Source organism: Thunnus maccoyii, chromosome 8 (assembly GCF_910596095.1).
Source record: "Thunnus maccoyii chromosome 8, fThuMac1.1, whole genome shotgun sequence".
Lineage (NCBI taxonomy): Eukaryota > Metazoa > Chordata > Actinopteri > Scombriformes > Scombridae > Thunnus > Thunnus maccoyii.
In genome coordinates, this window is record NC_056540.1 from 18,268,232 (window position 1) to 18,340,320 (window position 72,089).

The 72,089-nt window shown below is 39.6% G+C and overlaps 1 protein-coding gene across 1 annotated transcript; it reads right to left on the reverse strand.

Annotated features, from left to right (window-relative positions):
* Positions 1-30,334: 30,334 nt before the first annotated feature.
* Positions 30,335-53,138, reverse strand: pcdh11 (protocadherin 11). Its single transcript, XM_042418057.1, has 4 exons — positions 52,936-53,138; positions 46,555-47,134; positions 37,765-40,272; positions 30,335-32,371 (listed from the first exon to the last, which is right to left on the reverse strand). The coding sequence occupies exons 2-4, from the start codon at positions 47,092-47,094 to the stop codon at positions 32,288-32,290; spliced, it is 3,132 nt and encodes a 1,043-aa protein (XP_042273991.1). The 5' UTR covers positions 47,095-47,134; positions 52,936-53,138; the 3' UTR covers positions 30,335-32,287.
* Between the last annotated feature and the right edge of the window lie 18,951 nt (positions 53,139-72,089).

Below are 72,089 nucleotides of genomic sequence, written 5' to 3' on the forward strand. Positions count from 1 at the left end.
TTGAAGGGGAAAGTTACTTCAGAGTGTTGAGATGACTTGAAACCATCAGAGTGAAGTGATGACTTTGACTGTGCATGCATAGGACTAATTAGCATTGAATAAATCTGCCCTTCTCGCCACATGTCAAGTGAATGTATGAATCACGCTAGAATGCATACAAATGAAAATAGCAGGGACAGAAAAGAGATGCTTTCAAGAAACTGTTGTTTTTGACTTGATTTCTTTTTTTAGAATCACTGATAAACCAATTAATTTTCAGGTTTCAGCAAAAAAAAGCATATGCTGAATGAAACAATTTTATATGTGAAAAGCTAAGTAGGGTCTTGACATCTTATAGAGCTAATTTACAAATCTGAGATGGAAACAGATGCACAAACAACAACTAATGAGAATATTAAATGCTTTCATGATATCTGCAATTATTGAACAAAATGTTGTTTGTCCCTTGCCTGAAAGCAAGTTGAATCTTACCTTATGAGGACAAATGGGGGGTGGTGAGTTAAAAGACTTCTCCGGTGTCTGGCTCAGGTTCTACAAGAAAAACACATTATCAGGGACATGTTTTCTGTGGAGGGCATTTCCCAGCAAATCTTCAGTGACAGAAGTTGCAGCTTATTTCCTGGTCCTTGCCATTAGCATTTTTGCAATATATTTTAGTGGGGTTAAGCGACTCTCAATCAACAAGCAAGTCTTTCCCGCCCACTAATCCAAGACCCCAGCTTTTGTTGACAGTCATATTTTAAATCTTTATCTTGACAATATCATCTTATCATAACGTCATGAGAGTGGGAATGGTGATGTATTTTGTGTTGTTTTCCAGTTTTTCTTTATTTCTATCCCTCCACAAAGATTATAAATCCTTCTTTGTCAGAAGATTTCACTGAACATATGTTCAGACTTTTGCATACACGCCTGGATGCATTTTTTGAGGTTAAATGATTATCACATTGTTAATACACCAATACATCACTCAGATACAAGAAAACACCATTAAAAGCAGACGCAAGGTAAGTCAACAAGCCAACAACAGATGGTCCCGCTGCTTGTGATTATGCAAAGATCCAAAGTATTTGCATACTCACAATGCCATCATGAAAAAAGAAAACAAGAAGCCATCTTGAGCTGACCTCAGTGAGAAATGAAAAGAGCAATGGGTGAGGCAAACCCAGCAGGGAAGTGGATTGGCTCTGCAAACTTCTTTTGGAATCTACCAAGGGGCTGCCTCCTGGGAAGGCCCTGTTGATTTCCAAGCAGGTGCTTTCAGTTATGTCCTCATATCCAATTATGTGCCTGTGGTATGTCTGATGCTCCCTGACACTATTAATGGCTGCCTTATGGTATCACCAGGACAGATGAGACACTCAACTCTCCAGACTCTTAACATCTATATTTTATTGCAACGTAGAAGGAGAACACCTCACTGGCCAAGCCAACTGAGAGAGAGAGAGGAAAAAAAAACAGCCAGGCTTTCACTGCAGCATAAACACCAAGTTCATGAAATATAAATGAATAAATGGGCCTTGCTGGGACGATGGAATTAGTAGACAAAATTTTCCCTACAGATTGAGTCAGCTATATAACCATGATATCTTAATTGATGTGACAAATAAACATGAGTTATTTTCTTTGGGGATAGGACCAAGAAATGGAATTTACTTCAGTCTGTGCTTTATGCATGCATGTAGATGGCATGATTTCCAGTGGGGTAAACTACATGCTGATTCCAAGCAATGTCTCCAGATTGGACCTTATATATGGTATATTACTAATGAAAGTGGAGGGAATGAAAAACTGAGGATAATCCAAATAACCATGGCATGAAACACGGCAACTACAATTTGCAGATGATTCCACCCTGTGCCACCATTGACAGTATCACTCACAGTAATACTCAATACTGAAAAGGGAGAGCCGTATTATAACACCAGACATTTTCAGTGCAAACTAAAGTTAAGTTTGTCACTGTCAACTGTCACTCAAAACAGTTTGAGCTGCTTCTAGAAAAAAAAGCAAAAGCAAAAGGTCACAATCTTCTGTGTAATCAGTGTGCAAAATCAGTGACAAATATGCTAAAATTTACCAAGCAGAAAAATGTGATGTTTTAGATTGATTTAAAATCAGTTTAAGATTGCAAGTAAACAATAAAAGTGTGTATTCCATCTTCAACAACCATTTTTCATTTGAAAGCACAAACAATGTGGAAGAGGTAATATTTACAAATGCAAGTGTGTTCCTAAAAACTCTCCTTGGATTACTACTACTTTAGTTCTTATAAATATAGGGGCCTGTTCAAGCTTGATACCAACCATAGATAATCTAAATCCCTTTCCCTTTCTTGGACACACCCACTCATAAACACACGAGCACGCACACAGCAAGCTCTCCTCAGGCTATAATCACTGTTTGTTTGTTAGATTTTTTTCTCTATTTTTTCCCCATTACAATCACATTTTATTCTTTGAGCAGAACAAAACATCACCTCTCATTGACGCTGTGCTCCTTTGTCACACTGCTAGAGTGTAACTTACACATGTAAAAGGCAATTATTAATCACTAATTTTTCATCAGTGCAGAAACCATGCAGCTTTGTGACTCATACTCTATGTTTTTACAGCATGATCATGTATTCAGGTGAGAAATCATAAATAGAAAAACGTGGAAGCAAAATAACAACTGTCATTTTTCAACTCACCTTTGCTCTGGGACATTTTGAATCTGATAGGGAAACACTATTGACAAGACTTGCAACAGAGGGCCTTGGATTACACCACATATTGATGTTTTTGTCTTTTCAGAGTGCTCGGGCAGGTTATTGTAATTTGATTAGGCCCAGGGAGCAGAATGGAATGATATATACCAAAAATTATTTTCTGAGGAAACAGTAAGATAACTGAAACATGATGTTTTTTTGTCCGATTTCTTGGAGACATGCTGATTTAGCATCGATCATTTCTGCTGTGCCTTAGGTTTGTTTTCTTTCATTGTAACTCTTTCTACAACATTATAACCTACTAATTGTCCATGTATTGTAAAATACACATTTAGGTGGCCATTTAAATGAAACTCAAGCCATCTTGCTTGAAAGAAATATTACACTTAACCCTGTGCATCACCCTGTTTCTATGTGCCAGATGTAGTACAGTTTATAGTAGTCTGGTCACATTCAACAAGCAAACCTCCCCAACAACCCCCATGAAAAAAACAAGAACACTATTCAGTGCTGAGTGGACAGGGACTTGTGGCACATTTGTGCTTCTAGCCCCATCAGCTCAGCCTCCATTCTCCACACACAAGGAGGCTTTATACTGTCGTCTTCCCAGGCTCCTTCAAAAGTGAACATTTAGTTACATTTAGTAAACTGCATTTCCAGCAGCTAGTTACTGTTTCTCCAGCTCTGTTTGCCACTCCAGCATTGTCCCCCCCTCCTCTCACCGCCCAATAAAATATAGTTCTCTCACTAGGATTAAAGGAGCAATGTAGTTCAAGGATTATCAAATGCCTTTGATCATGTGACTACCATGTTTTTGATCTGCAGCACATAGCACCAAATATATTCTCTTTTTCTTGCCTTCTGTCTCTATTCCTCTCCATGGATTTCCCATTGCCTGATGGTTCTCTGCAGTGTGAGAAGAGCTCTTGACAGGCAGTGAAAAAAGAGAGTGTAAAACACATATATTTGTAATATAGCAATGAAGGAGATCATGCTCACACTGCTCATCAGAGGTAATCCACACAAACAAGTGTATGTGAGTTTTCCTCAGTGCATGCTGAAATACACATACACCTGATCCCCCAACCCCCCTCCCCCTTTCAGGCAATGACACTGTTTTGACTGTAAGGTACAACGTTCTGAGCCACAGAAAGCTACTATGGATTATTTGCCTTTGAAAGAGGAAGTAAGTTTGCAGATGCCTCAACCCCCCACTACACCCCAACTGCACCCTGCTGCTGTTCATTAGCAATTTCTGAGCCTTGGGCTATTTTGCAGTGTTTCAATCCCTGCATTATTATTATTTAGCTTCTGACTTGGACATGCAATCAAAGGGACACGCAATATGTGCAACACTTGTATCGCAAAGCAATGCCTTTTCCATGATGCCCAGACTAAAACCCTATAATTGTGAGCCAGGGGATCCATGGCTCAAATTTAGTCAACATACCTCAAAAACTGTTCTTTATCCTCATTGTACGATCACCCCCTATAAATGTCATTGCCAAGACAAAAACGGGACATATCAAAACAATTATTTTGATGTGGCTTCAAGCAACATAACATTTCAATGTGAATGGCACTCGAACCTGAATCATTATGAGGCGTGGTTTCAGGGCAAAAAAAAAAGCCCATCACAAAATGATTGAATATCATTTTAATGGGTAAAAACCTACAAGGCTTTCATACTGTCTACCTGCCATGTTATTAGATAGACCATGTCAGTCAAGCTGAAGAACACAGAAACAGCATACAGACAGGCTGACAAGACGTAAGCATGCTGCCTTCCATCTTCCTCCCAGCTTGGCATGTTTATCTAGTCTTCCATGTGAGCTTAGTGCAACACTGTGCATATGCATACAGAATGATGAAGGTTGAGAAACTAGTGCCTGAAGGAAGCTGCACATATAGCACAAGCTCTTTGAAATTGTGCCAGGGTGGGCCTCATTTGCAAAGCAATTTGACAACAAAAGTAAAATACTCTACAACTTCAAACCAAATTCTAGTGATGCCAACTGGTACGGCTCTGCAGTTTGCTGAGAGAGGGAATTCAAGAGGGGAACATCCGGTGTCTTGTGTGTGTGCTTCTGACATGGCTTATTTGCAGACCTAGCATTGCACCAGTGCAATGTCATGATTGCTTTGGCAAGGGAAGAGGGCCTAATTTACATGAGAGGGAGTCCTAGAGGCACACAGGAGCTTGCCTTTGACCAAGGTGCCAACAAGCCTGCAGAAAAACAATGTAATTACAACCTACAAAGCTGCTGTGTTCAGAACAAACTTGTATTTAATACAGCAGGACCACATACTAGTGAATCAGTCTGTCTTCCAAATGGGCATGACTGAAACATGCTAAAATATTTAGTATAATTGTTGGATTGGATTGTTGTTACACAACCAAATCAAATTTAAACAGCGGAGTCCATTTTGGATGTGTTCATATTCATCATTTTATGTTTGAATATATTTTATGCAAAATGTCCATTAAATTAAAACATTTTATTCTCCTCAGGTAGACTGAAATCTAATGCATCTCCAACACTAGCCGTAAGATCACTAGACTTCATTCGGAGGAGATTTAGCGTTTCCTTTTTTCCTTTCACTGTAAATCTCAACAGTCTCTGCTACCACGGATTGTTTTGACAAGTGCAATATTGCTGTGGATTAACATGAACGGAATTTCCTACATGTGGGTTTTACGATAATCTAAAATATGTCGAGGAAGCTTAATATTGTTTTTACTGTCTATACAACTGCTATGCCTTTGCATTAGGAGATTTTGTTTTCAGAAACCTGATAAATAAAGAAAACAGACACAAGGTTGATGCTGTTTCAAATTGAGCAATAGAGCTGTTGTGTATAATAATACATGCATGGCATATTTAGTGGCTCAACAAAGATTTAACTTTGAATACCCACAGTGTTTTTTTTAGTTTCAAGCTTTTCTGTTTCGACCAGATGCTTCCAGCTAGAGTGTATGGCCTTCAGGTGAGAAAGGGTGTGACTTGATTTATTTTTCATGTTTGACCTCTGGCAAAAGCCACATGTCTACACCCTGTATGCACTCTTCTTCAACCTCCATCTCAATACCAAACAAAAAGGACAACATTAATTAGACATACTATTCCCGTGTATGTTTCATTTGAAATTGTAAACAGATTTTATTTTAGATATTATTTGCAGGCTATAATCACAGATGGTGTGTGGAGGGAGGGATGGGGAATGGAAATTATTGGTTTGTTGAAATAGTGAATTAAGTATTATATTTTGAATCAATAATTCATCATTGAGAATCATATTAACATGATATAATAAAAAACATTGCTCTGCTGATTATTCTTGTAATTGTCTTAAATATGAGATGCAAATTTCCTGATTTATAAGGACAGAGGTCTCCTTGGATTAGGTTGGACATAAATAGATTGTTTTTTTAGAAATTTGCGAATATCACTACGCTTTCAGTGTTTAACACAAGCTAATAGGCAAACATTACGGAATTATTGTCACTGAGACAGTTTGAAGAGGGGAGGCAGTTTGATACAAATTGAGGCCACGAGACGAGAGACTGTGTGCGGAAAAGCTCTCTAATCCAGTAATATTTTGGGTGACTTTCTAAGATAAATACTTTGGCATTGTCTTGATGAGAGAGCCTTGCCTCATTTAAGTGTCTTTGGGATCTGGATCAATCCGCATGGCGGGAGTCAGACTTGTACACTTGACCATATAATGTGGCATGCTTGTCACAACTCAGAATGCATTTCTCTCTTCAAAGTATATTTCTTGGCCTGCTCTCGTCACTCACTCCCTCTAACCAATTTGTCATTCTAAGCCTAGCCTCACTGCTGCCAGCGCCTGGATGATAGCAGTGGGCCTCTCTGATCCAGGCAGTGGCTAGGGAGCAGGCCAAGTGTTACGCGAGCCACCCTGGGACACCAAGCAGGCGCTTCTGCCGGCTGATGCACGCCTCCACGGCCGAGAGGAACTGGCTTTGCAGATGCTTTCAATTCGACACAGAATGGAGCTCATCTACTTTGAGAGGACATTTGCTTTGTGTTTGTGCACTGCATTTGTGTTTGTTTTGTTTATTTTGTGCTCATGTGTCATGAGCATGCACGTGTGTGTGTCGGAAAGATTAAGAGAGGTCTGTCTGTGTGTTTGCATTCATATGCGAGGGTTTGGGTCTAATATGTGTGTGCATGCATGAAAGTGTGTGAAGCCGTTTTTTATATAAAGACACAATTATCCGGAAATGATGATTTTTTTTCTTTTCTTTTTTTTGGGTTTGTATTCACAAAGTTCTGATGACCTACTATTTCTCTGCTGATGTCCTTTAGAAGTCAGTCTAGTCACAATTTTCCTCCATTGGCAGACGTTCCTCTTAAGAGCAAGAGGCAAAACAACAGTGTCGTCGTCACTTCATTATTCCTGTTTTAAACAACCATTAATGCCCTCATTCAAATTCTTGGATGCTGCTTTGCTGTTAAGCTTATCAGCAACAGTCAACCAATTTACTACTGCAGTTCTCTCTCTAGTTGGGTGAGCAGAGCATTAAGTATATTCAAAATTACATTAGCTGCACATTGTTATTGACTACTTCTCACGGTCAGGCAAAACTTTATTTTGCTAAATGAAAATAAATACCATCTTTTCAAGTCAAATTACATTGTGCATGTGCTATGCATTAGCAAATCCTTTTCATTTTACTGCCTTTGAGTTCAGAAATAATAAATATCTCAGTGGCTTTGATTTAGGTGATACAAAACAGTACATTTGAGAAACAAAAGAGCATAACAGTATTCAGAAATAAAATTGACAAATGTATGCTAATCATCTTCTGTTTGCCAAATTACATAGAAGCTCCTGCGTTATGATGAGCAGTCTACTCTCCTCTCAGCAGAGGCGCTCCAAATCGACCTTTCAGACCCCAATGTTTTTTATGTCGCAGCCTTTTGCAACCGTGTTTAGGATTAAACTGTGCATGGCTAATGCATTTTCACAGGAGCACATGTATTTATCTTTAGAACATAGACTGTCAACCACCATTCTGCACCCAACAATCAGCTTGCTGAAAATAGACTCCTTCATTTGTCTGAGAATTCAGACTTGAAGTAGCTCGTAGAATGCCTATCCCTAGCTTTCTCATTTGACATTGATACCCATCTCACAAAGCAACACCAGCCTTTTATCTGTCTGAGCGTGATTCAGTGTTTGATTGGGAATGAAACTGGAAGGCTCCAATCAGTTTCCCTTGTATGAGCACAGCTAACATGTGTGTGACTGCTCCTTGAGCTCTGATGGCAGAGACATGGGCGATTAAGGCCAGAGCCCAATCAAACCAGCTGTGTGCCATTCCCCCCATGGTACTGGTTGTGCCAGGCATGTGTTCCACACCACTAGCAGGCAGAGAGGCCTCGACCAAACCCCCAGTCTGGGGAGTTATGGCCACACATGAACCAGGACATGTAGGCAGATTGGGGGTTTAGCTATACAAACATTTTTCAGGGACAGAGCTGCTATGCAAGCAGAAATAATCTCATTGGTTGCGTTAAACCTCAGTGGAGAATTTTTCTGGCCAAGCAGCAGTAGGCTGCTGAAGCCCAATGCAAAACGCAGGGGGTAAGACAGGAAGTAACTAATATTATAAATCCCAGTGCTCGTCCTGAGTAAAAGAATGCAATTAAGCTGTGCTGAAGACATATTATCTGGGTTATACTCATATCTTGCTGTTCTTCAAAGACCACATTTGCCATGATCATGAGTTGCTGAAGGTTATTGCCATTTGTATTTTTATACACTGTATATATTGCCTTCAGAGTGTTCCACTTAGCTATAGCTTTTATACTGAGAGAAAAAAAAAAAAGATTAGCAATACAAACCCCAAGACCAGCAGTGGTAATAAGACAATGTAGTTTCATTTACTAATTGAACATCTTTTAAATTATTGTCATATTTAAGTAAAACTAAAACTAATTATAGAAAAATAAATATCAACAATAAAAATTACAAGTAATGTTAGCCTGTTGGTCTTTTGTATTTTACCAGAGTATTAACCAGTGGATTCATTCATTTGGTGATTTCAAAATTTTTCAGCTGAATACTTACTCTATATGTTTACATCATGTTTGTTATTTGAGTTTGTAAAACTCATCAGTTTCAAAATAGAAGAAAAAAAAACAAAAACAAAAAAAAGAAACCCAAAACATCACCAAACATGCCACCAAATAGGCAACAGTGGCACACTTGCCAATAATTCTATTTAAACTTGTCGTCTTTTCAATAACAGGCATTGCTGCAGCTTTCTGTCACAATGTCTTTTTTGATAAAACCAAGGGGGCGCCAAAGTCACAAAGTCTCTAATTGTAAAAAATTGTTTTTTGTTTTTTTTTATCTAAGAGAGTATCCAGTATGTTAAATTAAAAAAAAAAAAAATCAATAAAAGATTCAATAAAGCTAAGTGATTTTAATTTATTTTTATTTTATTTTATTTACGTTAGCATCTTTACATCTTTACTAACATGTATTTGTATAACACTATTAGGGTCAGGTCAAATTTTTGTTAGAGAAGCAAACTCAAAATGTAGAAATGGCTTTAGGCTTGTAAAAAAGCGATTGCTGCAGTCATTTAGAATGAAATACTGTCTTAAAGACATGATCAATAACTTGTGTTGAACAAGGATCAATCTGTACCCAGTAGCTCTCCAAGCTGTCCTGTCAATCCCCACATGTGCCTCTAACATAATGACTGGGTTGTTATGACCACAGATGGAATTACAAATCTATTTTTTTTCCTGTTTCAGGTGGACATACATACATTATGCAAATCTATGCTGTTGCAAATTTAAAAGAGATTGGTTTTGAATAGATGTTCTTGTTCTGTGGGAGTACCCTAAGCCCCGATCTACTCAGCAGACCTCACTAAAATTGTGGTCTGGCTTCTGCCCCGTCCCTTCAACATAAACCGTTTTCTCTGAATGACATGCCAAACCATCAGCAGGCTATCAAACGGACGCACATACAAGGCCCTCTAAACACCTATTAGAGCTATTGATGGCAGAGGCAGAGGTTATGACCATGGAATAGGGAAGATATTTGTGTCTCTCACTCCGTATTACCAGCATCTTTGGAAAAAGCTTTATAGATTTGGACAGAGGCGAAGGAAGGCTTTATCAGCACCAACACAGAGAAACACATTAAGGGATCAGAACCCCAAAGGTCAATTGTGGCTGTGGGCAGTGCTTTGTTATGGTGTCCTCTCTGTTTATGTTGCATTGAAGCCAAGTGACACATCTGAAAACAGGAAATGATACCAATTTTGTGTACGTTTTACTAGAATCATAGGTGTATAAAGTCTTCAGAAACTGATTATTGTTCTTCATCCTTAATCTACAGTGTGTTAATATTTATACATCAGTCCTCTTTCTTTTCTTCAACAGACAAGGGCAGTGCTTGGTATTATGTGCCCTTTATCACATCTATCAATGGGATACCAGTTACTGATGCAATAAAAAATGATGAAAGAGGAAACTAAATGCCAGAAAGCTTTTTGGTAACCAGTTTCAAACTTCCTAAATGTATTAATTTGTCATCATCTGTTACCCCTGACAGATGAATACATGTGTATGTGACACACATTGTACAAGAAAGGTTCAAGTGTATAAAAATGAAGCCCAACTGCAGCTTTACAATTTCAATTGCATCTTCTTCAGGAAAATGTAGCTGAACTCTGCTGCCAAATATCATTCTGACACCCGGTTTTTCAAATCTCAACTCTATGACATGCTGTCATTAAAACAGCCCATTGCCCTTGTTCAGAGGATGTAAAACTCTCCTTTTCAGGATTTAATGTCTGTTTTTTGTATATTTTCAGGATCTGAACAATAGACTCGGTGGCACTGTGTCGTGATTTACTTTTCGCAGGGCAACACTCACTGGTTGAGACAAATCCTTAATCCCTCACTAGATAATAATAACAATAATAATGTAATCCTTATTCCCAGATGGAACCATTTTCTAAAAAGACCGTTTTTGGCCCCGCAGAGGTTCTATTCAAGAAGAAGAGCAATGGGAAGTTATTTAAAATACACGGCAATTAAAATAAGACACACTGCCCAATCCTTCCCACCATGTTAATCCTCTCTGATACAGATGTAGCTGTTGTAGCGCAAAAAAGTTTCTCATTTTACTGTCTATTGTGTATCAGCACAATAAGGTCACACTTGTACTACCTCCCCAAAAGTATTTCTTTAGAAAATAAAAAAAATGTATTATTTTCAGATGCCAGTAGGTGTAACTAGTGATCTGACTACCTGCCAGTGAAGAAGCACAATATTTTAGATTCAAAATATCAAGTTTACAACACTTTGGGGGAGAAAAAGGCAAAAAAAAAAAAAATATATAAAAATATATATATATATATATATATATATATATATATGGCTGCAACAGCTGCTGCACTGCTACTGTAGAATAAATGCAGCACACATGAAAGATGATGAGTGCCTTTTTACTCTTGGACTTCACAAGAGTCTGAGAACACACACATGCGCAGGCGTTCACACAGAGAAAGACATCCACAAATGCAAAACGCGAGCAAACATATGACTGAAGACATGCTGCTTAATGTTTTTCCTTTCTAATGCTAAAGACAGTCACCAAGTCGAGAAACAGATGGAATCACTCCTAACCTTGAAAATTGTTCATGACTACAATTAATGATGGTGAATAATCCTAATGAATGCTACACCATGTTCATGATTGCCATCTTGCTATCTACATACAGGCTTTTGAAAAATGTTCATTGTTATGCTAATCTTTCAAACTGCAACAAAATATTGATGGAGAAAAGCATCATGTATTGCATTTTGTCTTTCTTTTTGATTTTTCCCTTTTTTCTGTTTTCTTTTTGTCTTTCATTCTATCTTTTTTTTTTTCTTTTTGAAAGGCAGTCTCTCTAAATCCAATACAGTTTCTCTCAGCGTGAGGCAGCTTCAAAGCCCTGCTCTGTGGTCAGGCCCGTCGATCCTCTCACCCACCTCCTGGTTGTTTAAGAGAGCAAAAGCACAGCAGTGCAGTTTCTTAAACACACAGATCCACCCCAGCACCAACAGAGAGACGGCTGTTTGGCAAAAGAGCCGTTCTCGCTCTCTCTCTCTATCTCTCTCTCTCTCTCACACACTCTCTTTCACTATCTTTCTTCACCTTGGACTCTCACCCCTCTCATTACCCACCCTTCTCCATAGACCTCATTAGACCCCGATCCTCCACCCTCTCTCTCTTTCTCCACCCATCTCTCTCTCCCATCTAACTGTGCAACTCCCTCATTGTACAATTTATCTTTCGTTCCTTCTCTCGCACTCACTCCATCTGTCAGTTATCTCACCCTCTCCATCCTTCTACCATCATTTAGCTTTTTCCATCCCCAGCTACTTCAGCTGTCCTCGCTCTTCACCCGCCACTCTATCCTGGTGTCCCGTGCCTCCCCTCTATCTTTGCTGCGACTCAATCCCTAACGCCGCCTCTGCCTTTTCACCTCACTCTTGATGCTAAGTGATTGATGCCAAGCTTGGGCTCTGGGCCATCCCTCCCACCACACACACAGGGACATGATGCTGAACCCAGAGGGGATACCTTTACCTCAGAAAGGGAGTTGAAGTGGAGGGTGGCTATGGAAGGTTTTGTGAACAAGCCGTGCCCACCTATGTCTGAGGGGAGGCAGGCTTGGGGGGCCCCTTGGTGGGGAGCACGAATTGGTACACTGGAGTGCTCATTATGGCTCTGTAGGGATTGTCCTGCGGGGCATCCACTGTGTGGCTGTGGAGCTCATTACGCCAGGCAGCCACGGAGCTCGAGGCACCCAGAAGCAGCAGGGCTCGTTGCAGAGATAAGAAAGGGGAGGGCTGCCCAGATTACCCTTAATCAGAGGCACCTGTAGACAGTCAGCGCCTCCCTCCTCATTGCCTTCCGTTAAGCCCCCACCCTCCTCAACATGCACGCACACTCTTTCTTGCTGCTGTAATTATTGCAATTGCTTCACTTGACTTTCATTCCTGAGCACGGAGTTGCACAGCTTGCCTTCTAATGAGAAACCCAAGCTATGATCCGGAGGTGTTATTTATTTATTTAATTATTTATTCAACACAGCATGTATAATGTCAATTATTTAAATTAGTGTGATTTTAGCTCACCGTGCTTTGCAAAGCTCTCCCTACTGTGCGTTATCGTCATTCGGCTCACATCACACTCCTCATAATGGCGGATGGAGAGTTAATTAAGTTTTAATGTGACATGTGCACCAAACTGAGGGGATATGAATCAAATCAACTAGTATTGAAATAAGAGGTGACACATATAGTTAAATTACTTATAAAAACACCTCTGCAGTGTCTTGTAAAAAGAAAAGGTAAATTTTACAGATAGTACCCAAAACAATAGTGTATCTAAACAAATATGAATGGATTAAAATGGCCTGGTTCAGTATCATTCAGGTGCAATCACAGTTTAGCTGTTTTAAATCAGAGGCATTGGAGTGTCTCAGCAGTTAAAACTGACACAACTACTTTCAGTTACATCATTTCAGTTTTTAGGCCAGCAAGAACTGGAAACTGGAGTTTAAATTTTGGAATTGATAATTCATTCACCCGCTACATCACTTTTTCTCCACCTGTAACCTGATGTGAAATCAGCACTACTACTACACTGAGAACAATGCAACTCTTACCAGCCTATTTGCATAATAAGAAATGTTACTGTCAGTTGTTTGGGCAAATGTCTATTTCTAAAGACGACACAACAAACAAGTGCTGACTTTGATGTGAGTTAGAAGGTGCTAGCTAAAGTCTGTTTTAAGTGCCGCAGAGATGTACAGTAGGGATTAATAAAAACAAGTACAATGTGATGTGCATGACTGAAACACTTTTGTGATTCTCTCCTTCCTTGCACACCTCCCTTCAGGTGCTGAGGCATTCTTTGAAACCAACTGTCAAGCTGTTGTCTGTGCAGGCAGCATACAAAGAGTTCATCCAAAACCTGCACTTTATTTTTTATTTTGAAGCGCTTCAGTGGATATGTGGCTTGAATTTTTCCTATCACACTGTTTATGATATATTTGAGACTACACTAACCAACATTCATCAGTGCTGTGCTAATGCTAAACTGCTTAATATGAAGCATGATTATGCTTCATGGCACGGTGTAATGACATATTGTACATATAATATGTACACCATAATCACACTATGGGGGGAGAGTAAGACATGTTATTGGAATACTTAAATTGTTGTCAAATTACATTATTTCATGTTACTTAATTGGTATTAGGAATTATAAAACCAAAAAGCATAAACGTTTAAACTCATAAGCAGCTAAACCTCCCCACCCACATCCCTCTATCATGTCACACACCAGATTCTGCCTCAATTAAATTAATACGCCCACTTATAAACTGGTTTGTTGAATTTATGGTTTCAAACTGTACAGTACATAGACGTTTTTAGAGATTTTGTTTTAATTATTTCTAATTCACCATTTTGAGCCCCCTTTAGCCTGAAAAGATGCAATTTTGGAAAATTACAGTTTTGTGGTGAAAAATGCCGTTGAATACTGTGTGCATTCTAAATGTCAACAATACAAAGAAATGATAATAGGAACTTTGGTGAAATAATCACAAGAACCAACCATTTGACAAAACAAACAGTTTATCATCGCATAAATGTATAAAGAGTTTTGCCACTAATCATGAAACATGGCCTCATTATTTCAGCTTGATGAGCTGCCACACCTGACAGAAATATGACATGAACAACAAAAACAAAAGATTTGTGTTGATAAGCTGATCAGCTCATTCCCTCGGTGCCCAGTGAGAAGACTTACTTCATGGGCTACACAGTAGCTGCACCATGGGGGGAAAAATCAAGTTCAAAGAAGTTGTCTTCTCACAAACCGGAATAAAGTGGTGAAACATTCACAAAATATCCAGTTTTATACGTGTTTTATCTCTGAGTTTAGTTGATGAAATGGAAGCGCCACACATTTTGTTTTGCCTGCAGTGGAGAGGCAAAAGGTGAAACAAAGAAACAAAAAGCAGGAAATAGAAAAAAGGCGCTTTCAACGTAGAAAGACAATGTATTTTCAATCTCTGTCATGGTCACATATCAAAATCCCTCAAGTTTTATGAAACATGCTGCCCCACGAGCCTACATTTGTACTTTTTGTAGATATGCAATTCTGAAAACTAAAAGCTAAGGGCTTATGACAGTGTTACTGAAACTAAATTGTCATAAATTTCCTCTGCTTACAAGATGATGGATTACATTCATCAGTGCAAGACCTCTAATCTAATCTGGAGCTGTGCTCATCAAACACCTCTCAGAGGAGGTGTGCTGATCCGGGATCACTAAATATGTCCTTGCTTTTCTTGCATTTCCAGGGTGATCTAAAGCTAAAACTGATGTTAGATCAGCATGAGCACTTTGGAAATAATAGTCCTGATCTCCTTTGTACTCTGATGGGAGAGCTATAAAAGACACATCGCAACATGATATCCATAATTTTGATGCTGTAACAAAATAAGAAATCTGCAGTTTAGATAGATAGATAGATAGATAGATAGATAGATAGATAGATAGATAGATAGATAGATAGATAGATAGATAGATTAATTCTAATTGCATTGACAATATTTGCTTGTCCTTGCAATTAATTGTAATAAATCCATGCTGTAGTGCAGTTACATGTCTGTGAAATGACTGCAGTCTGGTTTTTGACTTTCAGCAGAAGTCTGCTTCTAGGACACTTTTGGTTTTCCCTCTCCCTGCCCACACATAAGGACACACTTGAGTTGTTAAGCCTGCCGTTCTGCATAGACTGGGGCCACAGTCCTCATACCAAATGACACTGGAATGTGAACTGTGGTGTAGTGTATTTCTTTTCTTCAGGCTGCCAGTACATTTGTTTTCATTAGATAGGATTGGTCAGCAGTCTAGGCCCTTGTGTCCAGTAATGGAGTGTACGATTGCAGGCCCATTATAGACTCCCACTGAAATAAATGATATATTGATCTTAAATATTCCATGCTCTGGTGTCTCTCTGAACAGCTGTTACTGCCGCCACACAAAAATCTCGTTACACATCTTCTTTAGGGAATATTCAATGTACCTCATGTATTTCACTCATTGGGTGTAACTCTAGCAAATATGATTCTACAGGTAATGTGGTATACTTTACACAACACGTCTTAAGATATTAAGACCTCGAACAATAAGACTTGGTAAAGCAATCACGGCTAATGTAAAGCTGTAATGAAAACAAACTATACGCAAAGGTGCGACACTGAGCATTAATGAAATTACAGAGCTGGAACTCGGTAGACTCCTCTCTGTGTTGTGCAATGAAACAGAACAGGACAGGAAAGCAACTGATGCATGCAAGTCACAGTCACAATTACTATTTCATTAAGAAGCTGCTACCATTGGCAGACATTCTCTGGCATTGTTGTGGGGAGGCTGGCACGGCATCGGAAGGGGGTTGGGGATGCGAGTTTGGGGGAGGTGGTAGAGGGGATCTGAGGAGGAGGAGGAAGGGGGGGCTATGGGCGGGGAGGAAACATGCTTTAATTTGGGTCATCTCCCAGTCTGCACTGGGTCGGGTGACAGGGCCTCCTCTGCATCTAATCTAAAACACATATGTTGTACTGGGTATCCACCTGAATTAATTGCCCTAATTATTCCTGATACAAGAAGGAGGGGGAGTTAAAGACAGAAAAACTTTTTTTTTTTTTAAATGGTATAGCATGTTAGTCCTACACAGACTTATTGCTGTGGCATGCATGCATTTAGAGAGATGGAGGCTACCTGTCAAAATGACAAGTTAGCCCTTAATTGCTTTAAAAGGGAGGACATGCATATGCTTTATGCTGAAGAGTGGCGTGTGGTTGTTGGGGGAGGGAGGGTCATCTCAGCAACCACAGACACACGCATGCCCACCCTGGAGCAGACAGGCGCCATGACTCAAGATGTTGCTTTGGAGGCCACATTGCACAGTACTAAACATATATCTGTCTCTCATGGCTACTTTTCATCACGAGCCAAAAAGGATGAACAACAGCTATTCAATAAAATACAACCAAAAAAGTTAAGAAAGTCAGCTGTAGCTAGACACAGAGTAAGAGGTGAAAAAAGAAATGAACTTTTGCTGCTGGGACACATTTTGACTGACATTGTAAAAATGTTATCTTCGGTATTAAATCGAAGAAATGGTCACGACAGGATCTGTCTGAGGCCAAGGATCACAAAGGGCTGGAGGGTGTTACAAATTGATATACAAATACACTGCAATGGTAAAATACAGCTGCTAGTAAAATACCAGTAAGAAGACAACACAAGAGTAGGCAGGCAGCAACTCACTACACAAATAGCTCGAATTATAGTTCATTACTGTTTATTTCTAAATTGCCTTCAGTTAGCCTGACCACTTCAACCATCACAAAACCGTGGCTGATGGTGGCTAATTTTTGCAGGTGTCATACTGCACTTTATTCATCTCACTTTATGTGTAGCTGGTTATGTTAATAGGATTTCAACTCAATTTATTCAAGTGCTGATCAATGGCATGCAATCTCGGCACTTCATGCATTATGTATTTTAATGGAACTCACTTGCTTTATAGCTGAATGGCTAAAGGTTAACAGTCCCAATAGGTGGGACTCCCCGAAGACTAATCTGAACTTCAAACACAGCTTTTTTTTTCACTTCACAAGGCAAAAGCGCACAACAACAGAAAAGTTGTTTTTATCACCACTTCTTATGGCTCATTGGGAGAAAGAAAGCAATTTATTACCCCACATTCTTTGCTCATATTAATGTGACTATAAATGCCCATAGACATTTTACTCTCTGTAGGAAGTGAGGCAGAAAAAAGGAGGAGTTAGAGGTTGGGGAATTAGTAAAGAAGGGTACTGGTGCAAGGGAGGGGGCAGGGGGAAAGAGGGAGGGTGGAGGAGGAAGAGAGGAATGTGTAGGTGGGTAAAAGTGAAATGGGAGTGTGATTGCAAAAGTGGGATAAAATCTCAGACCAACAACAGACATAGACATGTCACAGTTTCCATAATTATGCTACTTTAACTGGTATTTTGATATTGAAAATGAAAGTCATTTCAGCGGTGAGATCTTAAGCCTCTCTGTCTCTGCAGTTTAATATGGAAAACATCCAGGCGTCTCTGAGGGCCCTTGTCTCTCTCCACTGCCACTCCCTGCTCAATAAAACTGGCATGCAATTCCCAAGATGAGAGTCCCACTGGACTATGTGAGGACTGTGAGGTAAAAGCCCCTCCAGTCCCTACTAAATCTAGAAGTGGAAGACAGAAGGTGCTAGAGACATCTCCTATAAGGGTCACTTGGCAGTTTTCACCTTATTGTCTTCTCAGTCATCAAGATTTGCCTGTGGCTTTTGGAAAATGATGTTGAGCCACCTATGAGATGAGTTTTTTATTTCTATGGAAACTGTACATTTTAAAGTGGGTTTTTTTGTCACTTTGGCAAAGACGAGCGATGTGGAGATTTCTGTCTTTTATGCAGAAAATGTTGGCAGTGTAATGGATTGTTGAAGATATGTAAGGTTTTGATCAGTGGTTATTTAGAGGCAATCAAACAATGACTAAACGAAGACTAAAAATGAAATCTGGCTTTTTCACTGCTTAAATGGACAAGTGCTGCAGCAAGCCTAGCAGCTGGCCTGTTTGAATATGGATTGCACTGCTGGGACATTTTACACTATTGCTAGGTAAACAAGCATGAATGCATGAATCAATTCAGAACAAGTTAATGAGAATGAATCTGACTTGTGCAATCAGAATTTGGCCGCATTAGCTGCCATTATCATTCTGTCATTGTTTTAGTTTCACATGGGTGAAAGTGGATTAATGGTAAGATGGACGATTGCTTAGGGAGTAGGGGTATTTGGTGAGGCGAGTGGAGGCTTAAAGCTGTCAGAAAATCACTTAGTCATCAAAAGATTCCAGTCAGAAACATGACGTATAACCTGTAAAGAAGCACTTGCCTTCAACACAGCCTGAACTGGGGCCAGCCGTTTTAACTGGCGCCATCAGTCTCCTCCAGGTAATGCAATTAGATGCCACTAATATCTTGGGATGCTCTTCAAACTGCAAATGCACTTTTGCTAAATAGCACGCACTGTAATAACTAGTGACAGCACTCAAGGAGCCAGATTGAAAAAGCTTTTGCATGTGATTGGTTCAAGTAATTGCACATACAGAATGCTCCCACTGATAGAATTCATGAACTGAAAACAGATGTTATCTAAATCTATGCCGGCTTGTTTGCTTTGTTGCCAGGCAACGCACCTCACCTTGGGTTAAAATGTGAATAGTAAATATGTGAGACAGGTTTGGGCAGCCTAAGGTGCAATTATACTTCTGTAGTCAGTTTCTTGGAATTCTGTCTATAGATCAGGTCACCAGTTTCACTACCCAGACCGCAGAAAATTAACCCGCTCATGACTTGGTGGTCACTATTTGGCTCAGGTCTGAATCCAAAATTAGGGCTCTATACTGCCTAAATGGGGAATCAGGTGTCTTGGAACATTTTTTTTTCTTCCACTGCCAGCATATGCTTTTGTTTTTTTTTGTTTTTTTTTTGTTTTTTTTTTTACTTCAAGCAACATTAAGGAAAATCAAGCTCTATGTCCATGCTTTGTCATTCATGTTTAGAATGCGAACCGCCTACAGTAGCTCCTGAGTAGCTTGAGGGAAGCTGTGGGGCTGTCAGACCATCGATGGCAATGCTCTCGCTATCTTGTAACCGTCAAAGTCGCCCACACGAGAGATGAAGACAGCCACCTTACTTAAAACACACAAACACACACATACATACAAATGCTCATAAAGTGCATCAAGAAATGCCTCAGGGCTACAGACGTGAGTAGTGTATCATCAAAAGTTCATTGAATCATTGTAATCTTGGGCTAAATCTCTTCACTTGACGGATTAACTGGAATATCAAAGAACACAATGCAATATATAACTAAACAGGGCTGATCAGGAGCGGTGATAGTGACTATGTATCCAGAGAAAGAGAGATAGAGAGACAGAGAGGGAGGGAATGAGATCTGCTTCTTGCTCCCACTATTCCCCTCAAGGCGACATCAGGATAAATCTTCTAAGGGATTATCCCGGCAACACAATGTTCTCTGTTCTGCCCATTGTATGCCTCTTTAAGCACAATTGATAAATTAGTTATTTATATTGTGGATGGATGAAAGTCAAACACTGGATTTTCTTTTGATTCTGCTGGTTTGGGAAGCATTACGAACAATAGGCTGTGTGTGTTATTCCCGTGCCAGATTCCACTGTGAAGACATTCATAAATCTGTATAAGATTACAAATTGGAGAGCGGAAATTTTAGCATGCCAGAAGTTTGGCTCTTTTTTTTATTACCTAATGGTACCTTGTGGATATGGTTTTCAAGTACAGAAACATCAGCTGTGTTTCCAAGCTAAAGAAAGGGCACTGAGCCAGCAGGAGTTAGACAATACTATGTAGTTGAGACGCCCTGCTACCCTAATTTCAGTTTGCCTGCCAGCTTAATAGGGGCCCAAATCAGTCTTAAATGAGTTACACATGGGATCAGATATCTCTGTGGGAACCTGTCTGCTTTTAATTTAAGGTAAACTAATAACTTCATTTATTTGTAATTAGAAAAAAAATCCTGTTATAAAACAGTATCATGCTCTCCACTTTCTACTGGCAGCTCACTCTTCAATAGTTCATGAATTTTAATTCATTTTGGTGGTTAGGCCAATCCCCCAGTTGTATGAAGTGACAGAGAGTTTTAGTCAAATTGAATTACCCTTTCTGTGTTTCACTGGTCTCACCCCCTACTGTCCTCATTTTCTTCATTCTCCTCCTCCTCCTTCTCCTCCTCCTCCTCCCCTCCTTTTCTCTTTCCTTTCATTTTACTCATCCTCTGTTGCCTTATTTCACCAATGCCTTACAACTTCCTTATTTTCCTCATGGACCGCCTCTAGACAGCGGTAAGTTGTACTCTATGTCTGTGTTTTAACTCTGGATGCCCCTAGCACATATAAATGACTTTGGCACTTGATGTTTGAAGAGAAAAGATGAGGAAAAAATCCCTAAGTGCAAAATCAAACAGATAAGAGGCAGAAATTTTCACTTTGCTGGAGAATGTGTGTCTTGACATGCATTGCCTTTCATGTTTTCCTTTTAAAGTAGTCAAGGACAGTTAGTTTTGGAGGCACTCTAATCCTGAATGTTAAGGATACATGTATGGGTTTCCATTTCTGTAACGTGAAGTCTTGTTTTGTGAGAAGTCTTACAGAGAGATAAAAGACACTGCTCTAACTTCCATACTAAACCAACCTGATGTGTACAGGTATGCTCTTGTGTTATCACCCAGTCCCATATGTGTGGCCCTGCACTCTGGAAATAGTCTACAGAGTGATCATCCATACATAAGCAACTAGCCACAGTCATATAATAAATACCTGCTAGAGAGGAAATATTTCACATGCCAGGAAGTTGGTTGCTCAGTGAGTTTGAGGATATACGACCACATGACCCACATTACACCAAGTCATTCAAATGACCTCTGAGGTGTTATCTCCAAAAGGCAAACATGGCAGCATTACTGCCCCCTCCTCCTTGCCAAGGATGCCAGAAAATATCTGACTTTGCAAAGATCCAGTCTCCCTGCATCTGCAAATCCATATTTTCAAGGTCAAATGTTGTATGGAGAATATAGGAGATAATGGTATTACATTAAATTATGGGAATACATCTCCAGCCGAATAAATTGATGGGTTGAACAGTCTTCAGTGATAAAAGTAGGGATAGCATGGCATGTCCTATGGTAGGGACAGCAGAAACCTTGACCAGATTTAAAAAGAAATTCACGAACAAAGGGGATAGGATTTGGTAGGAGTTCAGGTTAAAGTTAATGAAAATAAGATTAACATTTAGACTCTGGAACCTAGAGGGTCGAAGGGTTAGGGTCTGCCTTGTGATCCCTTCTAGGAATTTGCTCTTAACTTTCTGTTGTGGAGCACTTTGTCCTTCTCTGACCTGGATCATCAGCAGTAAACCCATTAGAAAGAGAACACCAGATGACAAATACCCCAGGACCATGCTGAGTATTCATCTGCCACATTTGTCTGAGTGACAAAGCATTTCCTACTGGCAGGAAGGGTCATCTTACAGGGTTTCAATGCATGTGGCCAACATGCATTGAAACTGTACATAACTCTAAATCGACATTCTTATTCTCATTGAGGATGTCCATCATGTATAAGGGTGGAAAAAATGACGGACACATCCATCTACTGAATTCCACAGAGGCTTAATTGACATTGTCTGGAGGGAGACACGTGGCTTCCATCTCTTGCCAGCGTGTGTCTAAGCCCTGAGACAAGTGGTTGTACATTGACAAGTGGATAAAACTCCATAACTTAACCAGAGAGACTGGACACCCCTGGCAATAGCTTTGTTGTGTCTAAAAATAGTGGGTCCCAATGGTCTCTCTTAGGAAAAGCAAGAGGCACACTTCATTATTTCATTATATCCCCCCACTCTGATTTACATGCACACCAGAGGAAGAGTAATTTTTATCTGAGCGTCATGGCTGTGGCAGGGAGCTGTGTACTCATCCCTAGCAGAATAGCAAGACACAAAAACAAGCCAGAGATCCACTCAATGCATCCCACCCTCAAGAGGCAGACATGATCTCATGTTATCCATGTTTCCCCTAAAGCATTAAAGCATGCATGCATCATGTCAATGAGACCTGGACTAGGGAACTCAGCCTTTTCAGTCACCATGTTAAATAATGCATCAAGGCGCAGAATGGAGTTTAATTTGAGACAAATCCAGGATTCAATATTGCATCTCTTCTGATGCACTCACAGCTTCATTCACTTGCTTTATGTCCCCCATATGTGATGCATACTTAAGCACTTGGGTGTATTTGCGTCCTAAGACACTATGCATAATTCTTAATTCATCTTATTGCATTGACTCACTGACATTGCGCTGCATTACGGTGCACTTCCATTGATACTTGCCATTGCACTATTTGTGACCTCAGTGACTCTCCCTTTGTGCAGTCAGCACCCATAGCGAGTGCATAGCAATATTGGACATATGAGTAGCAGCATGCTGTGCTGTGCATCGATTTCACTGTATATCATACTGTTGTCTAGTCTAAAACAATTGATGCCAACTGAGGCATAAAAATATTAGTTTTCTGGCACAAATCAGCAAGAACTGGTTGCAGTCATGAGATGATGTGTAGGAAGAAATACACTTGGCTATTTGTGAAGTTGAACTTTGATTGGTTACAATCAGTGATCTGAAGACCTTATGTCATGTAAAGAGGGGACAACATGTTTTCTTCCACCTCCCAGGACAATAAGGTACTAAAAAATCAAGGCCTGTTCTCATAGGTGTATTTAATCATCCTGACACTCTTTCAAAAGATGTTATCAATGGCCAATGTTTGCATTGAGGAGGAGTCCCACAAAAGACTCTCAAAGGATTTGCAGACATTGGTCGATGTGAGTCACCAGGGGGGGTCAAACAAATGTGGTGTGTCTGGGTGACCTTAATCACTTCCAGGTTCATCCAGGCTCGGATTTCACTTGTGTGCCTTATTTCAGGTCACTGCCTCAAAGTCAAAGTAGGGCGCAGTCATTATCTGAGGGAGCACAACACAATCATCCACACAATACAATAAGGTCGGCACAATTCACTGAAGTGCTGCCCATTACCTCTGGGCTTGAACACATGTGTGCTCCATCACAAGCAGCACCTATCTATATGTGTGGAGCATAGGTAATATATGTAGTGAATCTGTCTGTAATACATGTGCAATTCTTCTGGATGTGTGGCTCTTTCTCTTTTGCTGAAAAAAGAGAATGTAACCCCAATCACTGCAAAATGGAGGCAGACAAAAAAAATGGATAAATTGTCTGGAAATACCAGAGTATAGTTTGTAGGCATGGGTTTTTATAAACAGATTGAGGTAAAACAAAGAAGAAAACACAGTGATTACAGGCAGATGGGACTGAGATGTCCAGATCCAACTATCTTGATCACATTGCACTGGCTACAAATAACACAGTATTTAGTGGAAAGGAAGATATTAAACCAAAAAGCAGTGAAAACAGTTGGATTCTTGTCTCACTGTAAAATGTAAATGAAGTCATTTCATTTTTAAAAAAAAAGTTAATATTATAACCGAGTCATAACTGCAAAGGGGTTTTAAAAAGGGGGCATCTCAAGGAATGTGTGAAAAGCACCAATTTCCCTCAAAATTCACGGCCCAGCATGACGTGAAGCCATATCACTTCATAACGACTATCTGACCAGTCAAGCAACACAGACCTCTGCAACAAAAACTGTCAAAATGACATGTAATAATCTGTCCGACTGATCTTGGGAATGAGTTGCTGCTCCTTTTGAAGACTGCATGCACATAAATTCTTTATTACCATCAGTGAATATCACACGCATTATTTAAGAAGACTCTGCAAAATATCCCTTATTCTATTATCCTTTCATGTTTCAAGCTCTAGCTATCTTTCCACTTTATTGTGGAATATGATCCCAGATACAGTAGAGCTATATTTTACATTGCTACAAACTGTATAGTAAAAGCAACATCTTATTCAGATAAAGGTATTAAAGAAAGCAGAGCTGCTTCTGATGAAGAAAAGCGATTACGTCAAAACCTTGTTAAAGGCTTAGAGACGTTTGCTTGTGTTTGCTATGCAAGTTAATGTCAGTTAAAGCCATGGTTTTGACTCAAAGAGCCCACAGTGTCCTAACATAGGTACGGGTAAAGATCCAAGCCATTAGAATGAACACTACAATGTGTCTTACCACTGACTGGCATTAGCTTTTTGTGGTTCACCATCTATTATTCTCTGCTAATGGCTCCATGCATACCTCCTTGCTGATATGCAACCAATTTCTGCACACATTTTAAGCACATGGCATGCAGTACATTTCTGTTATGAAGACACTTAAATAGCACAGGCTGATGAAAAGAAAAACATGTAATTACTGAATTAATCATAGCAAGTGTGACACACAGATATCAAGCTCTGGATATAGTTGCAATTATAATGTGTAATGTTCATGGGTTTCATACAAACTGCTTTGAATGTATTCAGATTTTCCCATTTCCCTCAAATGCTTGTTTCAGTTTTTTTCCATGCAGTCACTTTGAACATTTTTGCTTGACACTGGATGAAGTGAGAACACACAAAGAAAATAAGCATGTTATTGTGTATGTGTGGATTAACTTTGTACTGTGTACATGTCTGAGCGGGATGCATTTGGGGTCTCTGCTTGTCTTTTGTGTTTCTGTCCCAGATTGAGCCTGACAGCTATGTGCAATATCCTGTTATAGAACACAACTGCGCAGACAAAGAAAGAAGGAAAAGCATCAAATGCTTTGGTTAAACAGTCCTTCAGTATGTGAAAACCTTTCCACAGTCATCCCACTTATGCCATGTGAAGCTCTAATTAGTCAATGGGCTGATCTCATTAGACAAATGCTTTTGTTGCAGGTGTCCAGTCCAAGCTGAGAAGATTGCCAGAGGCATAAGGTTAGAGAGGCGGGCTTAGGAAACCAATATAAACGACTTAATGGCTTATATGCAGTCATGCTTAGAGGTATTGCATTGCCACAGTTACGAAAAAAAACATGATACTGCATCTTGCAGTATGATATGCATAGCAGATGAGACTGTCTTGACATCTATTGTGTTTTCCAATACGGCTGACGCCATGTGCAACTAAAATAAGATTAATTCTTCTTTTTTTTTCTTTCTTTACTTTAAAGCACAGAAGAGGAGGGAATTGCCTCTGTCTCTAGTCAGAAGAGGTCAGCTTGTTCACTGTTCAGTGTGTGTTACAAGTGTTACAATTACCCTGGAGTAAATTTCCGGGTTCATAGTGTGTGTGTCATCACATTGAGGAACAGGCGGCTTTAAATGCAAGTATTTATAGAGATATCACTCATGGGATGTGTTCTCACTGCTGGATATGGTATGTCCACTGCGCCAGAACAGGGGGTGTTTGAAATGCAGCGATTAGTGCAGTGTCCAGTTAATTTTAACAGGGTTTGCAATGGGACTAATCAGGAATTAAGAGTCGGCATCTACTTTAAATCGCCTTCTTTACGCATTCGTGGGGGGATACTGTCAGGATGGAAAAAGGCAATTGTCTGCGGTCTCCCGATTATCCCCTGCAAAAGCCTATAATCTGGCTGAAAGTACTTAAAGAGTCAAGCAGCAAAATAAACAACATTGATTATCATCCCACTGTTCTTTTTTTTTTTTTTTTCCAAAGTGGACCATGCAGAGAGGGAGGGGGTTGCAGGCTAAGGTTGCGCCTTCCCCCGTCAGCTCCATCTGCTTGGGCAAATGTTAAGGCAGGCTAAATACCCCCTGAGTCCTCTGTTCAAACCAGATTATCAGCTATTCTAAGGAGGAAGACGAGCATCTTATCATCTCCCAATCTCTTTTACAAAAGCAAATCAAGAATTCTGTACGAGGATTACCAGGATTAAGGAGGACACAGACATGGCCCTCCTTGGACAATGTCTTAAGTTGTTGCCTTTCAGTCTGGCAACCTTCAGCCTGCAAACATGCAAAGACTGCATCCTGTCATGACAATGTCCTTAACACTGTTAATTCTCATGCACTAAAACATCACTCCAAACAATGTTGTTTTTTGCAATGTAGGTATGAGGTTAACATGTTGACACATAATACATCTAACATAGCACTCCAGTGGTCAAATGCATTCATTTTTGACTGTTGGAAACTGAACTCATTTAGTCATACAGCTCGGTTACACCTCAGAAAAGCGCCTCTGCTTTACTCAGCATTGACAGCATCACATAGTGTTGAACAATGACCCACAGTGGGACGTGGCTGGGTTTGAAAACTGCATGTATTAGCTCCAGCAGCATGATAGATTGCTGGACAGGTTTTCCACTGTATGCTTCAAAGAGGGTAAAATGAGGGACGAATTTCAATGCAAACAACCTCTGTAGGGCTGTAGCTTAACTGTCCACAGAATGCAGATGCACCATCAGTAACCTGGTAGCTAAAATAAGTTAAAAAAAGAAGCATTCACACACAAAAAACCTTGGTAAATTAAATTCCGCCCTCTCTTTACTGTATTTGTCTTTGTGTTCAGGGGGGATTAGTGTTAAATCTACATGGGCAAAACTAAGGTTGAAACCATGAGATTACTTCAAAAAGGGGTGGGGTGATAGAAATGGGAATTAGGGGGTCTCCAAAAGAATGCTTGTAAAGCTCACTTATCCCCACTGTAACAACTGAAATTCAACAAAATAATCAAGCACTGACAAAGCCATGCCCAAGCACCAGCAAATACATCATGCAACATTCTATGTGATTGCTAATCATGAAGGCATTATAAATCCTACAGTACATGAGTTATCATGGTGAATTTCTCTACCTGGGAAATTTTAGGCAAGATAGAGACACACTAACTGTCTTGCAGGCACACTAGCAAACCATATGCTCCTTGCACACTATCAGCAAGTACTGTTTTAGATCACACTTTTAACAAGGAACAAACAATTGCAAGCAATCGATGTTCCTCAGATCCCCGCTCCACAGTCACACCTCATTTAATCAACAGAATTGTTTTCAATGAAAACAATCTCCGGGCTGTAGAGCTACTCAGTGTCTCAGAAAGAACCACTCGGCGGGCTTCCACACTGATTTGATTGTTGCACACACAAAGGTAGCTAGACCACCGCAGCTATGGGGGATGATTGAATTATTCAGTTTGGCAGAGATTTGGCAGCAATTGTGTGGAGTGTTGCCTTGAGTGGAGTGCAACAGAAAGACAGCATCTTCTTGTTTCCTGCACCACTGCACAGCACATGCATAAATAGCCCCTGCTTAGACAGTCAGTTTTGCTTCAGGACAACTTCACATCATACCCGGAACACGCTTGCTGCTTGGCTAATTGACCTATACCTCCACATAGACAGACACTTAGTAATAAACAACTTATATTTAACACATTTATAATTACATTTGAACATCCAAAGGAGAGGCATGGTCTTTTTTGTGGAAGTACAATCACAAAATACAAGTTCCATGTCTTAGGCACCTTTATGCATCTGAAATCACCATTACTTTGAATTGTATGAAGGTATGAATGACCAGAATTACCATAGTCAAATTTGCAACTTATAATGACAGGGAAACAAATCCATACAGGCTTTCAATCACTGATTTCATAGTTTAGAGAATTGTCATAAAATACCCACAGTTGTCCTCAGATTACTCGAAGCACATTGCTTTTTTAAAAAGTTAGCTGAGACAGCAACAGCAGCAGTCATTTAGTTCAAACAAGCTGTAATCTTGAATTGTCATTCTATACTGTCTGCAGCCGATGACTGTGATCTCAGTGGAGAACGTGAGTGACTTGTAAAATCAATGTTATGTGAGGGGAAAAAAAGTCTTGATAGCTTCTTTGCAATGTTATCCACGTGAATAACAAATGTGTTCTAGTTTTATGTTACACTTATCAGAAGGGAAGAAATGATAACAGGGGTGAGGTACTGATTGCACTGATTGCATCCTCAAGGTTGTGGAAAGTCATGTCCATCCATGTGGGCTCTGACTAGTATGATAAACTTTTCATGCACATTTTGATTAATCTTACAGCATTTTATTCTTAAGAGATTATAAGCATGTGTGATCAATAATTGCAGTGCATCTAATGGTTTGGAATGACAGGAAACTGATGCACATACAGTAAAAAGCTTTACTGAAGAACCCTATAGCCATACTGTGAATGCCGCATTTGACAGAAAGACATTGGAAAAAAAGGAAGAAAAATTACAATTAATGAAGACCATATGGGTAGCCTCACCACCGCAGCACAATGAATTGCTGTGTGTGTCTGTGTATGCTAGCATGTGTGGGTCTGTATATGTTGCTCCATTTGCGGACATATTATTGCATTATATGTAATCAAACTTACTATATATGACTGGCTTCCTGGGCTGTTAGATGAAACTGAATACTGTGTCCTCATAAATCATGAATCAATATGTCAGCAAAAAAACTTCCCTCAGTGACATACTGTAATACAGCCATGGGACAACCTTTAAATGTCACTTTATAGATGATAAAATCAACTGGAATGCACTTAATGTGAGCTGACCAAAATCACAAGCGCATGCTGAGACCTGTAACAACTGCACATTTCTGTGGGAACAGAGGAGCAACAATGAAATGGTCCAGAGACAAACCAAAGACATTTTCTATTATACCGGCAACTTCTGCTTGCACTAAATCTTTATCCTTTTCCACTCATCCCTCCTTTCTCATCCTTGACTTTGCACTCTGAAGCAGAAGAAAAACCCATTTATCGCCTACTCTATCTTCATGCGCAAATGTTAAGACTCATTAATGCTGTGGCTTTGTTGGACTTTTTTTTATTTATTTATGGCTCATTTGAAAACATTTCATTAACTAATTATGCATAACATGAAAAATCAAGTCATAATTTATCTAGCTCAAAGAGATATAACTATGATCTACCTAAGATCCCTTTTTTTTTAACTAAGAACGAGGCATTTAGCAGGTTTATATTTATCTATTAATAGAAAGCTGACATTTATGCACTCTCTATACAGTACGAGAACGCTCTACTTGAGTGTGCACCATTTTCTCAAATCACCAAGGACACTTTCCCCGAGGGAACTGATTAGCTCTCTCTCAGTTTTAAAATATGAAATAACTTTGATAAGCAATTAAACATTGTCTGTTGTCTGTTCTCTGGCTTTGTTTTATGCCTTTCAAGTCTGTATTTTTGGATCAAATCCGCATAAACACTGCATAACAGCAGCGGTTATTGTACTGTACCTTCTAGTATGAATCTCCCTCTCAGATGTGTAAAACCCAGTGTGTGTACACAACTGTACATCACAATCGCAGGGTTATCATTATCAAATGATCATTATCAGCTCAGAAACAAAAAAAGAAAAAAGTCATGTTGTTCCAAAAAAAGCTACTGTTCTGCTGTTTTCTGTCTGTGCACTTCAAAGGATGTTTCTTCCACAAAATTTCCATAACTTTTTATCTGTAATCTGTTCCTAATGAGCGATGTATATCTAAACCATTTCTTTGTTTCTTTCTCCTAGTTAAGCACTATATTGTTGCAATATGTAGAAAAAAAGGGGGAATGGGCAGTTTTTTTCTATGACTGAAATCATCCAATTAATGGTGTCCAACCAACACAGACACACATGCTTCTACAAGCCACAGTCTGTTTGACCTATACTATATGCTCCTGCCTAACTGTATATGAGAAAAACAAATGATTATTCCACAATCCTCAACATGGGTTTTGCCTCATTTTAGTTTTACTGTTCTCACCAAGCAGATACAGTTGAGAGTGTGCAGAAAACTGAGCTGACTGAAAGACACAGAGTGATATTAAATGCTCAAAACAATGAATAAGAGGAGTCGTCAAAATATGCAATACAATGCAAAAGACTTTAATAAATTTCAGAAGCGCACACATACATAAACAAAACATTTACAGTTTTCTCCACACTGGCAAATCAAAGTCAATTACAAAGATCATGTAAGGTGCATATTGTACTTCACATTGAATAAAAGTGAGGTTGTCTGTCTCCCTTACAACGACAAAAGCTCTCCCCATGTATGAGTTTTTTTTTCTTTTCCCCATAGATCAGGCAAATCTAATCATTACACAGTGCTAGGATGCTATGTATATTTCATACTGTGGCTCCTACGCAGTAGTGAATACATTTGATACCATAATTACATGAATATACCTTCTTCAATAATAACAACCTGCCTCACAAGAAGGCAACACACATAAAATTAAAAGCTTTAAAATAGACATAGTCCGTAGAGTCATGACATATTAAGACTGGAACAAAATCAAAAGGGCTACTGGTCCATACAGTAATTTCATTTAACTATATATAGTCTCTCAGACAAGGCAAACAGCCTCTGGTCCAATCCATCTGTGCATTTCCAATTGACTAAACTGACTATGTCTATTTTACTGAGTCTAATTCCATGGTTATATGTATATGCCTTATCTATCAAAGCAGTCTTTAGCTTATCAATGAACAGGACTATTGAACAACAATGCTGCTAACCCATCAAGCCAGTTACTGGTGTATACTGTAGAAATTATTCTAGTCAAGACATACTGTACCATAATGATCCTATAGGTGTATAGAAACAGTAGAGGCAAATGATGCTCTGAACAAGAGACCAAAGAAGTAGTAAGTGCACCGTTGTGGATTTTCTGTCAAATGTTAACTTATTGCTGTTTTTAAACTGAAGCCTGGATTACCTTTTCATTTTTGTGTTCAATATTTTTCTCATTTGAAAAAAAATATTTTGTCAGTGTAAATAAGTGCACAAAGTCAAGTGATTTTTGCTTAAGTCTACCAACTCATATTAAAGACTGCCTGAGGATTATTACTATTCTTTGTTTACCATCTGGGGTCATTTTAATATGGATCTCACAGGTTAAATCACTTCCGACTTAGGAATTGAAAGCGACGCACAAAAGGTTAGGCTTAGTGCTCTTCAAATCTGCCCTACATAAACAGCTTTTGATTATAACCCCAGCAGTTAGTCTCTTGTGATTGTGGCTTAGCTCAAAGTATTAAACTTGTCCTACCATTCCTTCTAGTGTAATGGCGTGAGCATGGCGTTTAGTAACACAGTTGTAAAGAACTACAGATGTGGTCATATTGTGGGGCCATGCATGTTTCTGTTAACATTAGCCACACTCTTCACTAACAGTGGCATCAAAAGTGGGACAGAAAGAGGCGAAAATTGACAGAAAAGGTACACTGTGATGTGGGCTCAATACTAATGTAAGCCTACAGGTTGTAGACCTTGCAGCATAAATACAGTCAATAAAGTCATTAGTTCCATGAGCAAGCCCAGATAGAGCAATGTCAAATTATACAAAAATTGGAAAGTAAGAAAATAAAATGGCCACCAGGCAGTTTTGAAAACAAGGCAAAGAAATAGAATCAATAAATATAAACACCATCAACTCTGTGATAGATATACATACATACATATAAACATACTTTACAGATCTACTGACTGTATTTGACACCTATTTTACAGAGTGGGTGCTGGAGTGGGACATTTTTTTGAGGAGGGTTCAGGGCAAACAGTATCATCCTCACTGACACAGTTAAGTAATAGCATAGGACTCAATAAAGCATTTCAAACTTCCAACGGATTCACAGGAGGAGCTTTGTCAAGTTTCAGGCAGGCAACATGAAGCGTCACTCTTTTTCTGAGATTTTTTTTCCCCCCCTCCAAGTTCATCTTTTCTGTCGATTGTATGAAGAGGTGGGGTTTGAGGCTGTAGAGACAGTAAAGTACTTGTTTCACCTCTTCAGTTCTCGCCTTCCTTCTTTCCTCCCTCTGCCCCCTCTCTTTCTTTTCTCTCTTTTTCTCTCTTTAGGTAGTGGGAGCTAGAGATTGATTTTAATCCTGTGGGAGCGAGTTGTACCTGTGCCACAGAGTGTGCCATAGTGTGGTGGTTTCAGTGCCGTCTCCTGAAATATAGAGAGACAGACAGATATAGGGAGATTGTAGTTACAATATCATAGAGCTCTGAGCAGCCTAAGCTGTAGCCTTATCAGTGCGAGGCTACACTGAACACTGAATAAAAAATCTCTGAAGAGAGAGTAGAAGATAAAAAAAGCATTCTTCAAGGCACCGCTGGCAATCAAGTCATTATCTTGTCAGTTTTCCTTGAAGAATGCTACAGGTGTCACAAGTTTGTACATTTTTCCTGTACTTATCAGAGCATGCAATCTTATCCAATTATCACTCCCAATTTGTCGTTTTTGTCTCCCACCACACTAGTGCAGCACTCTTCATTTCCCCTCAAAAAAAGCCATTTGGATCAATTTAGGCCCACTCTTTCGGACCCTTGTCGGTGGGTCCTCTGATATGTACAGAATATGACATTTGCTATTCCTCAGAGAGTTAGCAACACATCTGCCAATATCTGAATCAGGAAGAATCTGAGCTGATAGTGCTTACATTAGCAAGGCACAGTGATTACAGATGTAATGACTCAACAGAAAAAAACAACAAAAAAACAAAAAAATAATGATAATAAAATAAAATAAATGCCATAAGAAGTCACAAGGATTTAATACTGGCATCAGATTTGATTAACAAGCCTATTAGCCTTTTAAAATCATGGCTTCTACCACTGGCTATGCACCCCCCATGAGTCAGCACAAGCGCTTTGTCATCAGACCATGGGTGGCTTGTGTGACAGGCTCATACCTTCACCCACACAAATAATTTAGTACACTGCTGCCCTTGTTAACCAAGACTTTTATATTTTATTTTTGTTTGTTTTTTTAAATATAAAGATAATAGAATGAATTGCATTATAAATAGGGCATAATAACAACACGGTGGTGTGAGGAGTACTTAAACAGTATTGTATGTGTATGTGATACTACAAAAACACTATATTGAGTCATAGGAGGTCAGTTTTCTCAAGCAGGGATCATACGTGATCTGTGGCCCCAAAATTATGGGCCAAACTAAAGAATGCCTTTTTATTCTCTGCATATTCATGGTGATGTCTGAGATCACTCAAGCAGGGTGGTACTCATTTGATCTGCCTCCGCTAAGCACATACTCTCACAAGAGCTCCTCATCACTGGAGGCAGATTGACCTCTAATATCATGGGGTAGGGGTTAAAAGAAAATGATGAGATGCGTAAAAACTGAGAAGGGAGGGGAGGGAGGAGGCTTGCATTTGCAAATATGGCTCTCGCTGTATAATGAAGCCATATGGTGGCACAAATCTGTAGTCTCTGAAGTATTTTTACAAGCTTTACTCTTTATCAGCTACATCTGTAAAGTCCCTGAAAACATTTTGGTGACCTTCAACCATAAGCATCTCCCCCTGTGTGTCCTCCCAATTTTGACTCCATGGGTGGGCTTTTTGTCTTTGCTTTATTTTCAGCTGCTTTAGGTGATTGATTGATGGGCAGTGATTTGAGAGATCACTGTAAAGGCACTAAAGCACTGTCTGTCACTTTGATGAACAAAAAGGAAAACAAGACAACCTGCCTATGATCTTTGCTTTAGGACCTCTGGTATTAGGTTTAGGCTCAAGAGAGAATAAGTAGCTGGCGGCAGCAGACCGAATGCTGCTTTTGTTTTAACAGCCACACTTGAATGGATCTCTACAAATTCTCTAATATTCTCTTTTTTCCTCAAATAAAAGCAACAACCACACTCTTCGAAGAAGTGCTGCTTTTAAAGGGGACCTTTTATGCTCATATCCAGTTCTATGTTTTTATTCTAGGACTCCACTAGAGTAGCTTTGCATGATTCACAGTTCAAAAAAGTTCCTTATTTATCTTATACCGGCCCTTTATACAGCCCTTCAGTTCAGTCCCTGTCTCTTTAAGGCACCCCTCCTGATAAGTCCACTCTGTTGTGATTGGCCAGCTTTCCAATCACGTTAAGCGGTAACTTAACATGACTCTGATACGGCCTTCCAAGGGGCAGTCGTATCAGAGTCATCTTAAGTTACTGCCGATGCAAACCCAACATTTCCTGCTTCACTGCCTCAAATTATTTACTTAAATGACTAAATAATGGGAGACTGTTATTGTGAAGAATTTACAGGAAATGAAATACATTCCTCACCAAATTAGCAGAGCTTCGTTAGTGGCGCTAGAAACTGGTCAACGCAACAACATACAAAGATATTTTGAACTATTTGTTCAGTGGATCAGTTAGAAATAATACAGGGAGGAATAGTACAAGCAGAAAAATCCACAGTGAGATATTTGATGAAGAGCTGCAGACGACCAGCACACCTCCAACAGGTAAACAACTTATTTTACTTTACCATGCTGTGTAATGGAAAAACACTCACAGCGTGCCAACTTGACTCAAGTCATGGCTTGGCGTAACTACCCCCAAACATTGGAAAAATGCCATAATGTTAGCAGAGCAGTGAACTCGCTCACTGTGCGTGGAGCAGATAACCATATAAAGGAACCCGTCAAGAGCCGATGTCGGCTTGGGCTGAAAGTAGGAAAAAAAAAAGGAAACTGAGCTGTGCTTTTTGCTCACAGGGATTACTTCTACATACGTTTACCACATTATTTGACACTTTGGCCATGTTTATTATGAACATTCAACACTGTAACATCATATATATAACTGAAAATAAGGAAAAGCATAATAGGTCCCCTTTAATTATTCACTAGTCTTTGAAAATAGATTTAGTTCAAAGAAACACAAAGATGAAACGAAGGAAATATATTACAAGAAACAAGACTGGTCATCTATTGTCACATCACTTCGGATCCTGAGAATGTGACTCACCCAAGGATGGTACGTGGCATCCCTGATAATCTTTAAGGACGACTGTCTTTTTCCTTCTTTCTTATCAGCCTCTTTCGAAACCTAATTACAGTGATTTTAATCATACTGTATTACGAGTGATTAACCCTTTAGTGCATTTAATTAACCTTTGCAGCCACTGATTCTCATCAGGCAAAGCTTCATGCTATTTTTTTTCCATGACACAGGTTTTAAATAAGCACACTTAAAACTAGTGGGAAATCTAATGTCTAAAGTGGGAGGCATCACTTGTCAATTGCTCAAGGGACAGAAAAATGTAGATGTATTATCAGCTTAACATCATTGAAGATATGGTTGGTGAGTAGATCCAATGAGGACAGATTTTTCTTGATAAAATTCAAATACTGGGAGTATATGTGACACCAAAATATGTGGATATTATATGCATTAAACCTAACCTCTCTTAGAGAAATGAATAAATATACCTGGGAAATGATCAGATGCAAGCATAGGCTGATGAAGATTTGGGAGGATGTTTACTAATCATATATTCATTAATTTTAAATTATTCCCACAAAAATACTCCACTCTGATCAGCAACATAAGTGAAAATCAATTTAATTCCATGATGCCTAAAATTCATGATGGATAATAATCCAGAATTGTAGAACACAGACTGAATATGTATGCATATTTCAGGGCAGTCACTACCAGCATGAGGGGAAAATCCTTCTGACAACTCGTCAGTGTGTTGTATAAACACATTATGAATTGAATCTTTGGTACCAAGGGCATGTAGTAGGCTTATGTATAATGTACCATGGCAGAGCATAGCTTTTAACCAGGGTTTTAAATAAAAGGTGGATGAAGGGAATGACTATCAACTCTGTGTGGGTGTCTTCATAAATTATCCTAAGCACAATACTTCATGGGATCAACAGTCATTTACTAAAACTATGCCATGAGGAATTTTAACACTTGCTAGATGTCACACAGAAGCATACTGGGAGCAAAAAGGCAAGAACGAACCAAGGATCTGAAAACTGGGTGCAATATGAGGCTAGGCACAAACAAAAGCAAACACCTCATCAAACAAAATCAATTATTGATGCAATATCATGAAATGTACCCAAAATTGGACGAATGGCAGATGTGATAATTATGATCAAAACAGTAACAGAAATGAAAGCCAATGCAACCAAGCAACAACCAAACCCTAAAAAATCTTAAAAGAAACAAAATGAAAAAAAAAAAAAAGTGGTTGAAAAAGCCAGCAAAAGCAACTGGATGTTTGACACTATGACAACACACAATATGAATACAGTAAATTGCTATCCTGAGCATAGACTGATCAGCCTTGATTAATTCCATTGTGCAGGTCAAATATTAGCATGTACATACTCATACATCATGATGATAGCATTCTTTAAAGTCATCTCTAACAAAAACTATATCACATCACAGCAAACCTTTGTTGTGATGTCATTACATCAATGTGAGCCAATTCAAACAATGTACAGAATGTGTATCTACATATGCCGTTTATAACAATAATTGGGGTCATTAAAGTAGAGCATTTATGGGCTAAATGCAATGTCGGCCTGGCAGGCTTTTTATGGACTACTGCTCCCTTGGTGTTTAAGTATATTGGTCTCAAGGCTCTGCGTCACCTTGACCCCCTCCCTCGCCCCAAGCAGTACTCAGTCTTCCCCACAGCGCTCTGCTCTGGCTGTCAGCACTGAGCAAGGCCACCTCTCCTTACCTCTGATTTACATTTATTTCCCTCGCCAGCTTTTATTTATTGGGGCACTTCGCATTTGGCACATACAGTATCTCTTAGGGAATCATAAGCCCTTTGCTGTACCTTGGCATTCAAATGAGCTTCTCTCCCACAAAGCCTCACCGACACAGTTAAGACAGCACTTAATATTTTGAGGACGGAAGCCACAAAAAGTGGGATTATTTATCAAGTTGTTTTAGCACTTTTTGTGTGCGTGTGCTGTTACCTTCAGACTTTTTGCCTAAATGAATTGTGTCACTCTGGCTGCCATATTTTTTTTTTTTGCTTGGTTTGTTTAAACGTGTCAGTCAAATATATTAGCACACAGCTTCATTCGCCCTTGACCTCAAATACATCAGTAGAGTTCAGTCATTTCCACCTATCTCAGGCTCTTCTAAATCAGGTTACATTGTCACCAACCACTCACACTTAAGTTTAAAATAGCTAACCATCATAATTGCACTGCTGCAGTTAATCAAGCTTTTGAATATGAAATAAACCTGCACATGTATTTTTGTAAATGATTATGTACTTATTGTTGCTTATGAAGGAGGGTGAATACAGGAAGTACAGTGAAAGGTTTGCTGTATTAATTGTGGAAAATTATGTTTTATTCTTTCATTTTGTTGCAACTCTTGAGCATACTTATTTTCAAGTGCAAATGACATTCATGTAGACATGGTCATGGTCTGTGTGGGAAAATTCCCCGACTCCATGCTGCCACCCTCCCCCTTTCACATCACCTACCATGGGACAGCAAGGGGAGTGTGACTGGGGACTAGTGTGGGTGGGTTTAAAAAGGAAGTCATGAATTACCTGTCGGGTGGTGATTTGCCCCGCAGTCTTGAATCCCCCCTGACAGCTGCACTCTGAGACACTGTATGGGTCGGAGCTAGTCGATGAGCACTTGGAGAGTGAGTCACAGCCCACCACGAATGTGTTGTCCAAGGGGAGTTCCTGGATCACATGGTGTTTCTTTGGGGCCACTGGAGTCTCCGGTTTGATTTGAAATGTAGGCTGAGGGGACGCAGACTTGTAATGCTTGGCTAAGTCTGGGCTGTCGGGTTTGAAGGTGGTGGGCGTGGTGGCCCAGTTGTACTTCCCCATGGTTTGCTCCTCTAGCTCCACAGGGAGATCTAGTGTACCATTAACATGCTCATGGGTGGGGTCGTCAGGCTTGGATTCATCTATGGTCACAAAGTTCAGGAGGAGGTTCTTGGGGGATCGCTTCTTTCTCTTCTTCTTCTTCTTGATCTGACGGTTCTCTTGGTTGGGTGACACCCACTCACCACTCTGCTTGCCCTTCTGTACCACTTTGTGTCTGGGTGTCTGCCGGCAGCGCACCAAGGCAGTCACAAATATCACCAAGATGACAGTCATGGTCCCTGCTATGATAGCTATGACAACAATCACATATCCGTTGGCTTGAGGTGTTACCTCACTGTCCCCTATGTTACGGTCCAAGGGTGTCTCCATACTTTTTCGCAGCTGCTCTTGAATAAAGGTAGCATTTGACACAGTGTCATTGACAAACAAGTGAATAAGTGCAATAGCATGTAATGACTCAGGCTGGCCTAGATCTTTGACCTTGACGACCAGCCTATGCAGCCCCTGATCAGCTGCCACAATTTTCTCCTGCAGTGTTACGTTACCCGTTGTTTTGTCGATGGTGAAGAGACCTCGAGGGGAGACCCTAGATGTTATGATGATGCTGCTGATAATACTATACTGCAGCTCAGCATTCATACCAGTGTCATTGTCAATGGCAAACACTCTTGTGACCACAGCTCCAGGGGTGGTGGTGGTCCGCACTAGGTCATATGAGTAATTGGAGGATGGGATGACGAACACAGGGCGATTGTCGTTCACATCGACTACATTTATAGTGACCTTGGCATAGGAGGAGCTCGGAGGCTGCCCTCCATCAACTGCCTTGACCATAAATGTGTAGGAGCTTTGCTGCTCCCTATCAAAGGTGATATTGGGTTTGATCACACCGGTTTGGGGATCGATGATGAAATTATCTTTCCCGTTCAAAATGGACAAGGTTATAACAGCATTATCTCCTGCATCTGCATCCGTTACTGTGATTAAGCCCACAGTTCCATAGAGAGGCAGGTTCTCAGGCACATAGAAGTTGTACTCAGGGTGTGTGAAAGCTGGGCTGTTGTCATTAAGGTCCTGGACGATTAGCCTGACAGTGACATTGCTCTGCAGGGATGTGGAACCATTGTCCCTCGCTATGACAGTGAATGAGTACCTCTCCTGCTTCTCTCTGTCCAGTCGTTTGCCAACAGAGAGGATTCCTGACCGTCTGTCTATGTTAAACCCATCAGGCGCATCAGGGCCGAGAGTATAAATGATCTCAGCATTATGTCCACTGTCTGCATCAGTAGCGCTGATTTTTATTAACTGTGTAGAAGGGTCATTGTTCTCCGGTATGGAAAGTTGGATTTCCGGCTGGGGGAAGATGGGTGCATTGTCGTTCTCATCCTTGATTTTAATTAAAACCATAGCTGAAGTGTTCAAAGGAGGCGTCCCCCTATCCGAGGCCACTATCTTAATTGCATATTCTCGAGTCGTCTCATAATCTAGGGGGGCAGCTGTCTCTAGTAAGAATTGATCATTAAAGACAGGCTTCAACCGAAAAGGAACATCATGGTCAGTGTAGCAAGCTACTTTGCCATAAAGATCTGCATCCTTGTCAGTAACAGTAATTAGGGCTATTTTGGTGTTGAGAGGCGCATTCTCAGACAGCAGAACAGTCCCATTAACCAGGTTGATAATGTAGCGAGTGTCTATGGAGGGAACATTGTCATTAACGTCTGTTACATTAACAATCACTGTGGCTCTGGAGGGGGTGGAGCTGCCATCGCTGGCCAGAACGATGAGTTTGTGAACAGGTGTTAGTTCCCTGTCCAGCGGCTGCTTCACAGTGATCAGTCCTGTAGAGCTGTCAATGGCAAAGTGACGTTTTGTTGAGGCAGAGATCTGGTTGCTGAAGGCGAAGTGGATCTGTGCATTGGAACCAAGGTCTGCGTCCGTGGCATGAAGCTGAACAACTGATGTCCCCATGGGAGCATTCTCTGGTACTGTGACCTCCACCTCACTGTCCTTGAAGATGGGACGATTGTCATTGACATCAGAGATGGTGACTTGGAGAATGGCAGTGCTGGACTTGGGAGGGTTGCCACCGTCCTCCACTTTTATCTTCATGACAAAGGTGTCCTTCTGCTCACGATCCAGGTTCTGCTGAACGATTAGCTGCGGCCACTTGTCACCCTCAGGAGTCTCAATGATGTCTAAGCCAAACTCGCTGACACTCTGCAAAGACAAGACAAGATTTTGAGTTGCTTTCACTCACTAGTAACTAAAAAACTTTTTGAAAGGACTAACTATGAAACTATGAAAGGCTTCATCCTCTTTTTCTCACAGTCATCCTTTTTACAGAATTTATTTTTCCCCTTTTATATTTTTTGTTTGTCTGTTTATTTGTTTATTCTCCTTATTTAATGCATGTGTGTAAGGGTGTCATATGTTGTGCCAATTCTGAGGTCATCTCGCAAACTTGACTGACTTATTAATACCATAATGAATAAGAATATCAGATTTTCACTTGGGTGATAATACAGAATGTTACAGTGCACATTGCTACAGAGATAAAGAACTTGATTCTGAGATGTACTTGATCTTGTATTTAAGAGTGTACATTTTTCAGTTGTCTTAGAAAGCCAGAATAGGTTGTTGAGGTATTTCCTTAGGTTACTCAGGTTCATTTTTAGCCCTTCTTTGGATCAGGCTTTTAGGGAGTGATGAATGTCAAGAGCAAATTAAACAGCCTGGGACATTCTTAAACAAGGCAGCTGGTTCTTGGCTCTGCTCTGCTCATCTCAGTTGGGTACCCGTAAATCAAAAGCATTTTCAAACATGCTAATCATCAGCTCATTTCAAAGTTTTATTCATTTCTCTTATACACTATACAATACATACTCCAGAAACAGAAAATGTAATTTAATTAATCCTTTTAAAAATGTGACCAATCATTGCAGTAAATCAAGTCCCAACATCCTTCCTTGCGACCACTACTTGAAAGGATCCTTTTACCTCCTCATCATATTTATTCTGTCTTCACTAAAATTAGATTTCATTCTACTTTCCTTTCTTGTGTCAAGTTAGAATAGAGCAGGCAGTCTTGCAAGACTTGATCACCATAGATTAAGAAAAGGGGAGTGAAAAATTCTGCATATTAGGAAGGGTTTTTGCTCAAGAAGGGCTAAATCAAGGCAAGAATAGAGCCGGAGGAAAATGAAAACAAATGCATAAGTAATCCCCATGAGAAACTGAAGGAACTGGCACTGGCTGTTAAGAGTAATTGCCTTCCACCCAAAAAATGAGCACTAATATTTACAGTTTCAAATGGAGTATGGTATGGATCCATACACAATTCCAAATTAGAATAGAGAGGAAGGATAGGAAGGAAGAGAGAGGGAGAGACAGAGAGAAAAGTGACAGAATAAGAGAGGAAGAGAGAGGAGTAGCGGGGAGGAAATAAGAAGATCAAGCCCATGAATGAGCTGCATGCACATTATGAAACAAAGAAGCCCTTTGAAGCTCTTTCAGTCAGTAGCAGTTTCATGGTAAAACAAGAAAAAGCATCCTCTTTAAAGAGATAAGCTTCATGCTGCACATAATGTTGGAAGAGATTACTCTGTCTAGGCACAGCTATCAAATGAGATTAAGATATATACATTCTCCTTGTTCAAGGAAGGAACATTTCAACCAAATTGTGAGCACAAGTAGGTTTTAAAATCTAGAACCGTCCTTGTGCCAACATAGCGTTGTAGCCGACACAAGGAAACGTGCAGCTGCAGCATGTAAATTATTGTGTACTCTGAAAATTGCTTGCCGAGGGAATGTTGTCAACATATCAGTGATTGACAGAACTACTTAAAACAGCCAACACTGCAGCAATGATCTTTCAGACCTTATTTTGTGATCCTTCTGGCAACCAAAAGTCATACAGGGATAAGTAGACATGGCATATAAAACTATGTGTGGAAATGTAGAGAAGCTGCCTTATGGATAAACTGTGCTGATTCTTTATGCACATTGCAGAACTATTTCTGGCATAACTGAAAGGTCCAGGACAGCATTCTGAGGGCTCTATTGCTAAGCACTGCTCCATCCACACAGAGCTCCTCAATCCTCAGTTGTTTGAATAGTTCACAGATACAGCACAGTAGCTGAGTATCTGCACACTGATATTTGGCAAAGCTTGATGTTAATAGTAGGATGTTGAGTTAGGATGTGTCAAAGGGAATGCTGCATAATGATTTATGAGCCAGCATTTCCTCTATGCTTTTGTCTTGGTTTCACACAATTTTACAACTGACAAGACAGCACTCAGCGCATTTCAATAAGTTGAAGAGAGCTATCTCTCAGGCTGTGCATCCTCCTGAATGCAAAATTAGTCTGGTGGATTGTGATAAGATCTAGGGCAGGCTAAGAAAAGGCCAAATACTAGCATGAATCACTCACTGGAAACCCTAAGGCTGAGCAAGAGGGACAAAGCTTTCTAAACGGCTAAGTGTGCACGTTATACTATGCCTCACTCTTTCTCCACACATACACTGTACAGGTGCCTGTCTCCTTGAACTTTGATGACTTGCCATTCATTCCACATTTCAGGGCCACAGGTCTCTACAGTGATAAGAGAGGAATCAGGACACTGTATACTGTATGTGGCATGTGTGCGGTACACAATGTCATCAGAGTTGACTAATTTAAATGAAAATGATTGAGAGACACTGACAGAAGCAGAGGTGGGTGATGATGAGGGAAGGATGACTCTGAATGCCATTCTGCAGACATTGCCTCAGATTATCAGTGGATGCATCTTTCAGTCAAGTTGATGACCTTATTAAAACTCAGAGGAGACTGAGATTGGGCTGTGAATATATCAGGAGGACTCTAGTCACGGTGATGGCCATGGATGGGGCTAACTGGGGAGGGCTATTCATCACAAGCTATAGCACCTCTTTATAATGCTGATAGAAACTCACTCTCTCTTTGTCTACGTCTCTCATTCCTCCCTCATTCTTTCTCTCCATCCCTCATCCACATTTGCCCCTGGCCATGATCTCATGCATATAATTAAGACAAAAGAAGCTTGGAAATGTTTGTCTCTTTTTGTCAACCCCTAGAAGAGGATAATGTGTCAAAATAAGATGCTAATGAAAACTGGAAATTCTTGACAGTGAGCTCTCTGCCCAAAACTCCTTTTCACTGCCTATAGGCAGCATGCAATGCATTAATCAAAATTTTCTTGCTACTTGGGAATGGAGCTTGAATAAATTTTGCATCTTCAAATGCAAAGCTAGATTCAGTTTGCAAATGAAATTATTCGAGCTCAGACTTGGAGTACCAGCAAAAAAACCACTCCATCCACTTAAATATCTTAGGTATATTTCAGATAGACATGTAGCAACCAAGTAGATAGCAAAATACCCCAGGAAAAACCTAGGTAGGAGGCAAAAGGTGAAGTCCAAGAGCCCTCCAGATTGCCCAACCAAAATACAGACATCCACTTCATCATCCTGTTTATCAGTGAGGCATAGTCTAGCAGCACATTGATCTACACGGAATGACTTGAACAAGACGCCCACTTTAAATGTGTCTGAAGATGTTGACACAGATGCAACTTGGATTAATGTAGTGTGTGATGCTGCAAAATCATACATGACTGGGATAACTAAAGAGGCCGATGTGTGTGAAAAGCCAAAATTCTAAGCAAAACCAACAGCAGAATCTCCTTTAGTCTTAAGTATGTTTCTGTGTGGGCTTTGAGTTATCCTGTGAATATGTAAAGTGATAGAATCTGCTTTCATGGGGGATCCTCCTCCATCCATGCATGTGATTGCTTTTTCTGACCTTGACCATTTCTTAGGACGCCTTTTCTGCAGTTCAGGTGACGTAACACACCACTGCACTACACTGATGACAGAGTTTCACTCAAAGTGTGATTACCAACCATTATGTGTGATGCTGGAGCACTGTGTAGAATGAAATTACCCATTGCCCCTCTTTGCTTTGGAAAAGGACAAAGTTATACAAAAAGAGGCTACCATGTTTCTTTCATTTGTGTTGACAACTAGACAACTAAGGCATGCTACATGTGCAGTGGCAGACCATTGAGTGTGTCTCACTGTGATACACAATGGTTGCAATTTCAGCATCGTGCCCTGCACAACACAAGAAAACTGGGCAAACTATCATTCTGGGGGAGCTTCTGAGACAAATCTCACAGGACCATACAAAGATAGTCCAAGGGTGGCTTAACGGCTAAGAGCTATTCTAGGAAATGCTTGCACATTCCTTCCCCACTAAACCCTTGGCTTTCTCCTGCACTCCTGAAATAAAAAATACCAAAGGTTGAAAATGTCTCTGGCTCCTTTAATGCTTCTCCCTGAGTTTTACTCATATGGAACCTGGAACACAAGGAAATTAATCTCGAGTACAATGAGAATATAATGAGAAGAACTAAATCAGGGACGCAGTGCCAAGGATGCTGTAAGAAGAATTTCCTGCAAAAGATAATACAACTGCAGCCTAGGCAAGGGTTTTAGAAAGCTTTATATTGTGAAAAGGGCAAAGAAAATGATTGCAGATGATCATTATAATGAGCAGAACATTTGCTTGGTGATTTTCCAGGCATGAACAATTCAGGACATTGCGCTGGAGAGGCCTTGGCAGTAGGGAGACTCTTTAAAAATGCAAATTGGTATTCAAGGCAGACACGGACAGCAACGATTCTGTTCATTCCAACCCAGTGTTAACTTCATCTAAGACTCCAAGATGGACTTGTCATTTCTGTCTCGCAATGTGCTCTCAAATCCAGTAACCTTTCTTTATTTATAATGTTTAGGCTTTTCTCCAGAGTGCTTGCATCTCCCTCTTTAATTACACTTCATTTGTAAGAGCTCATGTCATCTCCAATATTCATCTATCCACAAAGCATAGAGTGTTGTCTAGACTATAAATGAAGAATGCATGATATTATCCTACTTTTCTGGATTTAGGGCTGACTCCATTAAGCAACGGAGAATATTGCACTGCAGTATAATAGCGCATCAATTAGATGATGAAGAAAAGCTTTGCCTAGTTCTGCATGAGACACCTATTAGCATAATACAGTACATTCGTTCTCACTTGCTTTACTATGTTCAGCACATGTAACCTGTTGCAGGAAATTGGACATGCCTTATATGCTGTGTCTGCAATTTCTACTGCATGTTCTCTGATATTACTATACATGGTGAGAACCTCCCTTTCTTCACAGCCTACGCTCATAATGAAATAAAGCACAGGGAAGTATTAATGGCTGGTATAAAACATTGTAGGCTTCATGACATATTCCACTTTATGAAAAAGTAGGTCATATTTTCAACGTAGAGGCAAAATTAATTTCCTATATGGAAATACACCACAGCCCTATAGCACTATACTGTAGCAAGTTTACAGAGGCGGGTATAAGAGCGGAAATCAAAATCATATTGCATGAAGACCAAAAAACAGGGAAAGAAAAATAATGTAAAGATTCACCGATTTAAAAAGTCTCTAATAAGACCCAATGCATCAAAGATAGCAACCCCCATCCAGACAGGTGGCCTGCTGCAGGCCTATCAGTGAGTCAGAGCTTCATCAATAATGCGTTTGCTGACTAATATACTGCCTGCGCTGGAGACAGTCGACCATTGAGTTATTTGAAAAGAAAATTCATTACTTCCTAATACTTCCCATTTCATCTCAATGTAATTGTTTCTCCAAGACAGATTGTTACAATGGTCTTTAGTTTATCAAATGTATTGTAATTGTTCTTTGCTTGGATTTTAAAAAGAACAATTTATTCTACTAAAAGCTATTTATTCTATTAAGTCCATCAGGAAAACCAGTAATTTCTAGACTGTTCCAGTATTATAAGGCTTTGGGCACGTATCTTTCACTATCAATATCTTTCACTCATTCACCATTTAACTAAATTAATTTGTACAAGATGGCTTTTAGTTTAGAGATGAGATTGTCGACATACCGTAATAGCCTCCATCAACTTCAATTTTAGTGAAGTGACTCTTTATAAGTATTTGTACTTAGGAATTCAGCTCCAGGTACTTGGGTGCTTTTAATTATCATTTAACTAATTTATAGAACAGGGGGTATATATCAAATTAAGATATATAGGGAACTTGATTGGCATATACTCAGAAACTATAAACAAATGCGCCACCTCCCATGGTGATTTAGAAAAAAAGGTTTTTTAAATATATGTAGTCACATATGTCACATTTACAAATTAACCAAGGTTCCAACTAACAAACCTTTAGAATGGTTATCGTAACTACATTTGTGTTGTACACCAAGACTGCTAACAGTAGACAACCCCCCCCCCCCCCCCCCCCCCCCCCCCACACACACACACACACACACACATACACCAAACCATGCATCTTCTATCAAATTAAGATAACTGAGGCCACCCTAAACATTAAAAAAAATCCCCATTCATTTTCATTTTGTATGTGTGAGAGATTAAACAAGAGTGATCCTCACCTTGACTAGTTCATAATGTTGGATCCCATTGATCCCTACATCAGGGTCAAATGCTGAGGGCACCGGGTATCGGGTGTTGATGGCTGTGTTCTCTGGGATGGAGATGTTTATTACAGTGGACTGGAAAAGGGGTGCGTTGTCATTCACATCCTCTATCAGGAAGCGGATCTTGACCAATCGGAATATCTCGTCGGGCAGCACGGCCACCTCAATCTCATAGTAGCAGCGTTTCTCAGCGAAGACACCTGAGCACAGCTTCTCCCGATCGATTCTGTGATTGGTGGTAAAGATCTCCCCCGTGTTGGCCTCCACTCTCACCAAAGGCACGTCACCTGTCTTGTACACAGGCTTGAACTGCAGCGGCGAGGATAGCCTAATGTTGGGGTCTAGGTTGAGGTCCACATCCTTGCGCAGGTTCCCAATGCGGACGTTCTCTGGCTGCTCCTCTTTCACCGTGTAGTCCTTCTCCTGGGCCAGGCATAGCAAGACCACGCAGGTGAGCAAGACCACCAGCACATGAGCCTGACTTGCTAAGTCCATACTCAAGAGTGGATGGAGCTTCACCTCTACAGCAGCAATTCTGTCACAAGAGAGGGAGACAGAGAAAAAAAAGAGAAAAGAGAAAGACAGAACACACAATGTCAATCGACAAAATTACATGGCATTCAAGTTCTGCTGTAATTAGTACTATTTTCCCTCACGGAGAGTTTTCAACTTGACCTATTCATCCTAACTAGTTATGAGCCCACATCCTTCCCATGTCTTTGAGAGCAAATTAATCGCAGTTTTACACAATTAACCTTTGATGACTTCCACTGAGTAAGCGGACACGTAAAGGTTAGTAGTTCACGTATTCCATCAATCCATTTCATCACTGTAATGAACCATTTCATATTTGTATTGAGAAGTATGAAATCAGTTGAATTCACTGTTGCGATAAAATAGTTTGCTTTGAAAGCTTGTTCACAAACTGCTGTGCACGGCACAGAGGAAAACTTAATTTCATATTTGAGTCAATGCGAGACAACATGGTGCAGTGGTATCTTCATAAACTGCACCTCACATCCAGACTTCAACTGATTGGGAAGCAGCAGAACTGAGCCTTAAGCATTGGTGTTTGCATGCATGAACACACACATACTTGCAGTTGTACCGCTTGACAGCAGCTTTTAATGGAGAGCCTCATTTGCTCTGAATGTAAACAATTGAGCTCTCAAATATTTCATGAACGCCCATGTGTGTAAACATGCACAGTATGATAAGAGCACTGTTTAGAGTAACTGTGGTGGAAGGAGACAACAATACAAAATTATTTATTGTGGGAGCTGCCATCAGTCAAATTAGAGAAATTTAATCATATGTCATTACATCCTGATGGATGTGTGTTCTCCAACATCAAATTTAAACAGCATGCAGTTTACTGTTTGTACTGAATGATGCCTATGATAAAACCCTTAACAGAAAATAAAGTGAAATGGGTTTATAATCACTGAGCATTATTCACTGCTCAGTTTTCTGGAGTTGGGTGCCAATTCATTTGATGCTGCAATTGCACAACATCTTTAACTGTTTTATATGTTCAAAAACTTGCCAAAGGGCAAGAACTCCATTTGCCAAAACTGAAGTAGGTCATTGGAAGTCATACTCTGCAAAGACTTCACTGTCAGTATAAGCTAGCATGAAATATTGACTGCTTTACACCCGTTAGTTAGTAGGTTTCCTCACCAGTTATTCAGGTAGTTATTTGATGTAGTTTGCTAGCTCATATTTTGACTAAATCATTAATTTAATCCACTCTCAGAAATCCTTTAAAGCTAAAAGTAAATTCCATCTCTTCTACCATAATGACACTGGTCTCCATACATGCTTGGATGACGAGGCTTTTTGACATTATGGTGGTGGTAATTCAGTGTAATTATTACTGTATATCTGTGCTCAGTTGATTTTATTGAAACAGCAAGAAAATTACATTACTGGTCTTTAAATTGTTCTCAGCGCAATGACGTATCACGGTAAAGCCACCAATGCACAGCTGTTTACTTCTTATGATAATAACTGACCCCCCATGTGTATTCCAGTGCAATATATTTAATAACTAATATAATTTGATTTCATAGTCCACAGTGTGTTTAGGTCAACCAACCCCCTGAGTGTTTATTAACCTCATAAGATTTTCCTCAAGACATTGGTTTGTATTCATAAGGCTGCTGCCTTGAAATCAAACGTCCATTTCCTTCAAATGTGGCAAAAGTGTATGACAGCCATCACACAAACGATGTACAGCTGGTGCTGAAAAGGCATACATACCTGCAGTAACAAGGGACCACAAATAGCTCTTTGGGAACCGCAATATCCCCTGCTTTATGAAATTTCCATCCATTTACATGAGTCAAACAATATCCTGTAGAAAAGGTATGACTACCTAAACTGCACTACAGGGGTCCTCTAAATTGGCAAGGCAACAGCGTTCATAGCCATTGAAGCTCTCGGCCTACTGACAAAGGGGAATTGATTAAAAATAAGAATTTAATTAAGCTAGTTTTGAATCAGCAACAATTGCAAGGCATTCATGCAGCCTGTAAAGACAGATTTCTTTTCACACATTTCATAAAGCAGTCACATGAGACTCATTAAAGAGCAGTTGGACAGAAATAACATGGCTGACATGGATCATAGGGTTATTCATTCTACACATATAGTACAGGCAATGCTGTACTGTCATGTCAAAATATTGATGAGATATATCCCATTAGGGTCTGTGACACACTTTACTTTGAAGTGTGCATCTTTTTTAGAGTGAGCAGCGATTGCTTTACTGTGATGATCGCCAAGCAGTCCAAGGCTGAGCTCGCACAACGCATAATGAAGTTTAAATTACATCCTTAAATGGGATGTGATTCACTGAAGTGAAAAAACAGAAAAGATCAAAGCATGATCTAGATTTCGTCTCTCTTGTAAGTGACAATAATGTTCTGCAGGATGAAGGGGTGTAGTATGTTTTTTGACTTAGAGTGCATGCAAGAGTACAAATGTAGTAACAGAAAGGACACCCTGGCAATGCTAATATGATGTTAGGAAACTACATTTTACTAGAAATATAGGAGTACATATGTGCTCGATACATACATACATACATACATACATACATACATACATACATACATACATATATATATATATATATATATATATATATATATATATATATATATATATATATATATATATATATATATATATATATATATATATATATATATCAATAAATTATGGCCAACTTGTTTAGTCTTTCAACACTAGTCCCTAATGCATGCTCCTTTCTCTTAACTGTGATTTTCCTACATTTGCGCGGCTTTTCACTTGTCACAACTCTTTATAAACCTGTCCATGAGGGATAGGCTAGGTGAGAGAAGGAATTGTGCTGGAGGGAAAAAAAGTAAGAGGGAGGGAGAAAGAAATTCTAGGTGTCAGTCAGAGTGTCTCCTTTGCTTACATTTCACTAGTCTCCTGAAATGCTATTTTGAGCCCCAGACAGCAGGTTGAATCCAGTAGGCAAACTCAAGCCTCCCTCTTGGGAGACACAGAGTGAAGAGGAGCAGGCCTGCCCTGGATCACTTTACACGACAGTGTGATGGACAGGCCTTCCTGGTGTTTGTATCCACTGAAGGTAGCAGCGAGAAGGGAGACATACAGCTACTGTCACCCCCTACATTCACCCCTAAAGATACCCCCAACTATAAACTTTAGTGTGGTTAGTCTGAGGCTGGGACTCAAGACATTTGGAGTCCTTTAACTGTCAAATAGGTTTTCACCACTGTTGTATCTATCAATATTGTCTGTGGATCCAAAGAGATTTTCAAAAGAGGGTATTAAGTAATACTTTTGATTGTCTTGGGCTTTTTCTCTTTTAAGAGCTTTAAGGATCGCTGACAGCCTGACAGACCAGGTTTCTGTCAAGATCAATCAGTTCTTTTTCAGTCCACACAGCCAGAACAATTCTCCTTACACGGTGAAGGAATAAAAGTTGTTTTCTCTTGGGAAACTTCAACAATGACTACATTACCTAAAGTCGTGCTTGAAAGCGAGAAAGTGCAAGAAAGCAATGTTTGACATAAGTGGCCACATTGACAATGTTAATAATAGATTTAATACTGACAAAAGATGTATATTCAAGTTCAAATATCACTGGGATTTTCACATTACACTTTATTTTATGAATGAAAAAAGAAATAGAAGACATATCAAAATTCTGACACATAATTTGTAGCACAATGTTTGCATAAAGTCTGGCAGTGCTGTTTGGCTGAATATCCCCGTGGCTCTTCACATTTCAATCAGTTTTTTGATTTCTTAGATGGACTTAGATTATGAAGAGCTGTACTTGGGCGATTAAATGGTCGCTGGGTAATATTTCTTACCCTCTGCATTAACAAAATGACTAACTAATTCACAATGTTGTAATCATGGACCTCAAGAGGGCAGTCTATACATGCAAAGGTAATCGTAATGCTAAATGTAAGTGTGATCATTTCGCTGTGGCTTTATGTCATCATCAATGTTAACCCGGACTTTAAAATCCAACATTCATCAAATGAAAATGAGGGAAAAAACCTTGAATTATGGACAAGTGAATTAATTGTCAGATAAACTATTCAATTAATTAAATCAAAGTCAGAACATTTTAAACTGTAGTCTGGAGCCACTAATATTAAGAATAATTGCTAAAATAGGTTTTTCTTTTTTATTAATAGTTGAAAAACTATGTCACAACATATTAGACATTTTGCATATGTCACAGTGGCCATATCTCAAAACAAAATAGTGCTGCAGACACAATCATGGATTCTGAAATAGTCATATTCAATATATTTCCCTTTGTGGGAAGTTAAAAGGACTATTGAAATAGTCCTATATATAAACCTATATGGTGAATATCAGAAAACTATGCAAGAGAAGATCTAAAATGTTTGGTGTAAATGACGGACAAACTCTTCATTGACCAGAGTTTTTATAAAGACTATTTGATTGCTAAAAAATACATTTTTAAGGGTATTGAATGTGTTTCAGTGGAGAAACCAAACGTGCTGTAGGATGAACTTGAAAAGCAAAACAAAAAAACAGCATCATTGACACCTAGAAGGCATCTCTGAGACAACAGGTTAGTTTTGTCCAGGATACATAGTTTCCTTAGAAGTTCATGACTTTCAAAATCTGCAGTCAATATTTAGTTGAATTTATCAGAAGCCTAAGAAGTAACTGGAGATATACTGTTGCAACAAACAGTATCGCAAAGTATCGCCAATTGCTCTGTACCTACGGGTTTATTTGAAGTATGGATGCGCATTAATATACTGTTTTACTGCTATTTTCAAATTAAATACAAAACTTAGGCTGCTTCCATTTACTCACTGACTCTTCTTTTAATATAAATGCCTCCACCTACATTCAAAATATGCTGCTCACCTTGGGAAGGTTCACATTACCATTTGATTTAATTCTCCAGCAAATATTGAGTTCAGTAGGCCTTGTGGGGGTCTTTTAAAAACGGGCCCAATAATAATAATAATCTATTGCATATTGAGCAGGTATAACATATTGGGTATCCAAACAACCAACTGTGGCGGTTAATCTCCAGGCCAACGGGGAATTATATCGTGCCGAACTGTTATTCCTAAAAGCAAACATTACATATTTATTTATTTTTTCCTAGAGTCTGAGCGTGAACAGACTGATGGCCCCCGAGGTTATGGTCTGTGACAGCTGAACCGCTTGACCACGAGTGCGCTGTTGCCGCGCACCCACGCACCGAGTTTAGCGGCCAAGCTGCTGGGAAACACAGCACTGAAAAGTCCCCGCAGTTGGATGCTGTTAGAAAAGTAGGCCTATCTATTTAGCGATCAGTAGTGAACAAGACTGAATAACGCCCGAAGTCGTGACCAACCGCACACCGCACATTCATAATGCGACAACTCAGCTTACATTATCCACGATGTGCCGTGTCCATGAACAATTTCTATTTACATAAGGTGCACGGGGACGCCTGTTATATCTTTGGAACAGCTCTAGGAAAACCCACGGAACATCAACATGTCCCACTATCGCAACACAGTGATTTATCCAAGTGCCTCGCAGACCATCACTAAATTTTCACCCGGCTTATGTTGCTCTCAGTGACTGTAAATACAGCGAAGGTCCTCGCCGGTGCTGGGACATCAATTTGATTTTATACGGACCACATAAATTGGACTGCTGGGCGCTCTCCAGTATTTGTGAATGCGCTCAGGAGATACACCAGTCATGTGCTTGCATATGCACATAGACCACTAAAGTGAAACACATTTTGATCACAACAGTAAAGTCAATGTAAAGAGCAAAGCTTACCCTTTCCACTCGAATAGGATGAAAAATCAACCGCGAGTACCGTCGCGTAGAGACATCACTGATTTACAAAAAAAGAAGTGCCATGAATTAAATTGAAGTGGGGGAAAGGGGGAGAAAGGATCCTCATCAGAAGCGGCAGCAAAATGCAATGCAAATAGAAAAAAAATGTTATCCACTACAAAAACTTATCCATGCGCTAAAACAACTGTGGTCCTCATGTGCAAGAGAAAAAAACACGCACACGTCAACTTTGTTTGAAAAGGACGCTGTAATTCCTCTTCGGATGTCTTGGGTTCGCAATCCCACGGGCGGAGATACGCATTGATCCAAGCTTGTTTTACATAAACTTTGTATCCCTAGCCTACGTTTGCCTTGAAATTCCTACTTTATTCTACCAGCAGTGAAAATCGCTGGTACCAAACGGACACGTGTGCGTTAAAACGCTTCTTGACCCGCGCGTAAAACTTCAATCCAAAGACGCAAAAAATGGACTTCTGATGGAAAACTGAAAGCTTACAACTAATTAATTTTATAACCACTTGTTTAGACTGATTAGAGGTTGTGCACGCTCCCTAAAAACTCTAAAAGGAGGGATGCAGAAAGCGCCTCGCCCCCCCAAATGGAGTTGGATCAAAGTGTGCCTCAGTGCAGCATCACTTACAGGAGCCCTGATAGGCGGTTCACCGTATCTGTCTGCTAAGCTGTAGATGTCTCAGTAGTATTGTATGAACTCAGTTCCTCAATACTGCCCACCTCTCTCCTTCTCGCTCTCCCTCCGACTGACATCATGGTGGAAGGAGGAGCCAGCCGCAGATTTAAGAGCCCCGGTCCTCTTAAAGCCGCACTGCGTTGGAGAGATGCTTGCACTGAGATGTAGGTGGATGGCGGGGTATGTGTGGACCACAGATGCCTCTGCTGTTTGCAGTAGCCACACTGATCCAGAAAATCCGCCTGAAAGCAAGAGGGGGGCACTGTTCACTTTTATACTGAGCCTTGTTTCGGCTTTTCATTTCTAATGGAGGTCTACTGTATCATCAGCACCTCTGAATAATGATGAGGTTCAAATTCTTTTCAGACATTCCCGAGAGTGTCAACAGGCCATGGCAAAGCTCTTATCAGGGATGAGAAGAGAAATTAGCCTGATAATGGGTTTGTTCACAGTTTCCATAGTTTCCATGTATAAAATGGTATCAGCTAATTTCTGTGGTGTAGGAGCCTATCACAGTTCAGCTTATTACCATCAGCACATCGAACACTTTAAATGATAGAAATGATAAAATAGCAACAAGGGGTTAGGTGAAAATTGAAGGAAATTTTCATCGTATTAAAATTGACAAGGCAACTCAAATACCTCATTAAAATGAAACTGAACTGTGAATCAGAAAGTCAGTATCAGCAAAGTGCTAACAATTGTAAAACAGTACTGGCCAATAAAACCTATTTAATTCAATCATCAAAAAATCTCATTGCAGCTGCAGGGCACAAGTCAAACAGACACCAATCAAACATATTGATCTGCTTAAATATTGCTGATCATGAATCATCAAGTTGACACTTTCTGGCTGTGGTAAACTGAATGGGTGTTCAGTCCCCAAATACCATAAAGTAGATTTTAACAGGTCCTTTTATGGAGGGGTCATAAAGGGTTATGGTCACACAAAGGTCACCATCATCATCACCACCACCAGGTTACAGCCGATTACCCTTGTCCCTCTGACATCACCGCATACAACAAATGGCTGTAACTTTGCATTTTAATAAGTTTAGCCTCTGGCAAAGGTTCATAAACAGCAGTCTTCACCTGTTCATCATTCCCCTCCAAATTATTTCATGTCACACTAATCATCCCTGAGGACAGTGGGGCAAGGATTGAGCCAGATTATGTTTTCTGTTTTGTCAAAATAAATTGTTTTTAGTCTGAAGTCTACTGCTAAAAAAATTACAGGGGCAGTTTTTAGACCACTAGAAAAACACTTATCTCACACGTTCCAGTAAGAAAACAAAGCACACTGAGTTTTCTTAATTATACTGCTTGTCTATGAGGATTTCTTAAAAAAATATATATATAAGCAATGCAAATTAAAAGCCATAAAGCAATATTATGAGGCACACGCATATTTGTTCATGCATGATGCATATGGCTATTTTGATACTTTAATAATGAACTTCCAGGGGAAACTTTTGGCATGTCTACTAAATTGAGTGAATTGCCAAAAGGTCTAATACACACGCAGAGTAAAATTTCATATAATCAATAGAGAGTAATAATTCATCAACTTGAAATATAGTTATTTACATGTGTAAAACTTGTCTGGTGCTTGTTTACACTTGATTGATCATTCATAGAAAATCAACAATCCTCAGTTATAATATTGTAGCAGTTTAACCAAAGTACAAGATTAGTGTAAAGGTCCGCTCCCTGATTGTTTTTTTTTCCACAGATTTCTGTTATAGTGCAAAGTAACCAGCGGCAAAGTCTAAAAATTTTCCCCAGACCTTTGCTGTTGTTGCCAAAGTTAGCACAGTTCAGGGTTGAGTTTCAGTACATCAATACTAAGATGGGAAATTTGGGGATTCAGAGGCACTGTTGTGTGCTGTAATGAAATCAGGTAATGTACCACTACTGTTTGAGTCATTTGTTGCAACACAAATCAAAATAGTTCTCTGGAATCAATTGGAGATATGTAGAACACCAAGGCTTGCTTTTGTTTTTTAAAGATATGATCAAATAGACCTTTCCCTCAACATAGCCTTTAATCATGCTTGCTGTTGGCCTCCCACTGAATCCATGACTTGTTATGCACACATGTAAAAGAAATAATTGGAGGAAAGAGTATACACACTAATATATCTTATCAGTCAGGCACAGCTGGGCAAGGGATGGGTAAAAGAAGAGGGTACAGGCTAAATTGCAAGGTCACCGTGCATTAACATTCAGAGGTTTTGTGAAAAGACTGATTATTTGCATACTATGCTTGATTCAACGCCTTTCTGTGGTTTTGTATTATCCTTTCAGCTTAAACAGCATAACTTGTCCAAAGAGAGCACAGGGCAGTTGCTGCTGTACCACCGCCTTTATTCATTACTCTTTTTGCCATGGATTTTTTTTCTAAAATACATTTGGGCCTAAATTGTTAATATTGGATCTCTCCAACAGAAAAAAAAAAGATGAACACCGTTCCCCACAGCTTGTCACTCAGCTCACTAACAAAGACTCATACCTTTTATACGGTATAAGAATAGTTTATTTGGTTTGGCAAGAGGATTTGGGAAGGGTTGGATTGGGTTGTGTACGATGGGACAATTGGGGGTCGAGGAGAGGGATGAAGGGGGTCAAGTGCGAGGAAATGAATGGGGGTTGTGAAGCATCTGGAACGTCAAGGAACCCAGAGAGCAAGATACTGGTTAGCTTCAAATAACAAGGCAAGAGCGGGCTCTTTGGAGAATTGTGAGGGTGTGGTATGAGATTCCTTGTCTGAATGCTTTGGATGGGTTTGAAAGGACTTGGATATGAATTTAGGTGGAAGAGAAATAGAGAGAGGCTGAGCTGGTCAGTCTTGCTTTGTGTGAGATTAAATATGGGGGTATCTGAGGAGCAGTTTGATAAAGAAGGTAATGCCGTTGATGTACACCTGGATGGAGGATGTTCTCATTTGAGAACTGAATGGGCATAAGTGATAAGGCTAGTTGGCGATATGATGTCAATGGAATGGTAGGCTGTGTGAGGCACGGAACCTTAGCGCTGCTCCATCCTGGGTAGTGTGATGTTGGTTTCAGGAGCAACACTATTTAGGTTGATACAGATACTGAGTAGTCTGCTTCAACCATGACATCACTAGTGCGAATGATGGCCTTCATAGTGTTTACTGCGAAAAAGGGGCCGGAGAAGTTGAAGGAGCTATATTAGCTGTGGCTGGAGGAGGCGAAAAGAAAGGGATGCTGGGATGGAGGGATGCATCTGTGGAGTGCAGCCTGCGGACACGGGGATGAAAGAAATTAAGAAAATGCACAAGACAAATCAGATAGAGAGGGAGCAGGCACGGGTGAGGGATGGGGGAAGGAGGGGAACAGAGATAGGCCAGTAGGAAACTGCCAAGGTTCGGTGGAGGGAGCAGCATGGCAAGGGTGGCATTGGGTGGTGAAGGAGGATTTGAGCGGCTGACCAGAGGAGTGATGAAAGTAGAGTCTCCGTAGAGTTGGACAAGTTTGGCTTTATAATCGTTTTGGAGGAATGGGGTGTCCTATTCCCTGAAAGCATACTGGAATTGAGCGAGCATCCCGCTGGAGATGTTGATTGTGCGAGGAGGACCCATGTCCAGGACCTGTAAGTCAGCTATTGAGTGGATGCATGTGGAGTGTCTGGTTCCCAGTTGACCAGCAGTGCCCCATCTGGAGAAGTGGCTTTCCTCCAAGGAGTGGCAGTGATAACAGCCTCTGTATGGATGTGGAGGTGAAGGAGGTATCTCGTTGGTAATTCTGGACTGATAGATATGGACGGTATTTTGCCGAGGGATGTTGATCACGGAGCACAGGCGTTATGGCTGTGGCTGGCTGCAGGGATCAGGAGGCAGCAACAGATTGATCATCAAACTGTCTGAACGATTGAGAACCACTTTGTCGTCAATGGTTAAGGTAAGCAAAAAAAAAAAAAGACTCCAACTAGATAGCGGTAGGTCTGAAAACGAACGTGAGAACTGACACTAACATGAGATAACGGGGTTAAACACACCTATATAGGTATGCACAGGTGATTGAATTAGCAAGAGAGACGCGTGGTTTTGTTCTTGAACCTTAGTTATGATAACTTCATAAAGACAGCAGTGCAAATGTGTCCAACTAATATTCTGTAGCAATACAACAGACATTTTTGAAGAGTTGGAGACATACTGACAAAACATTTTTTTTATCTATACAGGCTGGGTCTGTATCCATGGCAACTTTGAAGAACCACTGAGATTTACCACAATAAGTTGAAACTATCTCTATTGCCTCATGTCTTTCTGTCTGTTTCTTTCTCTCCCACTTTCTCAAGGATCTCTGGAGAAAGGGAAAGATCTGAAAAAGATGGAGTGAACAGAGTGAGGACAATTCAATATTTGCTTTTACCTTATTGGCAACAGAGGTAGAATTTCAGAGAAATGGCCTAGGAACCTAAAACAGACAAAAAAGATAGCCTGAATGAAATAATATTTGAACTTTTCCATACAGTATGAATATTCAGCATGCGTGGTTGGCTTACTGTCTGTCCTGTCTGAGGTGAAATGGTTAACGACAGAGAAATAAATCATACGGCATCAGAAGGTCATCCATATCTGACTATTGCTATGAAGTTTACGAACATTTACCAATTATGTACAATATGTAAGGTCTACACATAGGAAAAGAACATTGCTAGTATTGTTTTGATATATTTGATTGTTTTGAAATTGGTTCATTTATCGAATACTTTGTGTTTACTTTGTATTTATTTATACTTTACAGAAGCAGTATTGGATTGCAAATCACATCCTAGTGGCAATTAGATTTAGGAAGAAAACAGAAAGTTATTTGAAGTAACTATTAAGTGGAATTTCTTTAGATTTTAACTTTTGACAGTGCTATTACAGCACTTTTTTCCAGAAGCTGCATTGTAGGGGTTTTGCCAATTAATCTACTTTAAGTAAAAAGACACCTAGAGTAACTATTGTGTCACTCCAATGGGAGAAGTTACAGTAAGCACCTTAATCTGTCATGTCATACCTGACCCTGCCCACTAAAATCTGAATGAAAAAAAAAAGATTATGTATCTCAAATGGGTTGACTTAAAGGGAAGGAAGTTGTTGCCTTTCTATATTATCAGCAAATGACTGCACATGACCTTCCAAGGCTCTCAGCACAGTTTCATTTTTTTATGAAACACATCCTTGTATTTGGTCTCTATCAAACAGTCAGCATCAAGTTGACATGAAATTATAATTCTGAAAAGACCACGGTCATTAATATCTTGTCAGATGAAGTTTATACACAGTTAAAGCAAGATGAGGGAGACTTCATCACAAGGCATAGAACTCTTAAGGCTAATGAAGGGTCTAACACTGTATTTGCAACACACCAATTAGAGTACATCTAGAACTGCAAACCACCATTATTGTCATTTGACATGTCCTCACCTAATGTTCCACTGTCAAATTAATATGTGTGTGTGTTTGGGAGAGGGATACAGGTTATTGTTACAGGAGAGCTGATTAAATGTGAGTTAATGTCTTGTAGAAAACTACTAATTGCATATACAAGCAATGTACAGATTTGGTTGACTTCTCTGTGGTTTTGTCATGTCATGTACATCCTTGAAAGGCATTGGACTGCTAATTGTTTTGGCAAACTAATAAGTAAGGCTACTCTTATCAGAATGTGTTGTGGGTGTGTTTTGATAGTATGAATAGCCATAAAACTTTTAATCTTTAAAAAACTTTTAAAAATATGGTTATGACAGATTTGGCCAAAAAAGGAAACAAATATGTTAAAAATTATTTTTTCCTTCTCAATAAATTCTGAATATGTCTTTACATGTGAAATCAGCAATGCCAATTAATAATTTATGAATTACCTGTTTACAACTGACATATCACAGTCTGCGTGCTAAGAGCTGACCGATGGTCTGTTATAAACAATGTAAGCTTAAAGCGATTATTGTATGATAAAGCATAGAGTGGAAAAGTGTCAGTTAATGACACATACACAATTAAACAGTAGGATTGTGTTGCTGTTCTGCTCTGTTTCATGTACATCACACTTCTGCCTTCTGTAACAGTACAGTGCAAGATTAATTTGCAGCGCAAAAGAAGAACAAATGTTTCACCTACTCACTTTTACTCACTCACTCTGTCACTTTTTGCTCAAAATAAACACAAATATTACAAATGCTCAAAATCACATGCAGAAAATCAACAGATATCAACTTGACAATATGTCCTTTTTAGGGTAGATGACTAAACTATATCAATTCTGCTTTCTTAGAAATCTCTCTCATTCGCAATAAGTAAATGACTGTTAAAGCAGCGTTCATGTGTAGTTTGATGAAGGCGATTGTACATGCTGTGGTGATGTTTCCTTCCATCTGTCTACTGTGAAACAGAGCCTGGGGCAACACTGTCAGGCGAGAATGATTTGCTTGGCTGTATACTGTACATTCAGTTGAATAAAGTTCTACCCTGTATTCATGTGTATTTGTGCATTCATTAATTCTAATGTTCACACAACAGTGGGGGGAGGGTGGGACATTAAAATCCTTAAGAAAGGCAATTTGGACTGTGTTGATTTTAAGCACCCGCACATACTAAATATTTAAATCAAAATTCTATTTTACAAAGGTTACTACATGTCCTTAAAAGTGAAAGACCGAACACAATGAAGTTTTAACCTCTTCAATATCGCTCACAGAGGACTGATATATATGCAACACTTGTTTAATACAGTGCTTCAAATCAGGATGGGCTTGACAATGTGTTTGCCTTTGCATGCTGAAGGTCACTGAATTGATTTCAAATAAAATTTTATGTGGGGAAGATTGCAATCTAAATGACGATCCTTTGTGAGGTCAGAAACTAGGCTGGACCTTGTGGCAACAAAAGCAAGTAGAAAATACATTGTACAGATATGAGTTAAATAGGGAGAGAGGGATTTTAAATCAATCACTGTCTCTGAATTGACAGGTTTTGTTTCTTGGTGTTAAAAATTTCATGCCACATGATTCATGATTCTCCTTTCCACACAGGAAAGACCAATGTCACAGGAGCACATGGCAAGATCAATGCTCACAAGTATTTTCCCCTCATTTTTGGGGTGTGACAGGAGTGAAAAAGAATAGTGCTTCCATAATCACTAAGGACTCATTGGCACTCTTCCTCCCCAGATGGCCAAATGCTTGATGTTCTTGTCACGTTGTGTTGCATTTTCCCTGCCTTGAATGGGCTGTGTACACAACCATTGTTTGATGAGTAAAATTGAAGGCAAGCCTTGTAAACTGTGGATACCCCCTTGCCAAAGACATGGCACTGCAAAGACAATGTGTGCAGACATCTCTTTTGTACTCTATGAGACTTCATGCTCCTTAGCTTGAGGCTTGAGAGAGGAAGCAGACTGTATTATGATGAAAAAAATTGTATATGCCATGAAGCTTGAAAACATTTATACTGTAAGTGAAGAAAAATAACCATTTACAACAATGATTTTTTGTAAAACTACCATGATAAGCCACATATTAGGTAGCACTGAAGTTTAGGTCTAACTCTTTGTAGTGCACAAATTATCTTCTCAGTTGACAGAGAACAGATTTTCTCATCTGCCATGGCTACATCTGTGCCTGTGCCAGAAAGAGAAAAGATTAACATTTAATTTTATTTATTTTTATTTGATTTATTTATTTTTTACATTCTTACTGATATAAGTGCTTTTAAGAGTACCAGATAAACATAAAGCATAGCCACCGTCAGTCAACTTCCATCTAATGAATTTATCAATCCATCCATCCATCCATCCATCCATCCATCCATTTATCCATCTATCTATGCATTCATGCATCCATTTTGTTGTCTCTGGCAGGGTCTCAGTAGCAACACAGCAAGCAGTGCAGTCCAGACATCTGTTTCATTGCCCTTTAGAAGCAGATATTGGGTTTGATTTCAGTGGGAACAGCGTATATCTACATTTTGGTCTTGTTCTGTTTTTCATTGTTGGGGCTAGGCACGTTAGTTCCATTTAAGGGGAATTTTGATCTTATCATACATTAATTATTTAGTGTGTTTCCAACATGGCAACAGTTTGGGTAATGCCCTTTCCTGTTTCAACATGTCAGTGCCTCATGTGCACAAAGGGAAGTCCAGCGAGAACTTGACTGGTCTGCTCACAGCCTTGACCTCAACTGCGCTGAACACCTGTGGTATGAACTAGAACACCAACTGTGAGCCAGGCCTCATTGCCCAAGATCAGTGCCCTGACTTTACTAATGCTCTTCTGACTGAATGGAATCAACCCCCTGCTGCCAGGTTCCAACATCTTAAGGAAAGTGTAAAACAGTGGAGGCTACAGCATATCAACGGAATACTAATAATTTTTTTTTTACTAAAAAATTAGTAGTATTGGAATGAGTTGCTCAACAAACACATATAGGTATAATGTTCTGGCGTTTACATAATTTGTTTGGGGTCCACACACCTTTGTCCAGGTAGTGTACTTTGTTTCTGACACTCACTCATACTCAGCATCAGATTGCTCCAATGCAATTTTTAGTGAAGCTAGAAAGATGGCATCATCTGCAAAAAGCAGACATATTGATCCAAACGTTACCAAGATACAGACTCTATAGAGCTCAGCTGTACTTTAATATTCCATCCATGAATATCCCACACTGGAGTAGTGAGAGGATTCCTGTTAGAGTCCAACTGCTGAAGAATATCTGGGCAAACTGCAAATTTAAATACACAGCTCCAACACTGAGAAAGTAAACACAAAGTAAATATAGTGCAGTTTATTTATAAAAGGAGGACTATATCTTTGTGTTTCCAAAGCGGTTTTTTACTTTTTGGTGTGCCATAATGTAATGTTGGAAAAACTGTACAGTATGTATGTTTTAGTTGATTTTGACTGCCTACTGTAGTTACAACTCATTAAATGCTTGGATTTGATCATTGGCATGATATGATACAGTAATTTACAGTTACTAACAACAATGCAGAACTGCTGAAATGTGTTTTTATTTTCTCTATTCTTTCACACCACTTTAGGTAATGCTCCCCGTGGAGCTAGTAGCTAGCTCTTTAATTCCACAAGATGTTTCCTTGAAAACTCTGGCTACATGAGTAATACTGTGTATGTGTTTGCAGAGACCCATTTGATCTTATGTTTAAATGATACTGATGCAAAGCACAGGTGATGATGGGCCCAAAGGTAATTCACTGGTTTCTGCTCCCATTCTCACTATCAAACAATGATGTTAAATTATTGATATGTACAGGTGCTATTATGTCCTTGAAGGAATCAACCTGCTATGTCTGAGAGAGTTCACACAGACCAGACATAGTGTACAGACCTTTCCTAAAGAAGGACTAGTGGAGCAGGAAGTCTAAGTGACAGCAAAGCAGGGTTGAAGAGGTGTAGGTTGACAAGCAGAGTGGTTAAGAGGGAATAAGCATATTTAATCATCAGCCATACCCACTTTTTACATTTTTTGCTAGTGCATTTTGGTGAGAGGAGGGGTGCCTTTTACTCAGGGCACAGTTTACCTTAACTGACACTTTTCGATTGATTGTTTCTCTTGCAAAAATGAAATTAGTAAATCCAGTTGAGTAAAGAAGAGGAACAGCTAAAATGTGCAGAAAGGATACACCAAATTCATGTTACAGGATAAGTTCATAATATTTCAAGGCTGTCCTAAAACAACAGACAGGTGCCCAAATGAACACTGACACATGTTTTTCTTGCTGTAATTATTCCTCTTGTTCGTACTGGCCATTAAGAGATCCTTTCATAATGCACTTTCAATGTCAGTGATGGGGGACAAAATCCACAGCCCTCCTTCTGTGCAAAAATGTATTTAAAATTATATTTGCTAATAATATAATAGTCTAATATGATAGTCAAATCAATTCAATATCTTTCAAAGTTACTGTCTTTTTGGTGCCAAATTCCCTCTTTTTGTAACTGTCCATCCATTATCCATCGAGAATTTTCACTAGAAAGACTGTGGAACTGTGGAAGATATACACTTTATTTGATGAACTCAGGTTGCCTCATATTATCTTTAGATAAACTTTTAAATACATTTTTGCTCAAAATGAGGACTGTGTTAATAATTTGTTCTTTCCTCTGGGAACTCTCTTTAACATAAGTGAGTCACTGTCTAAGTCCACACTAATACAAATAAGCACTCTTCACATGTTGACATGTTTTCCGTTACTAATTGAAACCCTATCCACACTATGTGGTCAAACAATACAAAAGATAAAAAAAATCTTTCTCTTCCTGCTATTGCGCAGCTGGCGTACATGGAAATGGTGCATTACCGCCACCTTTGGAAAACAATGTGATTGAGAGTACATATGTATGACAAGAGTTACACACTTTTAAGACTAGTTCAATGACCACAGGCTGACACCACACTTGAATTTGCGTGTATCTCAGGATATGCTTGATCCTTTCATATGACACCACTCCTATACTAAATATTGGTTGGTGTATGTGCTCATACATCTAGTAACAATGAGTAACCTTAATTGTATTTTACCCAAGCTTCCCTCTCTAACAAGCTCAGTAAACTCTGGGAGAAAAGACTGACATCGTCAACTTAGAGATTGTGTTAATATGCAAGAGAGCAAGCCTGATTGACACATGTATGAGGAAACCCATTGTCCTTGACAAATCAAACAAAGACCTAGGGAGATACCCAATGTTGACGTTTCATGAAAAACACCATTCCACAATGGTGAGCGACTTCCACACTTGAACAACCCACCTAATAAACAAGCAGATGGTAGCATTTTACTCTGCTTGTCTAATGCAGCACCTTTGTCGACCTGTGCTGGCATCTTCATAATGTAAAACACTGGCAACATTTTGTTGGCACTGAACAAGCATAGGTCCCATATGTGTCTTTGTACACTGCCTAATCCTCAACTGTAGTTGTTCCAGTTGTTAATTGGAGGGTGCTTAAATTTTACCAACGAATACACTAAATACCAATTTAGTTTGGAATATTGACAGAAAACCTTTTTTTAAAAAAAGAAAGAAAACCTCCATGAGAAAATACACTGTGGAGCAGAGGCTAGCTTGAAAGTGTCATTAAGTGAGTGGAGCAGGTGGACCCAAACGCAGAAGATGGCAGGCAGGCAGGATCAGATGCAGAAATATTTATTGAAACTCAAAAGACACAGGAGACACTGAGACTCAGGGAAAAGGAAGACTGACCAGATATGCAGACAACTCGACAAAAACTGAACACAGGTGAGTGAAACAAGACACAGGTGAAACACATGAGGCAATCAACAAAGGTGGGAAAATACAGGAAGTAAAGGTAACAAAACACAAGGAGAACCATTTCAAAATAAAACAGGAACTAAAGTAATCAGATAAAGAACAGGTGACACAACACAAGGGCAGACTGGGAGCTGATAGACTGGGGAAGACACACTAGGAGCAGGGCAGGGCTAACAAGGGTAATGCAGGGCAGGTGAGAGGAGGAGCGCATGAACACAGGAGGAGTGAAGGAACACACAATGGAAACATAGAGAAAACCAAATCCCAGAATACATAATACAATCCAACCGAAAATGCAAGAAAGTCCCCCAAAGTCAAACAACATAGAGAAGCTCGACCAAATGACTAGGCAACATAAATGTAACAAAGAAAACCCAAAAGAACAAAAACACAAAGAGTCCAAACACAACAGAAAGTCCTGGCAGGATGTGACAGAGAGGTGCACTCTGGATTGTCCACAAAAATAAAGGAGACAAACACATATTTACCTGCCTGTCAAGTGTCATATGGGCGGATCCCTCAGACATGGCATCTTTCCTATTGCGTAACTAAGACCTGAGAAAATGCCCGACAGAACTGCGGAATTATAGGCATGGAAGTAGAGCTATATCTATATCATTGAAGATGTACAGTCAAGTTTATTTTCTAAGGCTTCTTGACATGACGTCACATCACGGACAGGGAGGAAAAACTGCTACATAGATTGAGTAAAAGGTTGCAGAAGACCAGTGTATCAAATTTAAGTAACAGCTGTGAGACAAACCCATTCTAGTTACATAAAGAAAAGCAAGATAGGGTTGCTGAACAGAGAGCCCAAATAGGATTGTGTGATTGAGTGAACAGTGAAGATACTCACCACCTGTACTCAGAGGAAAACTTTCCAAGGATGAGAGAGACCGAGCCAGATAAAGTTGCCAAACAAAGTTGAAGCTTATTACAGAATGGGACACACACTGTCTGAGTCAATTCTTCTTCTGACTACTTGATGGCCGCAAATGCGTAGAGACGTCTATGTTGCCACAAAGCTGTGGAACCAAATTGCATCCCTTTGTGAAATAGCCAGTGGGGTGTTGCTCTACAGTCCGGAGATTCTCCTGGGGAGAATGTTTGATTCACATGGGTATGCGCATGAACACTGCCTCAGCTGGAAGAATGTTTCTGAAGAAGGCAGTCCCAACACAATGACTAAGGCCCTGTTTACACCTGGCTTTAACATCTGTCTTGGGTGATCTGATCACAAGTGGATAGCTCTAAGTACAGGTGTGAACTCACCCAAGGCGCATTGAGGACGCATTGAGATCTGATCACTCAGACGACATTCGGAGGTGGTCTGGGTCGCATGTGACCACATTCGTTTAGCAGTGTAAACGCAATTCGGCCTTGGCCACACTGAAGGGCCGCCTACTCAACTGATGTCCTCTATTTTCCTGCAGACTAGGCACAGGAATTGCATTGCTGCCTCCTGTGTTCAACTTGTTTGATAACAGGACAAAGAAATGCATTATTTTGTTTTTCCGTTTTTTCATGTTAATTAAAAGAACATAATCCACCTCCCGTTTTTTCCTGTTTTTTTTCATTCCCCTAACCCGTTTTCCTCTTCACATCGACAATTAGAATAGTAATTAAACCAAAAATAGAAAATATATTGTTTTTTGCTTGTCTGTCTAAAAAATATTTCAGAAGCTAAACATTGCTGGATATGTTCCTCTGTCCTGTCAAGTTGAGTTTTGCTGCGCTGCTCGACATAATGAACTCGGTATTTATCAGGAGGACGATCACAGGTGATCACAAGTGGTCACTCAAGACGCATGTGGAGACACATGTTAATACCAGGTGTAAACAGACGTACTTAGAGCTGTCCACTTGTGATTGGATCACCCAAGGCGCATGTTAATGCCAGGTGTAAACAGGGCCTAAGTTCATCTCCCTCTGCTCTGGCTGATGGTGGCATAGAATGGAGAACAGCTCACACTAGACTAATTGTCTATTGCTGCCTGGTAGGGTGCAAAATAGCTAGTTACAGGCAAACAATAACAACTCCAGATGTGTATGGAAGAACCTGTAGACTCCCAGCTGCAAGAGCAAAGTTCTATTAAAGTGGAGGCTTGCCTGGTGGAGGAAGGGACAGCACCCTTCTTCCTTCACCCACTTCCTTCTTAAGTGCGGAGATCCTTCCACGGGTTGCATCACCCTACATGGATCCTCAAGTGAGGTAAGAAACCAAGGCACCTTTCCAATCTAAAAAGTCCTGACACGAGTATTAGCAGAGCTCTCAGGCAGATGTAGTAAGCCAGATGGGGCTCACCTTCCAGTATGAGGCCTGGGCAGGAGGGGCAGCTTCAAATAGCAAAAAGGTGAGACAAGTTCATCCTTGACTGGAAATAAGTCATATGAAGGTGGTGTATCAGTTGCTAAATAAAAGAGAATACATATTTGGTTTATGGTACTCTTCATACAAAGGTGAGAGAAGACCATGAGAAAAGAGTAGCGAGTCTTGATTAGCCAGCTCAGCACTTATAGATTTTTGTACACTGCTTCACAGAGGAGAGGGGTCCAGGCCATAGATCCTAACAGACAGCAAAGCCTGTATGAAACAGAACATGTTTGTGACTGCTTTTTTGAGTATTTCATGGTACTGCCATTGGGAAAGTCAAAAGTGGCAAATGTGACACCATCTTTGACATGTCAAATATGTGTCCTCTCAAATATCTATGTTTCTTTGACATATCTGTCTGTGTCTGTTGCAACATAACTACAAATTTAAAATCATAACTTAATGGGTTGGCTAGCTACTAACCAAAGCAAACAGTAATTCCTGAATTCCTATGTTGGGACCTGAGATGAAATCTGTAATGCTGGCTTAGTCCAGAGCCAAGAGCAAAACATTGGGAAAAAATACATGTTTTCAAAACTGCCCACATTAGTGTGACATGGTCTAATAGCAGGAGGGTGACAGAAGAGAAGTGGGAGAGGAATGGAAGGAGGATGGCAGGCTGGATGCCACTGCCAGGACATTGATGACCAAATGAATAAAATGCATCCGCACTAAAGACATTTGCAGATTGCTGGTTGGTAGACAACAACTCAGGGCCAATGCTGCCATCTGTGTTGCTTTCCTTCATAGGAATTTATGGTATGCCCTGTAATCAAAGTCTAAGAGACAACTGACAAAGGGTGATCTCTATATGGTGTAAAATGGCCTTGAGTAAAAAAAAAAATATATCTATATGTATAAATATATTGCAGTCTCTGCAGTAAACATTGGTGGGAATGCAAGCAGCACAAATGAATGATGCTGGTATTCAAACACATATGACATTAAGTTATAAAAATTAATATGAAGATCCAAAAACAAGCCCACTGGCCTGAACCATAAGACTGCTACTTTGTGTTTAAATATTTTGCAAACTTGTATATCTAATAAAGCAATACGAAGACCATCTAGTTCCAATGTCTATACACTGACTGTGGTTAATTTAATTTATAATTTGCTAAAATAATGGAGTCACTATCCAGATGATGTGCTTTTATACCAACACATCCTCATAATTAAATGACAGTATAGGTCTAAAATTCAGTCGGAAAAAAATTACCTATAGGTACATTTACACTATCTAGGGGCCATAGTAATGCACTCCAGCATGACCCATAGGATCATAATATGCCGCTTTCCAAAACCATTACAAATCACTTTTAAAAATATGTTTTATGGTGTGACAACGTTATGGTTAGGGTCTGGTTAAGTTTAGGCACAAAATTGCACTCGGTCAGAGTTAAAAAAAGATCATGGTTTGAATTAAAATGATCACTTGAAACATGGTTTATATTTCCTTAAAGTTACGCAACCTTCATCGTCATGACAGCAGTAAACACCGTGACATTATGGTTTTTAAGAACAATGTCCTGACTCACGTTCAGAAACATGACACTCACGGTTGGAGGAGGTAGGAGGCAAATGGTGGTCTCCTTCAGCAAGGTCCACATTTTGCCATCTGACTATCTAGCCAGCCACCAAATCTGTCCCCTCCTAATAAGGCAAAACCATCTTATCAAGTCACCTTATACGTCACTTCCTCGGGTCATAATTGCTAAGGCCGTGAGATGCCATAAACATAACTATAAATTATTATAATTATGAATTTTAGACGTATATTGTAGTTTTTCTTGAGGATGGGCTGTTTTATACACCATGTGGACAACAATTTGTTTACATAGTCCTCTCATTTGGGGACAAAATATAGCAGGTAAACAATTATATTTTAGGTTTAGGATGGCTAAGTTAATGTTTGGGAAGAGGTCAGAGTTAGGTATGTTGTGGTAATGGTTAAGGTTGGGATAAGTTTCCAGGGTATGAATATACAGTACAGAGGTAAGTTTGTGTGTGTAAGTAGCAGTTATTATTTCATTCCATGGTGAGGTTTTATCTCACATCATATCAGCTACAGAATACAGTATAAATATTATTCACATTTTGTAACCAAGCACGTCTGTTATACTTTTAAAGTGTTTCTGCCTGAAGCAAGCACGTCATTATTAATATTAAGTTATTAATATTATGAAACTAAACAAAAGATATTCATTTGAAGTACAAAATATTAACAAGCCTATGCCATAGCCTTCAAGAGTAAAAAAAAAAAAAAAGCTTTGACAAAATGAAATTTTCCACAGGACATCATTTTATTTCAATTATGCAAATTTATCCTTGGTCTTACAGGTACTATGCTAATCTCCATTTATGTGACTGTGGTGACTCTCAACTGGTGACCATGCAACCCGCAGACTTTCATGTGACATCAGGGTGTGAATCACCCACAGATTAAATCCTAATCAGTGGGTTAAACTGATGAAGCCTCTCTGACGAATAATGAAAAGTCTTCAAAATTACAAAAAATGTCTAGTTGCTTTTGACCTACTATTAAATATTCCATGACCTAGGTTAAGGAGAATCTTTACACAAATCAGCATGTTGTCATTTAAACCAGAAACAAAAGGTTTAATCCAGGGATATTTTGTCTCCAAAAATCTGTTCTTGGAATAGTGTCATCCTTAGTTGCCTCATTTTTAGATAACCTTTAAAATAATGAAACATTACAACAGCTGCCGTTTGCTCTTCTGGCAGATGGAACATGATTTTTTTATTGCACTCTCAAGGAAGTGTTCAAAGATGCAAAATATAAAATTCTACTGTAGCCACCAAAAGATAATTTCTTAAACTTTCAACATATTGAGGTAAAGACGCTAGCTATGTGTCTTGCAACAGTATAGTACAACTTAGAGCATATAACACATTAAGTGTAAAGGTGTAGTGTGTAGAATTTAGTCTACACCACATATAATCACCTAAAAATAAGAATCCTTGTGTTTTCATTACCTTAGAATGAGCCCTTTATATCTACATTGGGAGTGGGTCCTCTTCCATTGCAACCCAATCGCAGGAAGAAAATGCTGGCATTGAACATTTCTGCAAACGTAGCACATAGCGTTGAATAATGATGTTTTATGGTGTGACAACACTGTGGTTAAGGTCTGGTTAGGTTTAGGCACAAAGACCACTTGGTTAGGGTTGCGGAAAGGTCATGGTTTGAGTTAAAATAAAAATTAAAAATAAAATGTCTCACTGAAAACAGCAGGTTTTCTCGCCAGAAAAACGGCTGCAAATGTCCTGACGTCTCACTAAACACACCGGCTTTTGTCAGTTGAAACGGGAAGCGGACATTGGTTTCGAGGTGGTCTCGAGTCGTGCTCTCTGCTGACTTCCAACTTGCTGCCAAGAAACTTACTAACCATCCACCTTCCCCTCCTCCTCCTAACAGGAAAGATCAGCTCATACAGATCACATGTGAACTATAATACTTTAGAAATGTTGAGATGATACGTATTTTGGAAATGTTCATATGATACATTTTGTTGTAATGTTGAGATGATACGTTTTGTTGACATTTTGATATGATATGTACTGTTGAAATGTTAATATGCTACATTTTGTAGAATTGGTATGATACGTTTTGTTGAAATGTTAATATGCTACGTATTTCACGTGTTGAAACATAGATATTCAACGTTTTTGTGGTTTGCAGAAATATTCTGGCGACCAGGCTGTCCATTGAGGCTGCCATGTTGCACTTCCATGTTTCTACAGTAGCCCAGAATGGACAAAACAAACAGTGGCTCTAGAGAGAGCCTTTTGTGATTTCCGTGAGTTTCGTGGCCACTGTAGGTTCTCCTACGTGATTGGAAGGGGAGGGAGAGGAGTATTCAATCTGAAACTGCACCACTAGATGCCACTAAATCTTATGCACTGGTCCTTTAAGTTTATTTATTTGTATAGCACATTTCATACAGTAGTTGTAACTGAAGGTGCTGTACATCTAAGAAAAACATTAACAAGACTAGGTCAAAGCCTAGTATGTGGCTGGACCGTGTATGAAGCACTAGAAGGCTTTTAATTTGTACATCGCCTGGTTACCATCAGACATGGACATCACCATCATTTTTATAATGTTTGTTTATATTTAAGTTTAAGTTTATTTATTTGTATAGCACTTTTCATACAGTTGTATGAAAAGTTGTCACTCAAAATGCTGTACACATAAAAAAATATTTATAATATTTCGCACCAGATTTTTGATGTAGACCATATGGTCCTGAGGGGAAGGGTTAAGTTACAATTTAGACTTTTTTAAATATGTTTTATATATTTTTTCACTTACTAACAACCCAAAAATAGCTTTGATGCAGTAACTATCAAGTTAATCATTAATGCTAAGTGTAAATGACCCTAATACAGTGTGTCATGTGTAAAGTTTACATTTGTAAATGTATTTTATTTTGAAAAGACACTAGATGCTTGTAACAATAAGTTACACTGCTGACGGCACACAGATCCTCTCTACTCAAATAGGCATTATTTGGATAAACTGACCGCATACTGAGAATCTAAATGGTTACTTTCTTGCCTGAATAAATATTAAAACTACATTAAGTGACATATTAACACGCACAACTTAATCTCCACCATTGCTGTCCGTTGGTGCAAACTGCATTCTGGAATACTTATCTTCTGCAACTTTTGGTCATACCTTCAGCCGACTGATGGTGTAACTTCATCACTCAGTCAGTCAGTCAGTGAGTGACTCAGTGATGGA

Coding starts and splice junctions, on each gene's coding strand:
- pcdh11 (XM_042418057.1), bottom strand. CDS start 47,094: ATGGACTTAGCAAGTCAGGCTCATGTGCTGGTGGTCTTGCTCACCTGC. Junction 40,273..46,554: donor AACATTATGAACTAGTCAAG/GTGAGGATCACT, acceptor TTGTCTTTGCAG/AGTGTCAGCGAGTTTGGCTT. Junction 32,372..37,764: donor GGCAAATCACCACCCGACAG/GTAATTCATGAC, acceptor TCTATATTTCAG/GAGACGGCACTGAAACCACC.